Here is a 58,034-nt window from a genome sequence, read left to right on the forward strand (position 1 = left end):
GAACACCAGGTCTTCAGTTTACAAATTCCTTCAACTTTATCCACTCCCAGATTAAGTTCAACCACCTTCCATCCTTTCCCCTTGAACCCTCAGCTGCAGCAAAGTTCTAGCCCTCATGGAACAAGTTTCCAGTACACCTGTGAAACCCTACACAGTGCATTCACCCAAACTTAGGGATGCTCTCGCAAGCCAAGAATCAGCTGCCAATTCCAAGCTGCTTAAGGGCAGATGGATGTGCCCCCCCACTCCCCCCCATTAACCCAGGCAGACCATTGAGTTGAAATGCAATTAAGTGTTTATTTAAGGCACAGAAGTATAGTGAGTAATAATGCAGTGAGTAGTCATTCTTAACATCTATTAATAAAGAATCAATGAATTGTTTATGACATTGCTTCTTTACAGAACAAGTTCCATTGAAGCATTTAAGTTTTAATTATCTAACCTCTATCTTAAAGACAATTTATTCAGCAAGTCAAGAGCTTTCTCCCCCCCTTAAAGAAATACAAAGTCTTCCTTTTAACTTGGAAATGCTTGAAGAAAAGAAAACAAGTGATTCTAGGAGAGGCACATGAGACATCACACTACTACAAAGAAATTTCATCTGAATTTTTTTGTGCCTAGGAAATCTAAGTTATTTTGCAAAAGGCTTGAGCAATTAAAGAACAAGCCTGTTCTTGAAATAGTATTCTGAGAGCAAAGAAGCCCTTCTCTCAAACTATTCTACTCAATTTCAATGACCTCATCGTCATTTCTGCCAGGGATAAATGGCCCCACGATCCAAGAGAGTGGGGTGTTGTGGATGAGGTGATCCACCAGCTCCTCCACCATCTCGTGAGTTTTGCTGGCCTGCGCCTTGCCTTCGGTCAAGAGGGAACTTGGCAAATCCTGGAAGGACTCAGCAGAGGCAAAGGAAACCTGAAGTTTCTCGATGTTCTCCCGGATGAGCTGAACTTTCTCCTGGAGGTCTTCAGGAAGACCTTGAAGGTTGGCCACCAAAGCAGCGGTGACTGATTGCAGCTGCTGGGCAAGAGTGTGGGACACCTCCAGAGCTTGGGTCTCGAGTTCCTGTAAAGAAATCAGAGTTTGTATTAGGCGGGCAGGGCACTAGGGGAAGGGGTAGCGCCGAACTAGGAGGCTCACAGGCAGCACTGGAAAGCTGGTATGGTGCCACAGCAAGGACTGCTGCAGTATCCTTCTGCCCTCTGAAGCACCTAAGACTGCCGGTCTGGGTTGCCTTCATGTTCTGCACTGGCCCCCGAGTGAAGGAAGCAGAGGGCTGCTCTGCTTGTCAGAACATTTAGGCATTTGGCTTGTGTCTAGGAACTGCAGGACTGCACTGAAATAAACCTAACATGGAATAGTCTCGAAGAGCAAGTGGTTTGTGTTTAGAGAAGGTACTTACATCTTGATCAGTTAATTCCTTTGCACTTGCTGCCTGGGCTTCTTTGGATTCCCACTCAAGCCATGAATCTTGGGGCTGCTGTTGGCCACTGCTTGCAAGCTTCTGGTCCAGCTCTTCCTTGACTTGTTCAATCTGGAAGCACAAAAGAAACAGAACTGTCAGCAAACCCTTTTCCAGGCCAAGTGCTATGAAACACTGACCCCTATGCCTGCTCTAGGGAAAGGCCCATGTTTCTTACCAGCACAATGGTTTCATGAAGCTGAGAAAGGACATCCTGGGTGTTCTCCTTGGCATGCTTCAGCTTGGTCAGGGAGTGCTGGAAGGCACATTGACGGACCTTGCTGGTGAGTGATCCCAAGAGCACGAAGTAGCTCTGCTCCTGCTTCTGCTGCTCCATCTCAAAGCCCTCAACCGAGGTGGCCAGTCCAGCTAGAAAGAGAGAGAGAGAGATGGTTAAGTGTGTTGCAAGGGCAGGATGTGTTTTCTCCCTCGTTGTGGCCCACCTCCCCCCAGAAGCTCGGCTGGGTGCAAGAAAAGCAGCTACAAGCAGGACGAAAAGTCCTCAAGTCAACATTTTGCGAGGGTGAGGAGGGGATGAGAAATCAGAATGTTAAACTTTATTTGTAACAGTCTGAGAAAGGCAAGGGTCACAGGACAGGAAGAATTCTTCAGCCATCACTATCCAGAGACAGCAAATGAAGCTAGAAGGCCACGGTTAAGTCTCGAAGCAGACTGATGGCCTTACCAAGCTCCTCATCTGTCAATGGAAGGTAATAGCGAGACACTTTTGCAGGCTTCCCAAAAACTCCACCCATGCTGCTGGCCACAATTTCTTCCAGGGAAGACACATTGCTGATACCACTGGACACTGCTGCCAGCGCTATCTCCAGTCCCTCCTGGATCTCATCCTTGGTAGTATCATCCATCTCAGTCACGGTGCTGTCGATGTCCTCCTCCACCGAGCCGAGTTCGCTGATGTTGTCGCTAGCTTCAGTCACCATATCTTTGGCATCTGAGGCGGTCTGGAATGATATTTGGTACAATGGTTACGAAGAACAGGACAACCACCTTCCACGTGAATACAAGTGCCAACAACTATAGCAAATTGTTTCCCATGTCTGCAATGCAGTTTTGGTGCTGCTGTGGTGCCAGGCTCACCAACAAATACCATCTGCCACCTCCTTTGAACTTACCTGTTCCCTCTCAGCTGAGCTCCCTTCTAAATTATCTACCTGCCTCATGGAACTGAAGAAATGGGAAATGGCAGCCAGAAGACTGATATTAAGGACAAACATGTTTTGCATGTAGATCAGACTGACTCATGTGTTCCTTAAAAAAATTAATACCCATGAAACACTACTTACTTCAAGGTCTTCCTTGTCTCCTGGAGTGGATTCTGGATCAGAAGCCACTTCCTGCTCTTCCATGTCTCCTTGAGTGGATTCTGGCTCATCAGAAGCCACTTCCTGCTCTTCCATGTCTCCTTGAGTGGATTCTGGCTCATCAGAAGCCACTTTCTGCTCTTCCATGTCTCCTTGAGTGGATTCTGGCTCGTCAGAAGCCACTTTCTGCTCTTCCATTTCTCCTTGAGTGGATTCTGGCTTGTCAGAACCCACCTCTTGGATATCCATCAATGTTGCAAGTGATTCTGGCTCGTCAGAACCCACATCTTGGATAGCCAGTAAAGCTGGAAGTAATTCTGGCACATCAGAACTCACATCAGGGATATCCAGTAGAGATGGAATTGAGCCTGGATCATCAGAACCCAACTCCTGGATATCCACTAATGCTGGAAGAGATTCTGACTCATCAAAACCCACCTCCTGGATATCTACTAATTCTGGAGGGATTTCAGAATCATCAACATCATTTACTCCCTGGATATCCACTAATGTTGGAGGTGGTTCTGGCACATCAAGAGCCTGGGTTGGATCTTCCATGGCAGCTGGTGTATATTCCAGCCCATCAGAATTCACCTTCAGCTCTTCCATTTCTACTTGAGTTGAGTCGGGTACAGCCCTGATTGGAGAAGCCATCGAGGAGAGATGCTGCTGAGGAAGAGAAAAAAAAAGAGAGAAATTAAGTGGTATCTTCAGCACCAGTGCTTGGAGTAAATTCCAGGGTTGTTGAGAGGTCAAGAGTCTGCAGATGCAATGGCTTTGTCCTTGCCTGCAGACTGCTTTTCAGAAGAGAGGAGGAGGAGCAAGGCACATCCCCGCCCCCTTTAGATGGCCCACCCTCCCCAGCTGCTGCCTGGCTATTGGTTGTTGGCCCAGACTTACCTGATCCAACTGGGCCTGCGTCCAAGCTGCCCCCCACCCCAAGGTCCCCCCAAGGACGGACGGACAGCCCCATGCAAGCTTTCTGAACAGAGTGGTCACCCCAAGTGGCTTGAGATAAGGTGTGCAAACTGGCAGTGCCCAAAAGGTGTGGATCAGGCAGGCTGAAGCAGGAGCTCAGCCACATGGAGACAGAGGACTCCAGTTCCCTTTGCCCAGGGAGTTACACTGTTTAACCCACCTGATCCTTGCCACCCTCCTGAGGGCAGATAGAGTCCAAAGTCCCCCGAGCCGCATCCAGAATGGCCTGACCACCTCACCAATGAATCCCCCCCAGTTCACAAAATCTGATTCACCCCTAGCATTAAACAGACAATGCAAGGAAAGCAGTCAGCCTGTGCTAAGCTGCCTCAGTAACATTTAAAGATGTTATTAAGGCTGCAGGACACAGTCAGAAAAGCTCTGCCTTTAACTAGGTCCAAACAACACAATAGCCTCCACTCAAGCACTGAGGTTGGATGAACTGTGGGATATCGTGCTACCAGAACCCAGAAAAATTTGGTGAGAATCCAGTCAACCCGTTCCCTTCATCACTCAAAACTCAATGCAGCCTTGTCATTCCCATGCCAGAATGTACAACTCATTACAGAAAGAAAACTCATTATGGCTATTTAAAGAAGCCACACATATCCAACTAACATTAGATAACTGGAGGCATTCTAATGCAGCTGTAAGATTTGCTACAGGTGAAGACAAAAAATCTTTCCCAACACAGTAAACTCCAAATGTTTTTGTATTCTCAGCCATTAGCCACCTGTGGAAGGCAGCACAGCAGTGAAACATGGAATACTTAATTGTAACATAATAAAAACTAGAAGTTTGGAGAACGTATGCTTTTTCTGCCATTGCTGACACAAGGAAACCAACCCACACAGCAACTAACCAGGCAATCCCCTCCCCCCAGTGAGAACACAGAATATTAAACTTTTACACATGTTCTCACAATTTTCAGAATTATCAGGAGGAAGAGCCACATTGAAGCAATAGATAAAAACTTTGTTTTTGTGTTATATTTTACAATTAAAATGAAAGTTTAGTCTAGAAAAGCACATTATTCATGCAGGTGAGAAAAACAGCTGTTTGACTAGGGAAAAGACCAGGTTTTTTGGAGTGGCAAACCCCTGGCCCTCTTGGGGACCATAACTGGGGTTCCCAGACAGTCCTACCTGTATTCCCCCAATCACCTTTGGGGTGGTTCTGCAGTTCCTGGAGAGATTTTCTCCATGCTAAGGAAGGAACTCCTCTTTGAAGGCTTAATTGCTTTAACTTACAATCCTTTTTGTTTTCAGCTCTACCCCACCCCACCGTCGCTTTGGTTAGTTACAATTACAGTTCAGTTACAAAATGCACACAGAAATTTAGCACCACTTAAAAGCCGTTTTTACTAGGCAAACACTGAGATTTCTGGGTCACTCCGGTCTCCCCCCTCACATACACACTTAAAATATCGCCCTTGGCATCCAACCATCTCCAGGACCTGTAAAGGAAGCAGGCAGCCCTCCCAAACATAAGCAAATAAAACCACTCAGCAATTGTAACAGTGCAGGAAGATGGGTAGTGTAGTTCAGCATGATCTCCAACTCTGTTTGAGAAAAGCACAAAGTAATAAACTATTTGAACCCTGGCCCTTTTCAAGTGAATGTGAGGCTGGTGTTCAAGGTGGAGACAGCTACTATTCAAGTATCTGCTTTATTAAACCCCCATAAAAGCATTGAGTTACACAAACTCCTCTAACCCAAACCCTTCCAGGTGTTTTGGAACCCCACCCCATCCCCCAGCCATGCTGCTGGATCTGTAGTCCCAGCACACCCAGTAAGGTAGGAAAAGAACCCATGACCAAAATACAGCTTGCAGTCATCGAAATACTCTAAGACTGTAATGTCTAAGAGGCAAGCTACAAATGCCCTAAATTAGAGGTTTGCAACCACCTGTCCATGGGACATTTCCCACCGCTGCATCCTGCTCTCCGTCGGGGTGGCTATGCTCCACAACTTCATTTGACATTGCATGTGGGGGGGGGGGGGGTGCCGCCCGGGAGGTGAGGCACACTTTCAGCATTTTATTCTTGTGCGCATTTGTCGCATTTACATTTTTTAATAACAAGTTCAGAAAATAATACACAGAATACAAATACAGCATTGTGTGTGTGTGTGGTGCGTTTCATTTCTGCCTCAGCAGTCTCCAAGGCGGTTTTCCTCTTTTTACCAGTCCCCAGTTGTGCAAAGGTTAAAAACTGCTTGAAAAGCAACCAAACCTATCCCCCAAGCCACCCCCCGGCAGAAACCCCCCCTAAAGTTAACAGTGTACCCACCAGCAAAACGCTGTCCAACTCGATGCCCAGGTTATCCAGAAAGCCAGCCACAGGGTAGTGCGTGCGCGCGCGCATATAAAGGGAGGGCGACTGTCGGAGCCTTCCCCGCAGCTTTCGTAAAAAGGCACCAACAGTAGTAAAATCCCCGCGTATTAAAGACACACACACCCATTCTGGTAGCTATCACAGCTATACGTTTTCACATTTTAAAGAGCAGCTTTAGTTTAAACTCTTGACTCTTTCAGTACAGTCCAAACGTTCCGTTTCACGCAGTGGCTGAAAACGGAATTCACCCGGTTCTCTTTTGGCATGGCTTTAAACATAACCTTTATTTAGGGTGCAATTCAAGGCATGTTGAGACAGGAAAAGTTCTAAAACTCCTGGAGTTGCAGGAAAACCGTTTTCCCCCCCGGAAGGGTGCACTACAAATTTTAAGGGTGAGCGTGCTGCAAATTTTAAAGAATTTGCCCGTTCTCTAAACGCACAAAAGGGCACAGTTCTGGTATAGTTAGGAAAGTAAGAAACCAAGCTTAAGTACTTGCAAGAGGATACTGCGGTACAGAACTTCAAAAGAATTTGACTTTGCCGGTAGTGACTCATGTTAGCCAATCGGTTTTGTATCCGCACCCCCATCTCGCTCTAGCGGCTGAACACTGTTTCCCAGCAAGTTTTATTATACGCAAGCACCCCAGCTTCAGAAAACCCCTCCAGATACCCTTCAGGAAGACCCTTAGAGAAGAAGCGTTCTGCCGTTAACCCGGAGAGCGGGTAGACGGTCCCCGCTCAAGCCTTAAGTCCGCTGGTGCGATTCGTTTTAGCCTAGCTTAGCGCAAGCCAGCGCGCAGAAGCCCCCTTCGGCAAACACTTCTGGAGTTGAGGGGAGCTTACCTGGCCCATCCGGACGCCTTCTGGCTGTGCTGCAGTGCGAGTCACACCGCTCTCGGCCAGCAACACGCTGGGCTACAAACCGCTCGGCACGGAGCTTGCAGTCCAGTCGGAGCGCACCGTTGCACGAGCCGCCGCAGCAAAAGACGCGCGGCAAGCGAGAAGCGGAGCGAGTGCAGCTCAGCCCGAAGGCGCCCGGCGATTCCCCGCCTGCCAGGAGGGCTCCACGTCCACAGGGCGGCTCCAAACTTACCAGCGTTGCGAGTATTTGCAAGGCTACCGTGTGAATGATCCTAGCCCTCGTGCGTACCTCAATTTATGCGCCTGAGTGACTCGCCTCTCACGCGGTGTGATCAGGCGCAAACGCGCGCCAGGTGGGCTCCGACACCTGGAACGGAGCCCGGAGGTTGCGCAGAAAACCCGGAGACGAGGTCAGCGCGGTCCTGAAGCGCGCACAGGTGGCCCGGAGCGGCTTTTCGCTACTCGCCGAATCGCCCCCGCCCCCCCACCCCCGCTGGAGCCGAAAGTGGAAGCGGACGATGCGTGGCGCGCGCGGAGCGGGGCGCAGGGCGAGATCGGGAACGGGACGTGCTGCCCGGCTTGCAGTCAGCTCCCATCATGCGTACCCCGGTTGTGGGTGCTGGGGGCAGGGGTGCCACAACGTCTGAGGGTCATCCAAAGAGCATTGACTCCAACCCCGGACCCCCGCTCCTCGTGTCCTTTCTAGCTGGAGTTGATGGGGGTTGTTATGTCACAGCATGTGGTGGGTTCAACTCCCTTTGCTCGCCCCTGGATCGGGGAACCCGGGGTCCTTCAGATACCAGAAATACCGGTCTCCATCATCCCCAATGCGGTTCCCTTTGGCTGGGGATGATAGGGCTTGGTATGCTGCAGCATCTGGTAGAACCCTTTCCCCAGGTTGCCTTCTGGCTTGAGGAATTGGAGACCCTTTAGATTACAACTCCCATCATCCGTTGGGGTTGGTGTTCCCAACTATGCTGTCAGTTCTTTCACCATCAGCATCAAGGGATGTTTTTACCCACTTTTCAGCCAAAAGTGCTCCCAAGTGTTATTGGTAATAATGTAGTAATAATAATAGGCACTCCCTGTCCTCAGGATTATAATCAGAAAGATATGGTATTAAAAGAAACATGACTGGGAGGGAAAAGGAAAAAAAGCACAATTCAAGCACCAGTTTCAAAGTTCTTAAAATTCATATCATTCAGTTGGCTTATGGGAATCCAACGTTACAAAACTGAGTTCATCTCAGTATATGTTTGCATCAAGTTCACATAAAGCCAATAATATTGAATAAACCTCAAATGTTGGTTCTCCAGCTTAAACAAATCACTGGTAAACGGAAAAAATTCTTGAAACATACAAAATTTTTGCAACGTGCAAAAGCTGAGTGGGAGAGCCCCCTCCTCTTACTGAAAGAGCCCAAATACGAAATGTTTGTGCTCAAATAATATTTTCTTGGCACACCTTGTTTCAAAAGTTGGTATGGGTTTTGTTTTGTTTCATTTTGCTTTTACTAATACTGTCAATGTTCTAACAGGTCCTAAAGTTACATATAGTTTATTTGCAAAAATGCTTATCTGAAACAATTGCAACCTATTACTTTTATTTGAATAGTCTTTTCTTCTAATTGCCTTATTGAAATTGGTTTCCCATGTACAAATAAGATTATTAGAAAATGATTGTATAGGAGTCACTAATAAAAAAAAGCTTTAATCTCAATTTTGTATAAAATATTGCAAGATGAGTACACCAGTTATATGGGAACAAAAACAGTATGGGAAACAAATTTAAATATTAAAATACCAGAAAAAGCATGGACAAGAATATGAAACACTCAGTTACACGAATCAGTATTGGCAAAATCTATGGTAGTGAAGACAATTCATAGATGGCATTTAGTCCCCACAAAACTTCATAAAATAAATAAGAAAGTATCAGATATGTGTTGGTGAAATTGTGGGGTAAAAGGGTCACTTGAACATATGTGGATATTTTGTCCAAATGGGATTATTCTAGAAAGAGGTAATTAACTGGTTAGAAAAGTTAACACATTTTTTTAAAAACCCTTGTAATAAAACTCTATTCTCCCTCTTTAAGGGTGGGAACAAGAATTTAAATAATAAAGAGCTGGTAGAGATCCTCACAGGAGCCAGGAATTAGAAATTGCATGTAATTGGAAATATGTTAGGAGGCTCACCTTTTACAGGCATTTAGGAAGGGAAATTGCTCTAATGGAGAAATTGATTACACAGGCTAGAATCCTGAGAGGTAAAATAAAAATATATAATTTCATTAAAATTGGGCACCCCTTACTAACGTCAAATATGGGATCAAATTTTGAAATAAATAAGCTGGGGAACCCACCAGTATATTGGTGTGCTGTTTATTAAGTCTATAACATTTTTTGTATTTGTGACTATTGATTTGTGGAGTAGATTTGGTATAGAGATGTAAATAGAATTATTGTAATACAGAAGATGTACATGCTGCAAGAAGAGTATATGCTTTTGTTATTGTTAAGGATTGTCAAATGATTTAAAAAGGAACAAAAACTGGCGTAGGCTGCTATACTCCGCTGCTAGCTCCTGTGTCTTTAATGCTGCTTGGCGTTTAACAGGCTAATGGAGGGAAGTAGAAGGCAGAACAAGCTATACCTGGTCAGCTTCTGCTTAGGACCTGCAGCTGCAGAAGGAGAAACTGTAATCTTTCTTCCCAACTCAGTGCCCTCCACGTGTGTGGGACTACAGCACCCATTGCCCCCAGCTTTTTTTGATTTTGCTACTCCTTTGTGGTACAAACTGAAAACATGTGACAAGGGAAGTGTTTGCCAAGCTTAGAGCTTCGCCCAAAAATGCATTAGTGTTAGTGGTGTTTTAAGTCTTGCTTCTCATCAAAAGGTGACATAAATTCAGTGCAAAACTAGATTATTTTTTAATTAGGAATGTGCTTATTAGCTGTCTTGATCTCTGTTTTGGGGTAGCCAAGGCAAGTTGTGCAAATTTGTTTTTAGGATGAAATGGAGAACATGAGTTTGAGTTCTGGCCGAATGCTTCTTCAACCAGAGAAAAAGCATTCAGCCAGACCCAAGAGGGTCTTGCTATTTTGTGACATTTTAGTTGGCTGTGATATAAGGAATATTACACTATTTTTGAGAAGCTTCAGGGATGGGTGCAGCCAAGGCCAAATGACAGTTTTGCTTTTTCTGCTGATAAGAGCGTCTCAGGAGAGAGATAGGAAGGGACAGAAGTGGCAAAAAACAAAACCAGGAACGCTCCATATCCTTCTGGAGATTTCTCTCCCCGTTGGCTGTCTGTAATTATAATTTTATGCTCTATGTTGAAGGATCATGATGACCTGGATGATGGAGGCTGTGCCTGATTGTCTGTCTCTGGTGTGTGTGCAGGAGCAACACTGCAATCTTGGCCAGTTTCAGTCATGTGGATCTGATGACCATCGAGGGATCTGCGCAATCTCTGAGCAATTCCACCTTCACACAAAACCCTGGTCCACAGCTAGCTGACAGAGCACTGAGGCAGGCAACTGCCCCCTTTCCTTTAAGTTCTGGGCGCAGAGATGGGCAAAAGATGGCAGGATCTTTGTCACACCTCTGGGAGATGGGGTGGAGGTCAGAGCAGGGTTTTACAGGGAGTGCCAAGGGACCATGACCAGCTGGGTTCCAGGTTCAACATTCGCCTGGATCTACTCCTCCACTTCCCCACTGCAGCCCACTCGTTCACCCCCACTTCCGCTGGCTCAAAGGAGGAGCAGAGATGCCTCGGCCTCTGAGCTCCTGGGCTCTTCCCCTGTTGTGCCAGAAAGAGCGAGCCAGGCTGGAGAAGAGGAGGAAGATTCTCTGGTGTGCAGGGCGGCAAGCGGGGGACTCATGAAGAATGGGGCATGGAGGACCCACAAGACACAGATCTGGCACTGGGGTTAGGACTTCCAATGGGCTGATGCAGCTAGACACCTGCCAGCCTCAATAAATCCAGCGTTTGTGCACCACCAATTCTGGCATAGGATCTGGGGCAGCCAGGGGTGAAGCTTGGTGTCTGCCCGCTTCAACACATCGCTAGTCTTGGAAGGTGCTCTGACTAACCCTGTGTTTTCAGGCATTCAGGGTGTGTCTTTGGGCAGATTGTGGGTGCCATGAAAAAGGAAACACACCAAGGAGACCTGACCAAAAGTACCCTTTGGAGCATGGTAGAGCTACTGCAGGTCCACTCAGCTGTGGGAGTTGATGCCCCACACATCTGGAAGACAGAGGTTTTGGGGGGAGTGGGAAATGCATTTGTGATGGTCCAGGTAAGGTACTTCACCTATTGGTGTCTTCCGGGTGTCAGGAGAGAATGCCAGGTGGGGAAAGCAGATCAAAGGTTTCATAATATCCTAAAATCCCTTCTCAAATTATCTTTTCTTCACACTGTTTTCACCCAATCCAGGACGTTCCATTCCCTGCATAATTCATCTACTTTTCTACCCCAGTGCATGAAGTGTGCCAAAGACCAATTCATTTTCTTCGTAAGGACTGAAGGGACATAATCCTAACAACTTTGAAATTATGGTACAGAGTAGTTTGCAGAGTAGTTTCTGATTTTTAAATGACCTTTTTAAATTCAAAGAATAAAGCAAAAGAAGATATACATGAAAATAAAACAGGAACACGATTATTTGAGACCTGGGATTTCTTATTGTTGATTGTTAAAATAATTTTGTGTGTGCATTGTCTGTTTATATGTAAATAGGTTTTATATTATGTACAATATTGCTTTTTAAAGGCTTTTACCCTTCGTAAACTGCCCATGGAGTGTCGCCTACTGGGTGATAGAGAAATGCAAAATGAAATGAAATGTAGGAGGTGCTAGATTTAACCTTGCAGGAGAGAATCATATTCAACATAGAATAGCAGAGTTGGATGGGGCCATGAGGGCCATCGAGTCCAACCCCCTGATGTTGCAGGACACCAAGTCACACCATCCCGCTCAGGTGGCATTTTGAATGTCTCTAGTGGACAAACGCTGGCTCCCTCGGCCAGGAAACGGAGAAGAGCACCACTCCTGAGAGTCAGGCATGACTGGACTTTAATGTCATGGGGAAACCTTCACCTTTTAGTATGTAGAGCTCTCTGCCTCTCCAGGCAGCTGGTTCCACTGTTGGATTGGTCTACATACATTTACTCAGTAGTAGGACCTATTGAGTTCTGCAAGGGTTATGCTTAGGTAAGTGGGAATAATTCATTGTATCAAGACACAATGCAATGATTAGATTGAAGAAAGGAAAAGACTTCCAACTTCTGTGTAGAGGATGGTCAATCCTTTTTCTGTCTCAACTGCCACAAATTGCAGTGCAAACCCACTTACTTGGGACTAAGTCCCTTTGAATGCAAAAGGGCTTACTTCTGACTACACATGTACTGATTGCTCTGTAAATCCATTAGGCAAAAAGACCCAGAATTAACAGTAATGTGATATAGCTATTAGATATTTAATTGGGTCCTGCTTAAAAAGACTCATAGAAGTAAGTTTTCCATGAGTCCCAAGAATATGCTTTTGAATATAATGCCAGAGATCTTTTCAGAGAACATGTCAGAGTTATTTAAATACACGACAATTGCAGCAAGAATTACAATTGCTTCTAAAGGGAAATCAGCAGAGCCCCCAACAATTGAAGAGTGGAAAAATAGATTAGCGGAATATGTGGTGATGACAAAGCTAACTGATCATGTAAATAGAAAACCACTAGAAGAATTTAATGATAAATAGAAATTTTTACTATGCTCTGAATGAGTGAGTGGATTTGAGGGGAATTTGAAAGGGAGGAAGAGAGGGAAAGAAACAATAGAGGATGTGAAGTAATAACAGATGTATAAACAAATTATTTTTTTTTCTTAAACTCCCATAGACTGCTGAAAGATAGATAAAAGTGGGGTGGGGTGGGGGTCAAAAGTTATGAACCTATTGGTTGTATTTGTTTAAAATTCCCGTGATGACTTTGATTGTTATAACTTGTCTTTTTTAGTATGCTTTGTTTTATATATGTCTTTCTCAGTCTTAGTTTATGCTAAGAAAAAAAGTAGTGAGCTTAAGTTTTAATATCTCTAGATCCTCAGGCAGAATTTAACATGCTGCAAAAAAAGAACTTTCTCATTCATTTCATGTGTTTTCATGGTTCTAATCACCATTTTCTCACTGTTACTGGTGAGAATTTTAAAATTTATAAATTGATAAACCAACACAATGGATCCGGTGGTAGGGAGGTAACTGCGGATGGAAAAAGCCAAGCTCAGCAGATAAAACATGGTCATGCTTACATAGTTCTTATCATTCCAAGGAACCTAGACCAAAGCAGTATCTTTTCCTTAAATGGGCTGCTCAGATAGGATGCCCATGAAAAGGACAGGAGGATAATGAATTCCCTTGGAGAGTGAATTTGTCTAAGGTAGTATTTAACCATTAGTAGGAAATATGAAATCTGACTAAGGCCAGAATTGTATGCCTGTGTAGACAGAAAACAAAACAAAAACCTCCCAGCATTCCACAGTGAAATGCTTGTTTCTAGTCCTGTTGAAGGAAGGAGGAACAAGTCTGCTCCCTGTTCTGTATGGCGGCCCTTCAGATATTTGAATGCCACAATCACATCTCTTCTTGAGTCTCTTTTAATCCTGGTTGACCCTACATGGTTGATTCAACCCTTTGCTTGTACATTGCAGGGGATGCCGTATGAGGCGAGACTGAGGGAGCTGGGTCTCTTCAGCCTGGAGAAGAGGAGACTCAGAGGGGATCTGTTGGCGACATACAGGTGTGTGAGGGGGTGTCACACGGAGGTGGGGAGAGACCTGTTCTCCCCTGCAGAGGAAGGCAGGATGCGCTCCAACGGAGCCAAGCTCAGGGAACCAGGTCCCATTTCGATGCCAGGAAGCACTTCCTGACAGTCAGAACCCCGAGGGCGTGGAATGGGCTTCCCCGGGAGGTGGTTGAGGCCCCATCGGTGCAGGTGCTCAAGGATAGGCTGGACGTGCACATGGTGGGCATGTCGTGAGTGGAGCCGGCTGGTGCCGGAGGTCAGACTAGATGGCCCAGGAGGCCCCCTTCTGGCTCACTCTGTTTCATTGTTCCTATCTTCATTTCTCGAGCTCTCCTCTGCATGGCTGCCTTTCTTGCTCAACACCCAGTGTTGTCTCATTGCTGTTCCTATCAAGAGATGTCTGAACTGGACGCTGTGTGCTGAATATGGGCAGGCTGAGGCAGAACCACATGGATCAATGATGTACTCCAAGCTGGGCATTACACTTCCGTTCATGCAGCCCAATACTGTATTAGCTATCATTGCTGCTGTGTCACGCTGCCAGCCCCTGGTGGTTTGCTGATCCTGGGCCTCTTTAGACAGGGAAAAAAGCCCTAGAACTCCCAGCATCCCCCAGCCAGCTATTTGCCTCAACAGAGAGAGCATAGCATTGCTGTGCTGCATGGGGAATGCTGGGGATTTTTTCTGCCTCCCCTGGCATTGCATTGCAACCTAAGCTGTAACACGGGCTGTAACACAGAGTTCCAGAGTTTTTCCTATGTCCTGCCTGGGGCAAATTCCTCCTTCCAATGACCCACCATGCTTCATTACCCATAATCCGCCTTCCCTAGCATGCCATGGGCACTGCTGATATGCCAGCACCTGGGCAGAGAGAGCGGTGCCCATCCACCCTAATCTGACTGTAGCATCATATTGGCCTCATATCCATCCCCTATATGAGGGATATGGGGCACATTTATCCCCTATATGAGGACAAACTGCTCACAATGCAGGCTGCGCGCTCTCTCTCTCTCTTAGCTTCTTCCCATCCCTCTTCTCAGCAGCAGGCTGGATTTCTCACACAAGGCTTATGAAAGGCAGCATGGAAGGTATTGAATTAATACACAGGCAGATGGCTCCTTAGAAGGGCTGAAGGGCTGGGCATTATTTATTTATTTAAAGTTTTTATATGCTGTCCCCATTGCTACACAGCCTTGGGACGGCTCACAACAAGGGAAGGGAGAAATGTTTGGGATCCTAAGGGGGGGAACCTTCCTTGCAGAAGGTGTTCTTTTCTTCATTTGCCAGCAGAGGGAACAATGCTCACATCACAGACGCGATGCGGTGGCACCTCGGCTTACAAACTCATTGGTTCACAACCAAATCGGGTCGCAAACAAAAATTTCATGAACATTTTGGCGTGGGTCGCGAACTCCGGATTGGGTGGTGACCGCGATCGCGGCCGTATCCCCCCATCACCCCCAAGTGGAGAGATGGCCACGACCACAGCTGCTTTTGTGCAGGGAAGACGTGTGCGATCACGGGCACGCTCCTGCAGGAAAGACGGGCGTGATCTCGGCCATCTCCCCTCCCCCCAACCAGCACAATCACGGCCATCTCCCCACCCCCCCAAGTGGGGAGATGGCCACGTTCGTGCTGGGGCAGGGGGGAGATGGCCGAAATCGCGCCCATCTCTCCCACCCCTGAGCTCCTGCGATTGCGCCCATCTCCCTCCCCAGTGTGTCCCGTTCGCACCTGTCTTTCCCTCCCCCATTGCACCCGTCTCCCCCCCCCCACATGCTGGGATCATGCTGGGGGGGCGTGGAGATTATCTTTGTTTCTCTTTGTCACTTCGCTTCAATTTTTTGCTTCAATTTTGATTAAAAAAAATAGTTACAGAATGGATTAACCCTATTTACATTGAACCTTATGGGGAAATTTAGCTTGGCTCACGACCAATTTGGGTCACAACCAGAGTCCCAGAACAGATTAAGTCCGTGGGCTGAGGTACCACTGTACTGGCCTTTTTGGGGTGTTGCAGGTTGGAGCTCCAGTTCTGTTCAACATTTGGGTTGGCAGACCAAATTCTACAGCAGTTACAGAGCAATCGTACGTGGGATGCTTGAAATGTGTTCCCTTTGGTTCAGAAACGCTAATACAGGAATGTTTTCGGCTACAACTCTCAGACTCTGACCATTGATCCTGCTGGTTGGGCTGATGGGGATAATGCTTGTTGCAACAATTGACTAAGTCGACCTGATTGTTTGCATGTATGCAGGGGAGCCATTGTCCTTTGCTTTTCATACTGCAGCTCCCTAGAGGGCAGAGACCTGCCTGTTTAGTCTCATTTTTGTTCTGCCATAAAAACCGCAGAACATGGCAAGTTTGCAAGCTCTGAGGGGCAGAGACCTGTCCATTAAGCCAGTTGCTCACCATGAGAGTGAACCAAGGATCTGCACTCTCTCTTCTTGATTAGGGTACCCATCTCTGGATCAGTATGAAAAACTGTAGTGGGGGAAGCTCTGGGACAGGGATCAGAAAAACTGACGTCCATGAGTGAATAGGGAAGGTACCCCTTGTCTCAGGTATTAGAATGATGGATGAACTGATCCCTATTCATAATGGATGGACTGATCAATGCTTAATCCCCGCCCACATCCCAGATTCTCTATTTTTCTGGACTCTCTTCTCTTTTCCAGAATAGGAGGAATGCTGGGACCTCACCCTCTGTTGCCATAGCAACTGCCTCCAGTCTGGTCCAGGACCTGTTTCCGTTCTCCCCTCTTCCTTTTATTTCAGTGCTTTGTCATATTTTATTTTTAAATAGTTCTTAGGTTATTTAGCATCACCATTATTAACAGCACATATCCTGCTCTCCAGACCCCCCCCCCCACAAATCATTCACATTATTTTCTTCTATTCAGTCACAATGCAGAAGAAGGAGGTGATAATCTTTGTAAACCTCCTGGAGAGCCCTGGCTATTTGGGCAATACAGAAATGTAATGAAGGAAATCAGGTGAAGTTGGTTCAAAGAGCAGGATGGTGGACATTTGATAATTTAAATAAATTAAAAACCAGAGGTTGTTTTTAGGATTATGTACAGAATTTATTTTCCTGGGCTCCAAGATCACCACAGATGGGGACTGCAGCCAAGAAATTAAAAGAGGCTTGCTCCTGGGCAGGAGAGCTATGGCAAATCTAGACAGCATACTAAAAAGCAGAGACATCACCCTGCCCACAAAAGTGTGTATAGTCAAGGCTATGGGTTTCCCAGTGGCAATGTATGGCTGTGAAAGCTGGACCATAAGGAAGGCTGAGCGCCGAAGGATTGAGGCCTTTGAATTGTGGTGCTGGAGGAGACGCCTGCGAGTCCCTTGGACCGCAAGGCGATCAAACCTGTCAGTCCTAGAGGAGATCAACCCTGACTGCTCTTGAGAAGGCCAGATCCTGAAGATGAAGTTCAAATACTTTGGCCACCTAATGAGAAGGAAGGACTCCCTGGAGAAGAGCCTAATGCTGGGAACAATTGACGGCAAGAGAAGAAGGGGACAGGAGAGGATGAGGTGGCTGGATGGAGTCACTGAAGCAGTCAGCATGAGCTTAAGTGGACTCCGGGGGATGGTGGAGGACAGGAAGGCCTGGAGGAATTTTGTCCGTGGGGTCGCAATGGGTCGGACACAACTTCGCGACTAACAACAACTGCTAACTACTAATTTAGCCCTCCCCAGCATGCATATAGTACAGATTTTAAACACATGCATTAGGATATAGTTTAGAAGACTTTTTATTTTGGAAAAATGAAATAATTAAAAACACTGGCCATTCTACAGTGGTACAACATGTTGCTGGCACTTTGCGGGACTGGCTGGAATGGCCCTTTTTGGATCAATATTCATTTACAAGAACAATCCACCCTTTTGAGCCCATGCTAGAAGTATTCCAGACCAAAACAGACTGAATGCATCTTTTTGAGAGCATGTGAAGAGAGGGGAAATGGGAAATGATGCCACACCAATTGCAGCTTTTCTCCAAAGGCAGTTGGGAGTGTTGAAAGTTGAACATTTTGTTGGAGGGGAAAGGTAGTGGGAAAACCTGAAAGCCATGCCAGGCAGAGGCATACAACAAGGCATTCCATGACTCTAGTGGCAGGCAAGAGGTTTCTGCCTACAACCCCCAGAATCCTTTGCCACTGCATTTGCTGCAAGGGCTGAATTGTTTAAAGAGAGTACTGATGCTGTTAAATCCTCTCTCTTTTTAATGGATTGTCAAGTCCCTTTTGTTCCAATCATCTGCTCACTTGATTAGCTTTTCTTCCATTTCTTTAATTTGTATTTGCATGCACTTGCACAATCTTGCATGTCTGAAAACGACAATTTCCCTCTACCATGTGTATTTTACATTGTAGCTTTGGGGGGAAATGTGCATTTTGGGCTGGCTTTTTAAATGAATATTTTTCCACCAGTGCAAGTTAATTAACATTCTGGGAAACTAGTATGCAAGTTCATACATAGCTGTAGAGGGTATGTATTCATTTTTTTGTATTTGAAAATTTGCAGTCATACAAATCCAAACTCATTTGCATCCATGGCAGATTTCACTGTCATTCCTAGCTTCCTGAAAATGTGTTGGCCTACAACTCCCATCAATCCCAGGCAACATGGGTATTGTACTTAAACACATCATGTAGGCACTAAAGCTTGCTTAGGACAATCACATGACCTGGTTCTCCTTTCGGTGCACTAGAAAATGGAAAGGTTGCATTGCATATGAAGCCACATAGCTCTCCCTCCTCCCAACCAAATTTAAACCACTTATCTTCGTTCCCCGATCCCTTCTCTCCACAAAGAATATACCCAGAAATTCTAGCAACCTGATTTTCACGTGTTTGATTAGCACATCAACTTACCCTACTTCTCTCCATCTAAAAAATGTCAGGCTGCCTTCTCATTGCAGGTTGTGTGAAAGGACCATTGGCTGAGCAATGACAGACGTGACGCTGGATAGCTCTTCCCTTTCTTAATTTACTGGGGCACTTTGCAACAGAGTGCAACTTTTGGGAAAGTGTGCACAAGAGCCAGGGACACCCCCGGCTGATGCGAACAAGGCAGCGGGTCATTTTGGAAAGGGCAGAATGGTTGGCAACAAAGACCCTGCCTCCACCATCCTTGGGGGTCCAGAAACATGGTTACTTTATATTCACAGCTATTTTAATCCTACAGACATAAAATGCCCACCTCCAATTTGTGGGGCTCAAGGCTCACAGCAAGGCAAAAGATTCTAAAAAGGCACGTTTGAAATGAGACAGATGCCGCTGAACCTGGGCTCACTCAGAAACTACTAGGAAGTATCGTACTGCAAGAGTGCCAAAGGCTCTCTTCCAGGTAATTCCTAGAGTTCTTAGGAGCCACTGCTCATGTCTGAAACCTGGAGGCATCCTTATGGGCCCTTCTGTGGCTCGGCGCATTCCTCCTGCAGGCTCCCAGGCTCCTTGTGGTCTTTTCCCAGGGCTTGGAGGCCATCGCTGTCTTTCCCGTAGTCATCCATCGGCACATCGGGGCGTTCCACCAAACTGGGGGCAAAGGGGCCCACCACCCAGGGGAGGGGCACATTCTGCACGACGTAGTCCACCATCTCATCAACGGACCCGCGTGCCTTGGAGATCCGTTCGCAGCTCTGCAGCAAGACGGCCGTGGGCACCTCTTGGAAGGAACTGGCAGATGAGTAGGAAGCGCAAAAGTCTTCCACAACGTGTCGGACCAGCTGGACTTTGTCCTGGATACTGGCAGGCAGCCCTTGGACGTTGGACATGAGCGTTAGGCAGGAGAGCTGCAGCTGCTGTGTGAGCCCCCGGAACAAGGCGAGGGCCTGGGACTCCACCTAGAAGATACAAAAGCAAGGACCTTCGTGTGCCGTCCGCACGGCCACATGCAGCTCCCACCATGCTGTCCTCTTTTTGGGAAACTGGACAGTGGCTGCACCAAGTACACAGCACTAATTAGGCTTCTTGCAAGCTAAATTAACCAGGTTTAGCACCAAGTTGTTGCTGTGAAGCAACAAGATGGACTAATGTACCATGAAAGCAAGCTAAATATCATTTTTTTTTCATGCTAGGCAGTAATCTGAGGAAGCAAACAGTAGATTTCAGGTTCCCACAAACAGGAAGGAATCCTTCTGCCACGCCGCACGTGAAAAATGGGAATCTGGTTGCACTGCCTTCGTTCATGGATTCCCCCTCAGGTTGGCTTGCTTCCCAAGACTGGCCTGAGCCCAGAAAGACATCTGCAGATGCTTCATCCCAGCCATGAAGGCGGCACAAGCCACACCAGGAAACAAACGCAGGGCGTGGTAAGGTGGACTGCATTTCTGTTTAAATGAGGATTTGCATTCTAAATTAGCATCGATAAATGCTCATTAGCATATGCACACGTTATGGATGTCCCTGTCCTCTCTTTTTGGCAATGGTCACCCTACCCCTCCCCTGGGTCACTGTGACAGTGCAGCGGTCCTTTGTCTTGAAAAGGTGTGTCTGGTGCCACCTTGGCATCTATTCGGCACTAGGAGAAAACCTTTTTATTTTCTAAATATCTTAATAACTAAGCCCATGTCTCTTATTGATGAACCAGTTTAAAAACTATTTATAAATTGCTGCTGTGCTTGGTTATTTGTCCTTGATTGTTCTATTGTTTTACAGTTCTTAAGGTGTTTACTAAATACTATAATACTATGCTATAATATAAATTATAAATACTATAATAGTACTTTTAGGTGTTTGTATTGCTTTATGAGTATTTTAAGGATTGTTTTTATGATTTTAATATTTGAAAACCACCCAGAGAGCCTTGTGGGCTATGGGACAGTATATAAATATAATAAAACATACTAAATAAAATAACAAAAATGGCCTCTCTCCAGAGCAGAGAGGCAACTGGGACAAGCTACCTCTGGGTGAGCAGATGGGTCCAAGGGTTTATCACTCCCAGTTTGCTTCTGACTCCAGTCCAACCACATCTGGTGCAGCTTTTCCTGAGCACCATGCCATTTCTGGTCCACACCCTGTTTGACATGGTCGATCTGACAAAATGGGACAAAAAGGGTGGGGAGAGGAGGTGGGGGGAACCCATCAGACTTGTTACGTACTGGAGCAAGGTCTCCACAATCCACTCACGCGCCACCTTCCAGTTCGCGGGGGCACAGACAGCGGGGGGAGCCGAGTGATGGACTCGTATGCCTCCCTGCTTTCCCTTTTCTCCCCAGGCTGTGACCTTCAGTGCCTGCCCACGTGCGTCCCACATCGCTGGGTGAAAAGGCATCTCCCCATCGGCACACCCAATTCAAGCAGGTCCTTTGCTTTCATTGCTGCTGCCCTGAAGTTGGAATGTTTGTGATGCATTCCGTGACTGCACAGCAACGTGGCCGGGGATGATGTCTGGGTGGTCCAGTTGAGGAATGCGACTGAGGAAGAAGATGGCCGCACTCTTACCAGCACGATGGTTTGGTGAAGCTGAGAGAGGATGTCTTGGGTGCTCTGCTTCGCCTCCTTCAGCTTGGCCAGGGAGTGCTGGAAGGCACGGTGGCGGAGCTTGGTCGACAGCGACCCCAAGCGCACGAAGTAGCTCCGCTCCTGCCTCTGCTGCTCCACGGTGGCCATCTCAAAACCCTCCACGGAGGTGGCCAGCATGGCTGAGAGGAGGAGGGGAAACAGCTTAGATGTTTGCAGCAAGAGCAGGGGAGAAACTCTCGGGGTTTACATGCCAGGGGGCTGGAGGGACAGGAGCTGGGGCAAGGACACAGTGGAGGCCTCAGGCAGGTTCCCTAGATGGCCACACCCCTTGCACTAGCTCCACCCCTTCCTCTTGCCCCCCACCCCCCAGCTGCTTGGTGGTTTCCCAGCTTTTGTGCAAGCCCCCCTATTCCAAAAGAAAAATGCCTTTCTGAAAGAGAGCTTTAGGCTCCAATGGGGTGTTTTTTAAAGGGTTGGCCCCTCCTCTTTTGCCTTAGGCCCGCCCACCACTGGGAGGCAGCCCCCCAGGACTTCTCCAGCATGGGGTGTGGCCCATGGGCTGAAAAACCGGCTCAAGCTTCGCTGTACCCCAATCCGCCTCTCCCCAAATGGGCTGGGCTGCTGTTCCCAGCCCACTTGGGGAGCTGGGGAGAGGGCAGCTGAAGGACGGGCTGGGGCGTATGGGAGCTGGGGCGTATGGGAGCTGGGAGACAATGGGGATGAAGGCCTTAACCCACCCAGCTCTTGATCTGTCATGGGGAGGTACTGGTCCACCAGCTTCTCTGAGGTGACCAGCACGGCATCCATGCCGGTCGCCATCATCTGCCCCACTCTGGAGCCCATGACGGTGTTCACGCCGCCGGCCACCACCGACCGGGTCATCTCCACACTGCCCTGCACGGCCCCCTTGGCCATGTCCATCACCCCGCTGACGCCGCTGCTCACGGCACTCTTGGCCCCGTTCACGGTGCTGGAGACGGCGTCCCGGGCGCCAACCACTTTGGTGGAGACCAGCTCCTTCGTGTCTGCTACCACCTGGGAAGTGAAGGCAGAGGAAGGAAGCAAACGTATCATTTTATTAGATCCATGCCCACCTTTTTCTTTTCTGGAGAATTCAAAGCAGCTGGCATCATTCTCTTCCTCCTGTGCTTAACCTTATTCCCACAGCAAGAACCCTGTGAGGTAGGCTGGGCCGAGAATCTGTGCCTGCATCACCCTATTGGCTCCATGGCTGAGCAGGGACTAGAGCCCAGACCGCCTGCCTCCCATGCCAGCCTTGTTAAGCACCACCCCACAAATGGCTGGGAGGAGATCTTGGCATGGAAGTGGCCCAACTTCAGCGAAAGGGGGAACTCTGCCACACCGGCCAAAAGCAGCTGAGGTGTTTTATTTCCACAGAGTAAACAACTGGAATGCATCTTGCACAACATACAGGCCCTCCTTCAGGGAAATTGCGTGGAACTGCACTCAGTGGAGTCCACTGTTCCAGTGCCAGCATCCTGCACTTGTATGACCAGCACTGAATTTCTCCAGGTGTGTCCAGAAAGTCATGAGAATGAGGTCCCTATGCTCGAGAAGGGCTCTGTGAAGGGAGAGGCTGGCCAAGGTCACTTGGGGTGGGCTGCCAGGTGTAGGTACTTGAGAACACCGATCAGTTGCATTCCAGCCCTGCCAGAGTCGAGACATTCTCTTTTGTGACTCCCTGTTCAGGTGTCTCGTATTAAGAATGATGTAAGCGAGTTTGGAACAACAGTACGCGATAAATTGTGCGAAATTGGGAGAAAGTGCATCAGAAGCTTTGGAAATGGTGAGGAAAGCTGATGGGGAAGCTGCGCTATCGCTTGCACAAGATGGTCCAAGTTGAAACCGGCTCAGCTTGGAGCCTTCATCACAGCAACGCAGAGTCACAATGCTTTGGCTGTCAGAGAGTTTTTGGCAGAGAAACACCTCACGGGGCTTCCCCGTCCATCCTACAGCCCCAGCTTGGCTCCTTGCAACTTTTTCATATTCCCAAAGATGAAGAATGGTTTGAAAGGACACCATTTTGATAGTGTGGATAATGGATGTCCAGAGAGCCCCTATGCAGCCTCTGAATGCCATTGCACTTGAAGTCTTTCAGGGATGCTATGCTATGAAGAATGGACAAATCTTGGCAGTGTTGTGTACACTCACAAGGTGCATACTTTGAAGGAGACAATGTTTGATTTTAAAATTTTTCAATAAAAGAATTTTAAAAATATCATTCCTTTAACATTTAAAAGATATTTAAATACCATTTAAAAATATCATTCAAAAAAGCTCATTACTTTCTGGACATACCTTGAATATGTGCTTTGAAATGCATTGGGATAGGTATTATTTGGAAATAAAGCTCCTCTTTGGATTACCTCACTGTTTTTGGGGAGATTTAGGGGAAAAGAACCCATACAACCTATGTTTCCTCAAGCTCTTTTATGGCCAATAACAGCTCAATCCTATGAAAAAAGCCCACAACCCTCAGCAAGGCAACTTTATGGCTTGCGACCTTTCATAGACCTTTCATAGAACAGAACCAAGCTTGGGATACTGCACCCAGCTAAAATGCAGGATGAAAAGTGACATTTGGACTGTGCATGTACACGAAGGCATGGAGAGATGTGTGTCAGGACGCCCTGAGAGAAATGTAGAATTTTATGGCTTTGGGGACAGCTGGACCCCACTTTATTCTGTGGAGTAATTTAGGGGCTTGGTGTTTTAATGATGCTTTGGTTATTCTTATATTACATTTATACCACTCCTTTCTTCTTCTTGTAAGGAACTCAGAGTTGCTTACAAACCATTCCTCTGTTTCTTCCTCACAACAACAACCCTGTGAGGGCAGTCAGGCTGAGAGCAAGTGACTGGCTGAGTGGGAATGAAAACCTGGATGTCCTGGGCACGCAGCCCTGCACTCTAACCACTTTATCACACTGCCGCCACTGTGGCTCTTGTTTTACTATTGCTCAGTTACTCTAATGCTTCAAGAGCTTGTGGCTTTGTTTGGCCGGGGCCTGACCAACAGCAGAGAGGGAACATCTAGAAAAGCAGAATGATAGATATTGTGTCAGCGAGTTCGGTTCTGCTGGCGGGGTACTGACCATCTCGGAGGGCCGTTGCAAGATGGGCAGCTTTTCCTCCAGCTTCTCCAGTCCTTTGCATGCATATTCATTAGCTGTTGCAACTGCAGGTGGAAAAAGGGGGGGGGGGGGGGGAGGCTAATAGCAGAATGTTTTGCCATTTAAACCTGAGTTGAGACCAGTCAATTTGGTCTGAGGGCTCCCAGGAAACACAATCTGGTTGACATCAGCGGGGGTTAACGTCTTTCTTTTTTCCAAAAATGCCCAGCTGATGTGGCTGCATGGATACACACCCCTGCCCAGGTTCTAGTCCTCATGACGGCCAGGAGTGAGCCATGGAATCAAAGGACAGCTGAGAAGCCAGTGAGATGGCTGGGAAATGGGCTGCCACTGGGGACAGGAAGAGCCTGGCCTGAGACAGCCTGTCCGGGCACCCCCCACCCCGAGCGGGCATCCCTTCCTACTGCCACCACCCCCTTCCTCACTGGGGCTCGCTTGCCAAGAAAGCGTGGTAGCCAGAAGCACCGCCTGTGCTCTCTCTCCGCACCCCACTTGCCTGGCCGGGTCAAAAGCCCAGCTGCAGTGGTGCAGAGGAGGAGAAAGCTGGGGGGCTGTGGTCAGCAAACCCCCTGCCAGGGTGTGGGTCCACGCAGCTAAGCTGACCCTTGACGCCAGTCCAGCTTTCGGGCACGGCGGCCAAGTGCCCCTGCACAGCCTGTAGATGCAAAAGCAACCACACAAAAGCTTGTGGCCTGCAGAATTTTAGGTGCACTGTTTGAGGCACCTGCTGCTCACAAAGGGAAGCAGGAATTGCCCCAAAAGGAGGTAGCCCGAGGACGTGAGGAAGTGCCATGCAAGATGAAGGAGGACGCCATGTTCACCCACTTTGTGGCTCCAGTTTGGTGAGGAGGGGCTGGGCGCCGCTAACGGCCGCAGCCGTGATGGTCTTCACCCCCTTCTCGGCCACATCGCAGACGGACTTGAGGTAAGGGTGAGTCTCTTTCGTGGAGGTATAGGCTGTGGAGACCATGTTGTAGGTCGAGCTCACCAGCGGCAGGTTGGCCATACGGACCACCGCGTTCTGCCAAGCGAGGAGGGGGAAAAGGAAAAGAGAAATTGGGCGTTGCATGTAGGAGCAGAGCAGAGCACAGTCACGGGAGGTACTGCGAGTTCAGGGAAATGAGATGGTTTGCAAAGAGAAACACAAACAGCTATTCGAAACGGGAGCAGCCCTCCACGCCAAGGCGCATCACAGAATGTCAGCAGAGGGGAAAACAAAACAGAACAAAACAGAAAATGAAAGACAATGGAGATTGCAACATCTTACTGCTTACAGCCTGATGCCCCCAGCCCGGTGGCTTCCAGAGCCTTTGGACTACAAGCCCCATCATCCATAGCCAGCACGTCAATACCGCATTCTACTAGCAATCTCCATTTTTCTTATATTAATCCGGAGTTATCATGAATAATTAATAAAAAGCTATTAAGATTAATAACAATCATTGTGAATACTTAATGACAATGATTGCCGATGATGCATTATTGTTAATGATTGTTTTGATCATATTGCATTATGTTTATATCCCACCCATCTCTCTCTTGCAGGGAACGTGAGGCACCAATACAAGGTTTTCCTGCGGTCTGTTATGCTCACAACAACCCTGTGAGGTAGGTTAGGTTAGGTTGAAAGCTCAGGATCACTCAGTGAGTTTCATGGCTGAGAAGGACTAAAAACCAGACCTCCTGAGCCCTGTGCTAACACTCTTGCTGCTATGCTATGCTGGCAGTAACAATAATAAAAATAACAGCCACTGTTAAATCACTCTGAAATTAAATCCTGGTTTAGTCCCAAGGTTATCACTGTGGAACTGATTGGGGCTTTAGAAAGAAAAGAAATGGGAATTGTTTCTAAGTGTTGAGAATCACAATTTTCCAGCAGCAGTTTCTGAGAAGCGCATCCTGTTAGGGAAAAACAGGAGTCTAATAACAGATTTTGACCAGAAAAATCCCGCTTGGAAGGTCCAGCAGCAGAGAGAATTGAAGGATTTCTTGGATCTGTGAGACAGTGAAGTTGGTTTTCCATTAAGATTCCGGAACTGAAAAATAGGCTGGGGTACCATGCAAGTTTGTGATACTGAGACTGGAAAATGCCACCCCATTAATGTTTCTCAAACATCGCATTTGCCCAATCCAATTGAAAACTCTCCAGAGGGAACATTTTCAGGTCACTTGCTGCGATTCAAACCTGCAAGCAGAGGTGCTGCAAAGTGCTTTCCATCCTGTTGGGTCAAGCCCTTTGCTAGGAAATGTTTAACCCCTAGAAGTGCAAAGGAACCTCCCACGAGCAAGCAAGCTGCATCGCTCCGATCTGCAGGAAATGGCACTTCCAGGACCAACTTGCCTGCCAAACCAAACAGCTGGGCTTCCTGTTCCCCATCCCTTTTCCTTTGTGCATCTTAGGCAGTGACCCAATTGATGTTTTGACAGAAAAACATCCCATGGATCCCAGGTGGCAAGGGAAATGCTGCGGGTTGTAGGATGCCATTGGCTAAACACACAGAGCTTTTCCGTGCCCTCCGATGCTTCCTGCTGACCTTCCCAGCGTTCAGGAGAGATGGAAGGGGATTGCGTCTCCCACTGTCCCTGCCTGGCTGGCGCTGTAATTCACACCCCGGGTTCCCAGCCTGCTTCCAAGGCCGCCCAGCAACCGCTCGGGGCCCCGCTCCAAGGCCAGGAATTAGCTCCCGGCTGTGCTGCTGGAGCAAGAGAACCACGCGGCTCCTTCCCAAAGAGGCAAGAACACCCAACTCCATCAATCCGTCTAATCTGCCATCCAGTCAACCAACATGCTGGTTTCTTTGCCTGTTCACGCATTAGATTTCCACCCACTTCTTTCTTACAAGAAACTCAAAGCAGCCCCCCCATTTCCCCCCCCATTGCTCACCCTCTTGCCCCTGTGAGGCAGGCTGGGCCGAGCCAGTGGCTGCCCCAAAGACCCCAGCGGGCCCCATGGCTGAGTGGGGACTGGCAGCCCCACGCCCTGAACCTCGGCCCCACACGGGCGCTGCTCTCACAGGGGCCACCAGCTTCGCGGAAACGCCTCCCAAGGAGGACACGAGCGCGCCGGCACCCTCCTGCCCACGTTCCCCAGCACGGGGGCACAGTGGCGCAGGCCTCTGAGCCCGGAGGTGGCTTGAAGTCATTGGGACCAGCAGCTAGTGGCAGCCGGGTTCCTCCAGTGCCCCTCCGAAGATGTCCGGACGGGCGCCTCGCTGTTTTGTAGGGGAGGAGTTCACGGGCAGCCCCCCAGCTCTGCAGGGCACCCCCAAGGACGGCAGCCGGGTGACTGGCAAGGTCGGCTGTGCATTCCTTGAAAAGCAGCGCTTTCACGGGGCCGGAGGACCTGGCGGGGGACTCATTCGGGGTCATCACTCCTGGTGCGTCTGGCTCACTTCCCCGCGGCAAGGCAGCCTTCCTGCAGCGCCTCCTCGCGGTTTGGCCCAAGCAACCCTGGTGAATGTTCAGCTCCGTCAGGCAGTGCAAGACATTCCCAAAAGGGCGGGTGTGTTCAGAAAACCGACGTTGTTTTACCCCACGAGGGGGGAGCGTGCTTTGTAAACACCGCATGCTACAAACGATGCCCAGGCCCAAAGCATGCGCGCAAGAACACCGATTCCACACGCTAGCGAAAAACAGTGTGCAAACCGATGTGGAAGCAGGTGAGGTGAGGTGCCGAAACCCAACCAAGAGACTGAGCTGCGGGCCTTGCGCATCCACCTGGCCTCCACCTGCTCCAGCTCGGCGCCGCCACTCACCTGGGGCTCGGCCTCTTTGCCAGCGGGAACGGCTTGCTGCTGCACATCGCTTCCTTCGGACGACATGGTAGCCCTACAAGGAAGGAGGAGCGTCTGTTAGGAGTTCCTACATCTTCTGGCAACGCCCAGTGAAACTTAGGGAACTCCCTGATGCGTGATATGGCAAGGATGCTGGGTAAAAAGCCTTCGGTAAGCGCCTTCTGTTGTCTGCTACTTTACCCAAGTGCGACTGGTTTATTTCTTCAGGTTTACTCATAAGGTGAGTATAGCACATGGCAATTGCTGGGGGGATGGCAGCGTCCAAGTGTGTTTGCCTGCACACCTGTGCAACTTGGTGGTGTGTACTCTGCAAGGTTGTGGACCCGGAGAAGCATCCAGCCATGATAAGGGCCTGCACAAATGTGGACAGGAGCACCCCATTCCATCAACAGTGTGTCCCTCTCCAACCTTTGGGAAAAAATCTCCCCCCTCCCCCTCCACAGTTTGCAGGCTTCCCATCTGTCCCAAATCTGAGCAATCCTGAAACACACCCAATTCAGCCCCCCTCTTCCCAGGAACACTAATTACAGGGAATAGCAGCTCTGTGGACAATTCTGGGGGACATCCAGTATAGCCTGTAAAGAATTCTGAGAAGACAGTCTAATGACCATCTTGGAAGTTCCATTGTAGAGTTTGAAGAGGTTTCAGGAAATGAGATACTTGGTGTAGAAAATGTGATTCTTCTTGAGGTTAAAGAAACCTTGGCTGGCTTTGCAACTGAGGGAAAACATCCCTTACTCCAAAATTGGAGCACTGCCCCCACCCTCTCCCAAGACAAGCCTTCCCCGAAAGCACTTTCCACGTATTTTGAGCCATGACTCGGCAGAGGCAGTCTGGGCGAAACTTAGGGGTTTTGATAGGAAAAGGGACCTGACAGTGGGGGCAAGTTATCGCCCTCCAGGTCAACTTGAGACCCTGGATGATGTCCTGACAGGCCAGATTCGAAGGATATCTCGGGGGAGAGAGACAGTAATTATGGGAGATTTCAATATTACTTGGGATATTACTTGGGAGACTCACTCAGCAGTGATAGCCAGGTCACATTGCTTCCTGGAAGCTATAGAGGGAGGGTTTTTCACACAGAGTGTCCAAGAGGTGACAAGGGGGGGGAAACATCCTTGACTTGGTCTTGACCAATAGGGAGGAGCTGATAGATGAAGTACAGATTAGGGGAGCTCTGGATGCGAGTGATCCCTCCATCCTCTGCTTTGAGATCAGGGGACTGGGGACGTGCAGCAGGTCGAGCACTAGACGCTGGGACTTCCAGAGGGCCAACTCTGGCCATTGAAGGCCAGACTGGGCAAAGCCTCCTGGGACAGGTTACTGGGAGGCAAGGGAGTTGAGGCGGGGTGGGTGGCACTCAAAATGGAGGTTTTGGAGGCGCAAGCCTTGACGATACCTCTAGTCAGTAAGGTGGGGAGGCAGAGGAGAGTGCCACCATGGATCCAAAGGAGGTGGTTAGAGGGATTAGACACAAGAGGAACCTCAGTAGGAAATGGGTACTGGGGGAAATAGACAAAAGGGTATACCGGGAGGAGGAGGCCCATTGCAGGGGGATTCTTTGCAAGGCTAAGGCCAATTATGAGCTGAGACTTGCCAAGAATATCAAGAGCAACAAAAGGGCTTCTTTCAGCATATAAATAGGAAGAGGAAGGGAAGACAAGTAGTGGGACTGCTAAACAAGGAGGAAGGGGATCCAGTGACTGATGCGAGGGAACAGGCACAGATGCTAAATGATTATTTCGCATGGGAGATTAGATGAGGCCTAAGATTAGAGGGATTTAGGGGCACAGATTAGAGTCACCCCCCTTGAAGTTGAGGGGCTCCTCAGGGCATTGGACGTTACAAAGGCGCCAGGCCCTGACGGGTTACACCCGAGAGTACTTAGAGAGTTGGCAGGGGTTCTCTCACGCCCGCTGGCCTCCATTTTTGAGGGCTTGTGGAGAACGGGTGAAGTTCCAGAGGAATGGGGGGGGGGGGTCAGTGGGCCCAATTTTCAAAAAGTGTAGAAGAAGAGACATGGGGAATTACAGACCTGCTAGCCTTAAGTCCATTGTAGGAAAAACAATGGAAAGGCTCCTAATAGAGAAAGATCTAGTGATGCTAGATAAGGAAGGGAGGCTGGCAGCCACACAACACGGCTTCCGCAGAAACAGGTCCTGCCAGACAAACCTTGTGGAATTCTGTGACAAGGTTTTGCGATGGCTAGACAGAGGGATGTGGTTTACCTGGATGTGGTTTACCTGAATTTCAGCAAGGCCTTTGACAAAGTGCTCCATGGTATACTGTTGAGAAACTGAGGAGTTTTGGGATACACCAAAGCACTGTCCGGTGGATTAGGGCATGGCTGGCTGACTGAAAGCAGCGGGTAACCATTAGTGAGGAATCATTGGGATGGTGGCCAGTAACAAGCGGGGTCCCCCAGGGCTCTGTCCTGGGGCCGATCCTGATCCAAGGTTCAGTTTGGATGCCAGGAAGCCCTTCCTGACAGTCAGGACCCCGAGGGTGTGGAATGGGCCTCCATGGGAGGTGGCTGAGGCCCCATCGGGGAGGGTGTTCAAGGATAGGCTGGACATGCACATGGTGGGCATGTCGTGAGCGAAGCTGGCTGGAGCCGGGGGTCAGACTAGATGGCCCGAGAACCCCTTGGAACTCACTCTGTTTCTATGTTTCTAAGTATTTTGGACCATGACTCCCATTGCCCTCAGTGTGATCAGGCAGATGGGAGTTGTAGTCCAACATATCTGGAGGCACCAGATCTGCAGAGGACTGTAGGGTTGTCTTTCATCCTGAAGGCCACATTTTTGAGATGTTCCGGGGGGTCGGGGGAGCCTGCCAGGGCAGGCAGGTCTGAAGGCAAAAGGGGAAGGGCCAAACGCAGAAGGGGGCAGGGCCTAAATCTAAAAAATGCCAGCCTGTATTTACTCTTGCTGCCTACAGTGTAAGCTTCAGGAACAATTTTAGAATTGTGGTGGGGGGGGGGCACATGGGAATATTTGGGAAGCTCCCAAACAGTTGGCACTTGGAGACAAGTGTGTGAGCCTGGGGAATGGGGTGGGTCCCTCTTGGGAACTCTGGAGGACCGGATGGGGACCCCCAAAATCTGGATCTGGTCCCTGGCCCTGGGATTACCCAGCCATCACTAGATGTTTTGTTGGGCAGCTCCTTGTTTTGGTCTCTTTCTCGAGGGTGTTTTTTGGGGGGGTGCCATTGTGTTCTGTGCTGTAAGTAGAAGTCTGCTCAGTCGTTTCACACCCCAGTAACAGGTGGCAAACAACTGCACCCCATATTACAATTACATATTACAATGCAACCCTCTCACAGAATGCACAAAACTGTTGCGCTGAAACGCCACAAAGACAAAGCCATTCCCTAAGCCGAGCAAACGCTCCAAAAAATCCATGCCATCTCATCAGACTCCCAATTCCAGTTTCTTTGGTTATGGGGCTTAAGGAGGGAAGGCCAGTTCCACATTCCGCAGAGCAGGATCTGGAAAGAAGCTCTTGAAGGCTGGTTAGAGATTTTAATCCGAGATAAAGAGAAGCCCAAGGGGAGGGGGAATAAACCTCTTGCCATGAGCTAGCCCAGGATGTTCTACAGCGAAGGTGAAGAGCGGCAACCCCTGAAACCAACCCATCCTGGGGGGTCCCCAGTAGGCTGCGCTTTCTTCCCCTGCCTGCTTTCTCTCCAGCTAAACTTCATTAAACTTCATTTTGTACATTTTCTCCCCATGGGTCCCTTGCTCAATCCGTCAACACTTTCACTGCCACTGACTGCGTTCAGTTGTTGTATGTGCTGTTGTTGCAACATGGGATATTGCACTGTTGGAACCCAGCCATGCTAGCAAACCACAATTTGTTAATAACCCACAGTTCACAGCCCAACAACAAGCCGTATAGAGACTCTGGCTTGTTAGGACTGCACAAGGACTCATGATGCAATGACAACCCAAACTTAATCGCTGATTGCAAGTTATTGTTTCTATTTAAAACAGCCCTGAATTCAGAACCCTGAGGACTAGCAGCTTAGTTTGTTTTTAAGGAGCTTGACAGCAGTGCATTTTATCCAAGCCCACCTAGAAACCCTGGAAAGCTATCACCAGGCAGCATAAACACTACAGGGCTAGGCAGACCCCTGAGTTCTCTAAGGCGCAGATTCTGCTTTTCTTGATCTGGAAAAAGGAGCACCCAAACAAACTGAAAAGTGCTGTTGAGGGCTGGGGAGTCAAAAGAAGCATAGGAGAAATGGCCAGAGCAACATGGCATCCAGGAGACAGAGCAGATGGGAGCTGGAGTCCAACACAAGGAAGAATATGTGAAAAGCGGCTGAGGTCATGCCAGGAATGACCACAAAGAAGTTCATAAAACACAGCAATTACAGTGAAGGGTGCAAGTACAGCCTTCTGTGGTTCTTGTTTGGTCCTCTGCAGTTCCTGAAATGTTTCTCCCCCAAAGCACCAACTGTTTGCCCATTTCTGGCTTTTGTGCAGCCTCCACCTCCAATTCTAAAAGTTTGAAACCCCTCTCCGGGAGGGGTCTGGGAGCGGTCTGGGAGGCCAGAGGCCAGAATTTCACCACAGGTGTTCTTCCTTTGCCCTGCCCAGGACTGGCATGCAGCCCCCCCTCCACACCCCCACTCAGGGGTCCTCTGATACAGGATTTGCCCCTTGGACTGGAAGGGGCTCTGCAGCAGCGATGGAAAGGCAGCCAAGGCAGGAGAGCTGCTCCAGGTCTCACCAGGTAAGCTGAAGCAGGAGGGGGAAAGGACCCAGCCAGGACACCTTAGCCAAACATGCTCAGGTTTGTCCTAGCTGTAAACTTTCCCCTACTGGGCTACTTGCCACTGGCATGGAAAGGGCTTACTCATTTTAAGAGAACACTGCGCCAGAAAGGTCAGCCTTAGAGGACAGGCGCATGGCGATGCGAGCATGGGTCCTAGTTGCGCAATTTGTGGCATGCCTTACCTTTGCCAGAGAGGGGTGGGGAATGCAAAACAGGTGGATTAGGGCATAAGAGGATGTACTGTTCCCTGAACATTATTTCCTGCCCCACACCCCCAAAATAAACCCCTGGCTTTGGGAAGAGGCAGTGAAGAATGTGCTCAGAAATCATCCCTAACTCCAACAAGGCTCAGTTCAGAAAAGCACAAGACCTTTGCGCACTTCCTGGTCAGTAAGAACTGAAGGCTGCATGACCAGTGTGTTGTGTTTCTAGCCCTCATGGAATAATGACGTAACTGTAGTGCGTAATGCTATGAAGTGTCATGCAAGGTTGTTTGCTGTGCAAAGAGCCAATATTAGTTTTAATTTACTGTAGGAAAAACTGGGCGCAGGGAGAAAACTTTGTGGCCTCTGCATTGTGGTCTCAACAATGCAGCAGCTCAGGTTTTTTTTTTTTTTTTTGCCAGTTTTGTTGTTCTGAACCTTTGATCCCTGTTGCTCCACCTGGGAGCATAAAGCAATCCCTTTATCTTCAGAGCAGCCCTGCAAGGTAGATTAGACTGCATGCCTGAAGTTTGATTCCAGGAGTCTCCTCATAACCTCAGGCAGCCGCTCCCCACAGTCTAACCATATGCTTCAAGTGTCAAAGCTTGTTAAACAGTCAAATCAGACCTCTTCCTCTGCAAGGAGGTCTCTGATAAGGGATCCCATCCTCAGCTAAAAGCCGTTGGGCCCATGTACCTGGCTGTGTCTTTTTCCCTTCTGCTCCAGCTTACCTGGTGAAACATGGAAGAAGGCACAGCCAAGAACGGTGATTCAGGCTGGGAAGCAATGGGCATCCTCCTCCCAAAGGAATGTATTTTGCACATTCATCTGACCAATTTATTTATTTATTTATTTATTTATTTTATTTTTCTGATTTATATCCTGCCTTTTTCCAACAAAGGGCTCAAGGCAGCTTACATCATTCTCCTCCTCCATCTTAGCCCCACAACAGCAACCCTGTGAGGTAGGTTGGGCTGAGAGTCTGTGACTGGCCCAAAGTCACCCAGTGGGCTCCATGGCTGAGCGGGGACTAGAACCCTGGTCGTCTGAGTCCCAGTCTCATGCTCTTAACCACTACACCACACTGGCTCTCATTCTGCTATTCCTGATGCAAACAGGTTGATTGAATCAGGATCATATCCTCCCATAGCTCTTGCAACTTGAAGAGGCAGTGTGGTACACTGGTTAGCATGCTGAGGGGGATGCTAGTCTCCATTTGACCCTGAAGCTCACTGACTCTCGGCCTCACCCACCTCACAGGGTTGTTGTGAGGATTCTGTAGGCCACCTTGGGTGCCTTGCAGAAAAACAGTCTGCATGTACATGAAAGGAAATCTGTCAAAGAGACACTGACTCCAGTACTGGAAATAACACACAGTTATCACAATTATTTATTATTACCCCATTCCATAGCCCAAAAAAGGTCTCACAGAGTGGTTTAGAGTCTGACAGTGAAAGAGGCAGCTCCCACTTACAATCTGGAAAAGACACGGCACACAAGGAAAGTGGAATGGGGAGGGAAGAGGAAAAAGCACTAAGAAGACTTTGAGCATTCTTCAAATCTCCCTTCAGCATCATCCAATCTGCTGCATCTTGCAGAGTGCCACTTCCACACAGTTTACTTCTGCACAGTATGCACAGAAATCCTTCCCTTGATCTGCCCCAAATCTCCCTTCACTCCCTTCATGCATGAGATGACTTTGAGTTCTAGGATTCTGAGCATGCTAGAGGAAGGAGGCACCGTCGGAAGAACTGATCACAGAGAGCCAACCTCCTTGACAGGGGAATATTCTGGGACCTGTGCTTATTTTTCATAGCATTCCTTTTTTATTTAATGCATTCATTTTTATTTTATTTATCATATTTACATCTCCACACTTTCCTGCAAGGAACTCAAGGCAACTTGTACAACCCTCCTTTCCATTCTTCCCACAACAACAGTTTTACCTAGTGGTTAGAGAGTCAGACTGGGACTTGGGTTCAAGATCCACTCAGTCATGAGCAATTACAGGCCGGTTCCTGATTCTCAGCCTAAACTACCTTGCTGGGTTGTTATGATAGCAAGAAAAGAACATACTGAAGCAACTCGTTTAAAAATGTACTCTTTGGATATCCCAGTGGTTTCAACAGAAAGGCATTAAAACATCCTTCCAATTTATCAAGCAAACTGTGGCTTTAAAAACACTCTGTGGTGCCTGATCTTATCATTTGGTCAAATTAATGGATTATCCATTAATTTGCCACAGGGTTGGATTCTTTAATCTTTGGCACTAAGTACCAGCAATTTATGAGTTTTGTTTCAAATAATCATACTCATAACCAAAGAGACTTGAGTGCATAACCTTGGACTGCAGAGGAGGAACGGCCAAAAGGACCTGCTTTTAGTAAGTTCTCACATATGAGTGCTCCAAACGCGTGCTTAAAAGTTTGCAAAAGCTGAGAGTATGGAAGCAAAAGCTAGAAATACCACATGTGGGAAGAACAGGAAGAAGAGTCCTTCCTTCCCTTTTAAGGTAGAAAGAATCTGCAAGCATTTACAGGCCGTGACTAGATGCACGAGCTGGCAGATCCGTCCCAATGAACTCAATGGGGGTCATTTCTGAGCAGGCCTGTACAGAAATCCAGGGCAAGAAGGCATTTGTATCTTGCCACCGCAAGAGACGTGCAGAGAACAGCACAACGTGTATTCATCCAGTTGGTTATTTTCTCTGTTATTTCTGAGTTTGGAAACAATGAGAAAACTTCTATACATTCCAGGACACATTGTCAACTTCGAGGAGGTTATTGTTTTTGATTCCCCCCTCCCCCCCAAACTATTGTGTTAGACTGTTGCATCAGAAAGAAGAGACCAGGGCCACCTTAAACGAAGGGGTTGTAACTCGCTGAAGATTTTGCCACCAGAAATGCCGCTCTTTTAAAGATGCAATTCGACCTGCCATTTCCCGGAAGAAGACTCAATGGACTCAGGGGGCCTTGCTCAGAGGAGACCCGTTAAAGTGTCACGGCCTTTGTCAGGAGCACCCTTCGGCCCGGGCGGGGCGGGGAGAGGGGCCGGCACTTAGAGGGGTTTGCATGTGTTTCAAAACACAACAATATTTTCCGTGACATTTCTCGAGGAGGAGCGAGACAAAGACCATTTGAGGGCAACCTACGCGAGGGTTTTGCGATCTGGTGCTGCAGGAATGCGGGCCGGGGGCTTGGGCGCCCCCGAATGTTCATCGAGTCTGCAGGCCTTTGAAAGACAACATGGTAAACTTTTTCTCTAAAATTGCTTGCAAAAGTATTTTTTGCCAAGAAAAAATAAGGGGGGGGGTAGCCTCCACCCTTTAATACAGGCCCAGTACTGAGCCATAAATCTCCTTCCGTTAACTGAAGCCAAGCACCCCACTTTTCAAATGGCTCGAGCCCCCCCCCCCCCCCGGGAGGACTACTGTGGTCATCCGCTGTAACTCTGCCCCCACCCCAACTGGGAAAAATGACATTCCAGCATCCGCCTTCTAACCCCCCACGAATGATCACTCCCTGGAAACCCTTGGAGAAAAGCCCCACGGACCCCCGATCTGGTATCCACTTACCCCTGGGTAAGCAACCGACCCGATCCCCTCAAAGCCCAGCCTGGCGACTGATCCGCTCCCAGTGGTGGGCGTGGCCACAACTTCTGGGGCAAGAGCAGGGGCTACATTGCGGCGCGTCGCAGCCAATCAGCTGAGGGGAGGGCTGGGCCGTAGCCAATGGAGAGCGGGAGCGAGGGCTGCCTGGAGAACTTGTTACAAAGAGTGAAGACCAAAATAAAGACTGACAAGGGTCAGTCGGCTAGGACACGGGCGTGGGAGGTGGTCGTGTGAATGTGACCATCCGAAGAGTAGAGCACCCCTGTTCTTTGATCATTATTCGTTTTATGTTGACTCCACACCTCTTCCTCAGTGAGCTCAGGGTGGTGTGGATCTCTTTCGGATATTACACCTTCACTTGTTGGGTAGGTTCGGTTGAGAGAGAGACGCAGAGAAGGGGGCTGAAGCAAGGTCACCCACTGATAAGAAGAGCAGAAAGTTTGGGCTGGATCCGACCAGCCCATTTAATTGAGCACTCGCAATACGAGTTGCCCCAAAGGGAAATCCATAGGGAGGCCAGGTTCAACAGCACCTTCCCACCCATGTTCCCCAGCATCTGGTGCACTCTGGCACACTGCCTCTGTTCTTGGGCCAGCCAATGGTCATGAGGACTAGCAGCAGTGTGAAGGAGGGCTTTGGCTTGTCTGTCTTGAGACCACCTCATAGGTACTAGGACTGGGCAGTACATAATTGTGCAACATACAGAATTTTGTGTGCTCCTGTCCTGTCTGCCAAGTTTTGCATTTTTTCTAAGCTGAGCAATCCAGATATTGCAACCTGGTAAGAGCAGGGGGTTAAAATTATTTTCTATTGCTGGAAAGGAAAGAAAAAAAAAAACAATTTGCAGGAAACAAAGTTGTGCCCTATTTGCAAAGTTGTGTCCCATCTGCCCACACCGGGAAAGGTTGCCAAACCGCACTAGCATCTGGCCCAGGGACTGGCAGCAGTTTTCCAAGACCTTGGGCAGTGGAAAGGCCTTTCATAGCCCTGGATCACTTTTGACGGGAGGCGCCAAACATGCTCAGGTTGCGTGCCATTTGCTCAGTGGCTAAAATTCCGGGAGAATCCTTGTTTGCTGTGCATGGAATTTCCAGCAGAGGAATGGTGGGGGCGAGGCAGACAAGGGATAGGGGTCAAGGTGGGGGCCCCAGGGAGGTTGCCCAAGCATCTGACCGCTGCGTCAGAGCATTGGCTGGCCAGCTCTGACCGGAGTGCCGGCACTTCTGCGTCCGTGCGGCAGCCTGGTTCAAGCTCCCCCACTTGAGGGCTGACTGCGCTTCTTGGCTGTGGAATGCTGTTGGTGGGGAAAGTGGCAGGACGGGAAAACGGAATGGCACATGCCGGGGCAGAGTGTGGCTGGCTCAGACTGCAGCCGGGGGTGGTCCACCCTGCAGTGATTCCATGCATACACAAGCAGGGCCTATATCAGAAGGTGGCAATTGGTCCATAGGCAGTGGCCATGGTAACGGCAGTAGGCTTGCTTGGAACCATGGCTGCTGTTAGCCGGGAGGGCTGAAGTTACCATAGCAACCACTGGGATATGTTCAGTAGGTGCGCTTCCAGTGTGTTGTGGGTGTGTGGGTCCATTCTGCCAAGTGCTGAGCCCTGCTTTTGGGGGGGGGGGGGCAGGTGCTGGCCACACCCATCTGAAGTGTTGCATGCAGATCAAGGTTTTGCTGAGAATGGAGTTTGGACAAGGGAGCGATTAGCAAGCCTTGCTTTTAAATTGAATGTTTTGTGTGAATGTCTAAAGGGACATAGTTCTATCCCTTTCAATTAATACTTCTTCAAACCGTCTGCATTTGTTTGTTTGTTTGTTTGTTTGAACATTTATAACCTGTTCCTTGCATAGCCTCAGGACAACATACAACAATAAATAATCATAAAATACAATTAAAATATTCAACATTAAAATATTTCAACTCTAACAATTAATCCGGATAAAAAGAAAAACGAAAAGAAGAAGAAAGAAAATGCAAATGTAAAATGTTGTTAACTTATTAAAATTACTAATATTATTATTAAAATGATGGCTACATAGAAACATAGAAACAGAGCAAGTCAGAAGGGGTCTCCCGGGCCATCTAGTCTGATCTCCAGCACCAGCCGGCTCCACTCACGACATGCCCACCATGTGGACGTCCAGCCTATCCTTGAACACCCGCACCGATGGGGCCTCAACCACCTCCCGCGGAAGCCCATTCCACGCCCTCGAGGTCCTGACTGTCAGGAAGCGCTTCCTGGCATCCAAATGGAACCTTGGTTCCCGGAGCTTGGCTCTGTTGGAGCGTGTTCTGCCTTCCTCTGCAGGGGAGAACAGGTCTCTGCCCACCTCCATGTGACACCCCCTCAAATATCTGTATGTCACCAACAGGTCCCCTCCAAGTCTCCTCCAGGCTGAAGAGACCCAGTTCCCTCAGTCTCGCCTCATACCCCACCCCCTGCAAACCGGCCACCAACCTTGTGGCCCTGCGCTGCACTGACTCCAACCTGGCTATATCCTTCCTGTAATGAGGGGCCCAAAACTGAGCACAATACTCCAGTTGTGGGCGCACCAGAGTCATATAGAGTGGTAGTAACACCTCTCTCGATCAAGAAGCCACACTTCTGGCTGTGCAACCAAGGGTGGCGTTTGTCCTCTTGACCACCGCATCACACGGCTGGCTCATGGTCAGCCTGCAGTCAACCAGCACCCCGACGTCCCTTTCACAAGTGCTGCTCTCCAGCCACTTGTCCCCTGACCTGTACTTATGACACCTATTCCTATGCCCCAAGTGCAAGACCTTGCACTTATCCACACTGAACGCCATCCTGTTGTCTCCTGCCACTTCCATAGTCTGTCCAGATCCTTTTGGATCTGGAGTACCTGCTCCTCAGTTGTGGCTACTGCTCCAGTTTTAGTGTCGTCTGTGAATTTGATCAGCAGACTGTTCACCCCTTCTTTCATGTCATTCATGAAGATTAAACAGGATCGGCCCCAGGACAGAGCCCTGGGGGACCCCGCTTGTCTCTGGCCACCATCCCGATGATTCCCCACTAATGGTTACCCTCTGCTTTCGGTCAGTCAACCATGCCCTAATCCACTGCAGAGTGCTTTGGTGTATCCCAAAACTCCTCAGTTTCTCCACCAGGATATCATGGGGCACTTTGTCAAAGGCCTTGCTGAAATTCAGGTAAACCACATCCACTGCATCCCCTCCATCCAGCCATCTCAAAACCTTGTCACAGAATTCCACAAGGTTTGTCTGGCAGGACCTGTTTTTGCGGAAGCCGTGTTGTGTGGCCGCCAGCGTCCCTTCCCTATCTAACATCACTAGATCCCTCACTGTTACGAGCCTTTCCATTGTTTTTCCTACAATGGACATAAGGCTAACCGGTCTATAATTCCCCATGTCCCTTCTACTACCCTTTTTGAAGATTGGGACCACTGATGAAGACCACAAAAAGGTCTTTACCTCGCTCTGGAAAGAGTAGACAGGCGGACCTCTCTGGGGAGCATGTTCCATAGTCTGGGTGCCACCGCAGAGAAGGCCCTCCTCTGGGTAGACACCCTCTGTACCTCCTTCAAAGGGGGTTCCTGGTGCAAGGCATCCCCTGCCGATCTTAAGGGGCATGAGGGCATGTAGGGAAGGAGATGTTCCTTAAGGTATGCTGGTCCCAAGCCGTTTAGGGCTTTGTAGGTTAGTACTGGCACTTGCCTTGCGAGTCCCCTGGACCACAAGGCAATCAAACCGGTCAGTCCTAGAGGAGATCAACCCCGACTGCTCTTCAGAAGGCCAGATCCTGAAGCTGAAGCTCAAATACTTTGGCCACCTAATGAGAAGGAAGGACTCCCTGGAGAAGAGCCTAATGCTGGGAACAATAGATGGCAAGAGAAGAGGGGGACGGCAGAGGATGAGGGGGCTGGATGGAGTCACTGGGGCAGTGGGCATGAGCTTAGGTGGACTCTGGGGGATGGTGGAGGACAGGAAGGCCTGGAGGAGTGTTGTCCATGGGGTCGCGATGGGTCAGACACGACTTCACGACAACAACAACAAGAACTAGCACCTCGAATTGGGCTCGGACTTCAACTGCGAGCCAGTGCAGCTGATAGAGGACTGGCACCTGGCAGGTCTATGTTGTGCCAGCTGAAGCATCTGGACCGTTTTCAGGGCCAGCCCCACACAGAGCGCGCTATAGTAATCCAGCCGGGAGGCAACCGGACCATGTGTCACTGTTGCCAGGCGGTGCTCGTCCAGGGAAGGACGCAGCTGATGGATGCGCTGGACTGAAGGAAGGCACAAGTGAGCTGTTGTAATAAAAAGAAAGAGCCACCCGTTGGAGGGGCTTCTGATGCAACGAGCCCTGCAGGGCCTGTGCCATTTTCCCATGGCCTGGAGGGGCAAAAAGCCTCGGGGAATGGCCATTTGGAGAGGAAGCCATCTGCTTTAGGCCACTTTGGACCATTGCTCCATCTGGCTGAGGATTAATTGATTGTACTTATTTAGTATGTCTGCATCCCAATTCCCACCCCATGCAACTCTTACTCCTCTCCATTTATCCACACAACAACCCTGGAGAGTAGGCCAGGCTGAGTCTCAGGCCACCCAAACTCATTTAGAAACATAGAAACATAGAAAGAGCAAGTCAGAAGGGGTCTCTCGGACCATCTAGTCTGACCCCCAGCTCCAGCTGGCTCCACTCACAAAATGCCCACCATGTGCATGTCCAGCCTATCTTTGAACACCCTCACCAATGGGGCCTCAACCAACTCCCCTGGAAGCCCGTTCCACACCCTCGGGGTCCTAACTGTCAGGAAGGACATACTGGCATTCAAGTTGAACCTTGGGTCCCTGAGCTTTGCTCCGTTGGGGTGTGTCCTGCTCTCCTCTGCAGGGGAGAACAGGTCTCTGCCCACCTCCATGTGACACCCCCTCACATACCTGTATGTCGCCAACAGATCCCCTCTGAGTCTCCCCTTCTCCAGGCTGAAGAGACCCAGTTCCCTCAGTCCCGCCTCATATGGCATCCCCTGCAAACCAGCCACCGACCTTGTGGCCCTTCGCTGCACTGACTCCAACCTGGCTATATCCTTTCTGTAATGAGGGGCCCAAAACTGAGCACAATACTCCAGTTGCGGGCACACCAGAGTCATATAGAGTGGTAGTAACACCTCTCTCGATCAAGAAGCCACACTTCTGGCTGTGCAACCAAGGGTGGCGTTCGCCCTCTTGACCACCGCATCACACGGCTGGCTCATGTTCAGCCTGCAGTCAACCAGCACCCCGAGGTCCCTTTCACAAGTGCTGCTCTCCAGCCACTTGTCCCCTAACCTGTACTTATGACACCTATTCCTATGCCCCAAGTGCAAGACCTTGCACTTATCCACATTGAATGCCATCCTGTTGTCTCCTGCCCACTTCCATAGTCTGTCCAGATCCTTCTGGATCTGGAGTACCTGCTCCTCAGTTGTGGCCACTGCTCTAGTTTTAGTATCATCTGCGAATTTGATCAGCAGACTGTTCACCCCTTCTTCCATTTCATTGGTAAAAAGATTAAACAGGATCGGCCCCAGGACAGAGCCCTGGGGAACCCCGCTTGTCACTGGCCGCCATCCTGATGATTCCCCGCTAATGTTTATCCTCTGCTTTCGGTCAGTCAGACATGCCCTAATCCACTGAACAGTGCTTTGATCTATCCCAGAACGCCTCCGTTTCTCAACAGGATATCATGGGGCACTTTGTCAAAGGCTTTGCTGAAATCCAGGTATACCACATCCACTGCATCCCCTCCATCCAGCCATCTCGAAACCTTGTCATAGAATTCCACAAGGTTTGTCTGGCAGGACCTGTTTCTGCGGAAGCCGTGTTGTGTGGCCGCCAGCCTCCCTTCCCTATCTAGCATCACTAGATCTCTCTCTATCATGAGCCTTTCCATTGTTTTTCCTACAATGGACATAAGGCTAACTGGTCTGTAATTCCCCATGTCCCTTCTACTACCCTTTTTGAAAATGGGGACCACTGACCCCCCCCCATTCCTCTGGAACTTCACCCGTTCTCCACGAGGCCTCAAAAATGGAGGCCAGCGGGCGTGAGAGAACCCCTGCCAACTCTCTAAGTACCCTTGTGTGTAACCCGTCAGGGCCTGACGCCTTTGCAATGTCCAATGCCCTGAGGAGCCCCTCGACTTCAAGGGGGGTGACTCTATTCTGTGCCCCTAACTCCCCAGCCTCATCTAATCTCCTATGCAGATATCCCCCGTCCTGCTTTGGGGAGAACACAGAGGCAAAATAGTCATTTAGCATCTGTGCCTGTTTCCTCATATCAGTCACTGGATCTCCTTCCTCCTTATTTAGTGGTCCCACCACTTGTCTCCCCTTCCTCTTCCTATTTACATGCTGAAAGAAGCCCTTTCTGTTGCTCTTGATATTCTTGGCAAGTCTCAGCTCGTAATCAACCTTAGCCTTGAGAAGAATCCTTCTGCAATCGGCCTCCTCCCGGTATACCCTTTTGTCTGTTTTCCCCAGTACCCATTTCCTACGGAGGTTCCTCTTTCGTCTAATCCTTCTAACCACCTCCTTTCGCATCCATGGCGGCGCTCTCCTCCGCCTCCCCACCTTACTGACTAGAGGTAACGTCAAGGCTTGTGCCTCCAAAACCTCCCTTTTGAGTGCCATCCACCCCTCCTCAACTCGCTTACCTTCCAGTAACCCCTCCCAGGAGACTTTCCCCATCTGGCCTTCAATGGCCAGAGTTGGCCCTCTGGAAGTCCCAGCGTCTAGTGCTGGGACTTGAGTGAACATTATGCCCAGGATCCTTCAGTCCACAGCCAGTGGGGTGTCCTGGTCAAGAGGCGAGGCTGGGACCCAGGAGATCCAGGTTCTGGTCCCCACTCAGTCATCCCTGATGTGGCGCCCTTGAGATGTGCTGTCTGCCACTCCCATCTGCCTTACCAAGCTGGGGCCAGTGGTATTCATGGTCCAAAACACTGGGAAATACCGTATTAAGGAAGGGTTGTCTTGCTGGATGCCACATTAAGTATAGGCTGGCATTTTTTAGATTTGGGCCTTGCCCCCTTCTGCCTTTGGCCCTTCCCCTTTTGCCTTCAGACCTAACCCCACTCCCAAAACTTCTCCAAAATTTGGCCTTCAGGCCGAAGACAACCCTACAGTCCTCCGCGGATCTGGTGCCTCCAGATATGTTGGACTACAATTCCCATCTGCCTGACCACACTGAGGGCAATGGAGTCATGGTCCAAAATACTTAGAAACATAGAAACAGAGTGAGTTCCAAGGAGTCCTCGGGCCATCTAGTCTGACCCCCGGCTCCAGCTGGCTTCGCTCACGACATGCCCACCACGTGTATGTCCAGCCTATCCTTGAACACCCGCACCGATGGGGCCTCAACCACCTCCCGGGGAAGCCCATTCCACACCTTAGGGGTCCTCACTGTCAGGAAGTGCTACGGTCCTCCCCGATCTGGTGCTCTTCAGATGTGCTGGACTACAACTCCCATCTGCATGACCATGCTGGGGCCAGTGGGAGTCATGGCTCAGAATACTTGGAAAGCACTGCATCGGGGGAGGCTGGTCTTGCGGGATGGTAGGGGCCATGCCCCAATTTTGGAGTATAGGATGTTTTCACAGATGCAAAGCTAGCCGGGGTTCCTTTAACTTTGGGAAAGGCTTTTTACCCAGCATCCTTGCCATATCACACATCAGGAAGTTCCCTAAGTTTCACTGGGTGTTGCCAGAAGATGTAGGAACTGCTAACAGACGCTCCTCCTTCCTTGTAGGGCCACCATGTCGTCCGAAGGAAGCGATGTGCAGCAGCAAGCCGTTCCCGCCGGCAAAGAGGCCGAGCCCCAGGTGAGTGGCGGCGCCGAGCTGGAGCAGGTGGAGGCCAGGTGGATGCGCAAGGCCCGCAGCTCAGTCTCTTGGTTGGGTTTCGGCACCTCACCATCAGTCGGTCCTGCTTCCACATCGGTTTGCACACTGTTTTTCGCTAGCGTGTGGAATCGGTGTTCTTGCGCGCATGCTTTGGGTCTGGGCATCGTTTGTAGCATGCGGTGTTTACAAAGCACGCTCCCCCCTCGTGGGGTAAAACAACGTCGGTTTTCTGAACACACCCGCCCTTTTGGGAATGTCTTGCACTGCCTGACGGAGCTGAACATTCACCAGGGTTGCTTGGGCCAAACCGCGAGGAGGCGCTGCAGGAAGGCTGCCTTGCCGCGGGGAAGTGAGCCAGACGCACCAGGAGTGATGACCCCGAATGAGTCCCCCGCCAGGTCCTCCGGCCCCGTGAAAGCGCTGCTTTTCAAGGAATGCACAGCCGACCTTGCCAGTCACCCGGCTGCCGTCCTTGGGGGTGCCCTGCAGAGCTGGGGGGCTGCCCGTGAACTCCTCCCCTACAAAACAGCGAGGCGCCCGTCCGGACATCTTCGGAGGGGCACTGGAGGAACCCGGCTGCCACTAGCTGCTGGTCCCAATGACTTCAAGCCACCTCCGGGCTCAGAGGCCTGCGCCACTGTGCCCCCGTGCTGGGGAACGTGGGCAGGAGGGTGCCGGCGCGCTCGTGTCCTCCTTGGGAGGCGTTTCCGCGAAGCTGGTGGCCCCTGTGAGAGCAGCGCCCGTGTGGGGCCGAGGTTCAGGGCGTGGGGCTGCCAGTCCCCACTCAGCCATGGGGCCCGCTGGGGTCTTTGGGGCAGCCACTGGCTCGGCCCAGCCTGCCTCACAGGGGCAAGAGGGTGAGCAATGGGGGGGGAAATGGGGGGGCTGCTTTGAGTTTCTTGTAAGAAAGAAGTGGGTGGAAATCTAATGCGTGAACAGGCAAAGAAACCAGCATGTTGGTTGACTGGATGGCAGATTAGACGGATTGATGGAGTTGGGTGTTCTTGCCTCTTTGGGAAGGAGCCGCGTGGTTCTCTTGCTCCAGCAGCACAGCCGGGAGCTAATTCCTGGCCTTGGAGCGGGGCCCCGAGCGGTTGCTGGGCGGCCTTGGAAGCAGGCTGGGAACCCGGGGTGTGAATTACAGCGCCAGCCAGGCAGGGACAGTGGGAGACGCAATCCCCTTCCATCTCTCCTGAACGCCGGGAAGGTCAGCAGGAAGTATCGGAGGGCATGGAAAAGCTCTGCGTGTTTAGCCAAAAAATTCAGCAGAAGCCCATCCAAGTACTTGGGGAAACAAAACTTTGGTGAAACAAAACACAGGCAATATGGGTGTGGGAGCTTAAAAAGGGCACACAGTTATGAATGCAGATAGACACACACATGGAAGAAGGGAAAAGGAAGTGAGGAATTCAATATCAGCAAAAAGTACAGAAAAGAGTTTAAACACCAAGCCCAAGCCTTTTGACCATCTCAGACCTAAAGTAACACACCTAGCTAGCCTACTGTGAATAACAGGGTGGATATTTAATAGGGCCTTCTTGCGAGTAGTGTATCAGAGCACAGACAAAATGACCCTTTGGCAGTACTGGTCTCTCTTCAAGGAGGGAGCAACCATCAACATAGACACCTGTCTCCCCCTTGCGAGCAACCAGAATGGTAAGTTCCATGGGGTGACATCTCCTGATCATCCTTGAGGGGAACCATCACCTGGGAAGTCCTGCCTTTCCCAGGCCTTATCCTGAGGGAGTGAGCCTGGCTTTGTCTTCAGAAGATATGTGATCTACTTGTTTTCCTCCTCCTCCCTTTGCCCAATCTCCATGTCGAAATGGCCTTGAAGCCGGCACCTGGGCTCTGTAGACCAAATTTTCAGTTTAATTCTTTCTCTAAACTCTGCACCTTATCCATTACTGTTTGTAACCATTAAAAATACAGGGAATACCTCAGAGATATTACTGGTTCAGTTTCAGACCATCACAATAAAGTGAATTTTTCAATAAAGTGAGTCACACAAATTTTTGTTTTCCCAGTGCATATAAAGGCTCTGTTTACACGATAGTGTAGTCTATTCAGTATGTAATAGCATTATGTCTGAAAGAACATGAATACTTTAATTAAAATACTTTATTGCTAAAAAATGCTAACCATCCTTTAAGCTTTTGCAAGTCATAATCTTTTTGCTTGCCTTAATGTTGTCAGCTGCTGACTGATTGATGAATTGGCTGACTAGCAGTTTTTTAAAATAAGACAACAGTAAGTTTGCTGCATCAATTGATTCCAGCTTTCAGGAAAGATTTCTCTGTAGCATGTGATGCTGTTTGATAGTGTTTTAGCCACAGGAGCACTTCTTTCAAAACTGGAGTCTGTCCTCTCAAGCTGCTGCTCGCTTTATATGAAGTACGTTTATGCCATATTATAAATCCTTTGTTGTCATTCCAACTACGTTCACTGCATCTTCAACAGGAGGAGATGCCATCTCAAGAAACCATAGCAAATATTATATTGATGAAAAAGTTTGAAATATTGTGAGAATGACCAAAATTTGTCACACAAAGTGAGCAAATGCTTTTGGCAGAATGGAGCTGATAGGCTCAAAAACACAGGGTTGCCACAAACCTTCTGTGTGTAAAAATGCAGTATTTGTGAAGCGCAGTAAATGGAATCGTGATAAAACAAACTATGCCTGTATGATAATATGTAATCCCACTTTTTTTCCTTTTTACAAGGAACCAACAGCGGTTTGCATTTCCTTCTCCTTCTCTCCGTGCTGAAGTTTTGATAGATTTATTGCTGAATTGTCTACCATTTTGCCTTTTCTTGCTGGAGCTGAAAGACAACCTTCTTAGTCCCATGCAAAAAAAAAAAAAAAAAAAAAGGAATTTGGTCAAATTACTCCAGATCTGCAAAGGTTGGGGATCACCCTTCTATCAGAGATGCTCCCCCCACAGCTTTTCTTTTTAGTTTCAGAAGAGCCACTCACAGTGCTGACCTCTACCCCCAAAATAGACTTCCCACCATGGAGAATCATGGAAAGCTCTTCTAAAACTAAAAAGAAAAGCTGCAGTGCTAAAGGGAATCCCACTGACATAGGGACAACTAACTCGTGTGATAGTGGATCACCAGTTTTTATGTTTCTGCCATTAACAATGATGTCCTGTTCTTGTTTTTCTGAAATATTTCTGCTGGCACTCATGACGCTTCAGGGGCCACTGGCAAATGCTCAGCTCTGCTACATGCTGGTGCTGGGGAACTCCATAATGGTGTTAAATGAATTTGGATTTCCATGAATCTGACCTGTGAATTGTGCAGTGAGGCGTCTCCTTTGGCATATTTGCAGGCTGTTTGTGCATTAGCAAATCTGTGTTTGCAAACAGGAATGAAATTCTTGACAGTATTATGGAAGGAGAGTATTATGGCATGAAGGATGTATACAAGGCAAGGATGTATCAAACCAGTCCTTCCCTGGGAGCAGATGGCTGGCACAGTAGAGCCTGCACACTCTGTTTCCTCGCATGGGCCAGATCCAGGATTTGCAATGGCTAAGAGTGGCCACCTAGCACCTCTTTTCCTACTGGAATCCCCATTTCCTCCTCCTGCCTCCCCAGTGCTTACATCTTAAGGGTTTTCTTTTCTGCTAACTGGAACAGTTTCCTTTATTACTTAAAAGAGACGAAAACAAGCAAACAGACACCAGAACAAAAAGCAGTCAGCTGCTTTGGGCCGGCAAATACAATGTCGCATTTGGATTTTATCGCTCAGCTAAATCACAGTAAATTGCCCACTATCTTTAAGCGATTGGGTTTAATTTAAAGTTTCCGTGGGAGCACAGCTTCTCCATAAATATCTGGGAGAGAGCATTGTGCATTTTGTCCCCTATTAAAAATGGGGGTGGGGGTGAAGAGAAAGTGGGCTGCGAAGGATGAAAACAAAAAGGGAAATTCCCAAGAAGTCACATTGACTCTGAAAGCCATTCATCTATTGTTAATATCATGGCACTTCTGGAAGGTGCTGGGCAAGGGAAGAGTGGTTTTCCCACTTGCCTGTGACTTAACACCCCATGTAAATTTGCTTCTCAGATGAAACTCAAGAGCGTTGAGAGGAGATATGGTGGGTGTGGTGGGGTGACCCCCTTTTGCGGCATAAGTTACAACAGGGTCCCCAATTATATGGTCTTCTTGTGGCTGTGTTGTGGGTGATCACACAAGATGGCTGCCATGGTTGGTTTGGCTGGTCACAGAACATCTGTTTCCTAGATGGCCAACGGGTGAGGCCAAATTAAAACTGATTTGCCCAAGAAGCCAAGTTACAAGCCAGAGGTGGACTGGGACTGAGACCCCTGAAGCAAGCCATTTCTTTGAGCTGCCTGTTCTTTGCTCCAGTGCCCATTTCACAGAATGCAATACTGAGGGGGCTAAGAGCCAGGCCAAGAGCTCAGTGCAAAGCAGAGGTGAGATTTGGAGCTGGAAGCGAGCTGCTCTGGGTCTCCATTTGGTAGCCACAAACACCTCAGTATTTGCAGGGTTGGCCCCAGGGCCTGCCTGGCTGCCTCACCTCAGCAGTGCAGGTTTACCCGCTTGCTGTGGGTCAGTCCCTGCCTTGTCTCGCCACGTCTCGCCTTGCTGTCTCGTGGCTGCAACGCAGGGCTTCCTGCCCTTGCCTGATCCTCGATGCAGCCGGTGCCTGCGGCCCTTGCCCCTCGCCTCACCCTCCTTGCTGCCTTGCTACCCAGTGCGGCCCCTGAACCCTGCCTGGTCATCCTGCCCGCTGCTCTGCCTGTCCTCCTGGTTCTTGACCCTTGGCTTGGGCATGACGCCACCCTTGCCTTGTCCTGATATTCCTGATTCCTGGCCTTGGCTGTTCCTTGCTCCTGCGTTCGCTGTTAGACTTTGCCCTGCCTTGCGTTCTGTTGTCCTGGGCCTGTTGTCTTGATCTTGTCTCCAGCCTCCCACATCCCAGACCCTAAAACACCAATGCGTCCATTTTACAGGAGAAATAAAGGCTGATGCCCAAATAAACACACTCAGACAAGCTGCATACCCCCTCCCCAAATCCCCCATGGAAAACATCCCTTCTCTCTCGTAGCATGCTGGTCACCTACTTAAGAACTCCCATTTCATTTCATTTCATTTCATTTCATTTCATTTATTTTTAAAATCAGGAGGGAGGAGGCCCCGGTGGCTCCTTGGGATTTGGAAGCTTTGCACATTTCATTCCATCATCCTCCAAAAGTGTGAGATCAGGGATCCGGCAGAACTGAGCTGTGTCTGCAGAATTCAGCAGGACCCAAACATGGCATTGCTGAGAGACGTCATGACTTGGCCCTGAAGGTGCTTAGGGGAGGCACACTTCATATCCTTCTGGGAATATAGGGTGACAGAGTTGTTCCTTGCCCAGTCCAGGAGGACGCATGAGCGACAGTCGCATGCCCAAGGGTTTTCTGAGAGATCGAGGCTCAGCTTAGTGGCCTGTCTGGAGAACAGAGGATTCAGCGAGGTGAGCTGATTGCCGGAGAGATCCAGCAATTCCAGACGGTCCAGTGGGAAGAAGGTGTTATCAGAGAGGTGGTCCAAGCTATTATTCTTCAAGAAGAGGAATTGCAGGGCTTGGACAACATAGAACGTTTTGTCCTTAATTGTTTGGATTTGGTTGCCTTCTAGGTCCAACTTCTCCAGATTGATCAAACCCTTTAGAATCTCTGGGGAGAGGACCTGGAGGAAGTTGTAGGACAGGTCCAGACTGGTCAAATGCTCCAGCTTGCTGAAGCAATATGGAGGCACGTCCTTCAGCTGGTTGTGGGAGAGGTCCAAGAAGATGAGGCTCTGTAGGTTTTGGAACCAGGATGGACGCAGAGTAGCTAGCTGGTTTCCCTGAAGGGCCAGATGCTTCAAGGCAATGGTGTTCTGGAATATTCCTGGAGAAAGGTCTTCAAGGAGATTGCCAGTGAGATCCAAGGCTTGCAGTCTTGAGAGGTTATGGAAGAGGCTGCTGGGAAGAGCCTTCAGTCTGTTGCTGGACAGGTGAAGCTCCTGGAGCTCACAGAGGCCCTGGAGGGCCTCCGTGCTGATGTCAGACAGGTTGGTGTTCTCCACAGAGATGATCTTGGTGCCTTCAGGGAAGCCAGATGGGAACTTGTTCAGAGTGGGGTCAGAACAGGAGAACTCGGTGAGGTTGGCTGGAGCGGCGAAGGGAAGGCAAGTGTGGGCGGAGAAATGCTGTCCGTGAAGAGACCACAGGATGGAAGTGATGAAGACTGTAGAGATGCCATGATCCATGGTGGGACGTCTCTGAGGAGGCAGAGGGTGGGAGAGGCATAGAGATGGTCTGCAGAGTATTGTGAAGCATTGCAGGTGGAACTCAACTCCCATCCTACCTGGCCTGGGGCTGATGGGAGTTCTTGTCTGAATGTCTGTAGGCTCCACCTGCAGGACCCTCACTGTGGACTGGAGCAAGGGAACGGGACAGCCGTCCTGCCTGCGTTCTCAGAACACAAGAAGGGTCATGTGCAAGCAGACCAGAGGCCCAACAGAACAAAAGTGGCCGCCCAGCTGCCCATGGGAAACCCACAGGTAGGCTGTGAATGCCACGGCACCCATGTTCCCCAGCAGCTGTGCACCTAGGCAGCCTGCTCGTTGAAGCCAGCACCGTGCATAAAAACGGCTGCGCAGATAGCCTTTCCCTCCCTCAATCTGCCCTGGCCTGTTCGGAGGGCCACGTGCCACTTCTGTGACTGCGACTTGGGACTTGCTGCTGGGCTGATGAACAGACCGTCTTTATGCCCTGCCCTGCCCGGCCCTGCTTTCCATTGTCCTGGTACCGGTGGCCCACCCTCAAGTCCTGCCACTCAAATCCCAGGCCCTGATCGGCAGATCTGGCCAGATCACATTCTTGGCATAATTACTGCCAAGGTGTGTCCCAGGTGGGGACAGTCAGGGACCATTTCCTGGGACGGGTGCTGCTTTTTGGGCTGGGACTACATGAGGAAATTCACTGGGCCAAGCCTGGCTATCGTGACTCGCCCCCACATTCTCTTTCTGTGATTCCTGTGCCAGTGGGGCCCCGATCCCTGGCAGCTTTTACCCTGGGCTGCTTTGGAACGGTTCGTGGTGCCCAGCTGTACCCCCAAAATATGTCCACCCCCTTGCAGCACCCTGGATGGCTCAAAATACTATTTATTAAAGCTTTTCTATCCTGTCCTCTATAGAACATCTTGGGAAGGCTTACAATAAATAAATAGAACAGCCCCACAGCATCCGACCATGATATACTAAAACCCCAATTAAAATCAATTAAACATTAAAAGAACAGGAAAATAAAAAGGGTTTTGCCTGACACCGAAAATAATATAATGTCAGTGCCAGGAATATAATGCCACCTCTCTGGGGAGCACATGGCCTCCGTCTCAGATCGCAAGTGGGAAGGGAAGAAGGCGCCCCTTCAGGTATCCCAGACCCAAGCTGTTCAGGGCTTTATAGGGTCATCACTAGCACCTTAAATTGGGCTCTGACCTCAATTGGTAGTCAGTGTAACTGTAGAGGACTGGTGTTATATATGAAAACCAGCTGGTCCCCGTTAATATCCTGGCAGCTCTACTCTGGACCTATTGAAGTATCCGGACCGTCTTCAAGGGCAGCCCCATGTGGGCACTTTACAGTAATCCCACCAGAAAGTTACCAGAGTGTGGGTCACCATTGCAAGGCACACTCATCCAGGTAAGGGCGCAGCAGGTGGATCAGCCGAAGCTGGAGGAAAGCGCTTCTTGCCTGGGCCTCCAGGGACAGCTCTGGGTCGAGGAGCGCTCCTAGGCTGTGGACCCTGTCCTTTAGAGGGAGTGCTACCCCGTCCAGGACAGGGCCAAATTCACTCACCTGAAAGGTTGAACCACCTACCAACAGGCCCCCCATCTTAAAGTAAAAGCTGCCAATGCTGAAAGAGCCCTTGAAGGGTCGTGTAGCTCAGTCTTTCTCCATTCTGCTCAGTCATGAGCTCAGATCCCCTCAGCCCATGCTGGGTTGGGATTGCTCTCGCTCCTTATTTACAGCTGTGCTTACACGGAATGGCATCTGCCATTTTGATGCCCTTCTCCCAGTTTGGAGAGGTCCTCACAAGCCCTCCTGGATTTAACCGCCTAAATAATTTGGCTTTGAAAGATTTTGGCTCAGCCATCTATTCCAAGGGAAACTGCAGCTAGGAAATTTGAAGAAGGAAGGGAGGAAGGGCAGCAACAAAGAAACCAGAAGAGATCGACAAGTATCAGAACATTCCACTGGAGAGCAAGACCACCCACACAATTGTATCCCCTGTGGATGGGTGTGAAAGCTGGACAGGGAAAAAAATGATTTTTTTGAAACAAGGTGCTAAAGGAGAGCTTTGGGAATACTCTAGTCTGACTGAAAGATGAACAAGGGGGTGCGAGAGCTGCACTCAGGAACAAATTGAAAAGCGGCAGTCCCTGTACAGACCCCTGTGGGACCCGAGTGCGTACCTCTCTCTGTAGCATTTATTTCTACCCCCTGTCCTTGGGCAAGTTATGAATCCAGAAGATTCATCTCCTGTCCCATGACTTCTAAATAAACCAGCCAGCAATCATGGCAACTGAATGAAGGTGAGGAAACTGCAGTGGCGTCAGCCCTTACCTGCAGCTCTGTCAGTCCAAACCTTGATCTGCTAATTCCTTCTGGATCGTGTCTCTCCTTGCAGTGCTTTTATCCTTTTCTTTCACTGGTGAGGTCAAGTCAAGGGGAGGGTTTTGGCCCAGAATAAAACCCGTTCTTGGAAACGCTGCCCAAACATTGTACGTTTTGTGGTTGCGACACCTTGTTGTGAAACAGTCTCTGTTCAAAATTCAGAGGGGTCGAGAGAGAGAGAGAGAACAAATCTAGGTCTAAAGGGCACACAGATAAATTTATCTGTCTGAGAGATCTGGCCCAAACTGGCAACGCTTCCCCAACACTGTCCTGGAGAACAACTCAAAGCACAGGCTAGGCTTGTTCAGGTTGGGAAGAGGCTTCCAAGAACGGGATGATCCACTGGCTTCCCACATGGAAGTTTCCATCGATAAACTGCTCTGACGCTCAAGATATTTCCTTCTAACGATCACCTGAAATTTATCTTCTGAAAATGCAGATGTAATCCTGCCTGCCAAGGCAGCAGTGGAGAACTCTCTGGCCCATGAACAGTGCTAGTTTCAAAAGATCCATGGAACCAACATTTGTGCAAATGTGCAGATGCTGATTTGACATGCTCTAAAGTATCTTTCTGTGGATATCTTTAGAGGATCCTGTCTCACCTGCATTTGTTAAAAGGGATGCGTGGACAGGGGAAAGGAGAGCCTATGATTTTGGGGGGGGACACCCTTCAGGCAAAAGATTGGGGGGCAGCAGGAGTCCAGGGGGTCAGATGGAAGAAAGATCCGCAGAGCCCTTGGGCCTTTGTTTCAGAAAGTGCTCAAAGAGAGCAGAGGTTTCCCAAGATTTGGGGGCTCCAAATGAAAGTTGGGGCACTCCAGTCCTCTTGGCCCGTGCCCTAAAACTACCTCTGCCCTGAGCAACTGCCCCCGAGGGGCATGAAGAGGGCTAACACAGTTTCCCTCTTCTTCTTCAGGTGAATCATATAGGGCTCCTGTGACCCTTCCTCATAGGACCTCATTTCCATACTCATGGCCGTCTTCCATGCCCTTCTCAGAGCGTATGAGCCAGTAGCGTGATGCTACTGCAAACGAGGCGAATGTGATTTCAGGCCCCCAAGTCCTAGAACCATCTTTTCCAAGAAGGAAGGAGCACTTCTCCCATCCTGAATTTCCTGGACTCTATGATCCCAATCTGAGGCTTTCCTCAGAATGTCACCTCTGGGCAGGGCTTGCAGGGTGGCAGCACAAGGGTTTTCTCAGGGTGGCCCCAGCGATGGAATCAGCTCCCTGCTGAAGCCTGCCTGGCGCCAACTCTGCCTTCATTTTGGCACCAGGCTCAGGCTGCCCTCTTCTCCCAGGCATTCAAGAGCATTGAATGCCAGGCAGGAACACTTATGTCTTCCACAGATCTAAGTGTTTACTAAAATGGTTTTAGTCGTTAAATGTTGATTATTGGGAGGAAAAAATGTATTCTATAGTACTTTGGATTTATGTGTGCATGTGTACGCATCAGGTGTGGTTGAGAGAAACCCATTCCACAGAGATTGAGGGATGGATGTACACAGTAAACTGTGGAAAAGTATGTGAATTAACACCATGGAAAGATTTGTGGACATTTTATTATTTATTTATTTAGAAAATTTCTATGCCGCCCCATTCGCCGAAGCCTCGGGGCAGCTCACAACCATAAATAAACTTTGATTAAAATAATATAAATTAACAGTATAAATTATGGACGTCCTGCCTGCAGGGTAGACCTGGGATAGCCCATTCATACATCCAGGTTGTCTCCTGCGGATTGTGCTCTTAGCATTCCTGAATTGTTCATGGCTGCATTTCAGCCTGCTTATAAGGAGAGCTGGTTTGGCATACTAGCGGGTTGGGCTGGGACTCAGGGGATCCGGGTTCTAGTCCCCCATCCCCCTGGCTGTGAAGCTGTCTGCTGGACCTTGGTACAGACCCAGATCCTATGCAACCCCGCAGGGCTGTTGTGCAGATAAAAGGGAGAAGAAGGAGGTTGAAGAAGCCACCTTGGTCTCCATACAAGAAGAAAAAAGTGGGATATAAATGTCACTCGTTAACAAAGTAAAATACAACAGTCAGCTGGTGGCTGCTTCTTCCTTCCCTCCCTCCCTCCCCCATGTGTGTCCTGGCTGAAATGTGATCGTGCTTGCCTTGGAGCAAGCAATTTCTGGACGAACGTGGGCAGCTGTGTGCGGCGAATCAATGGGCTCTTTGTGCTCCGTCTCTGCATAGTCAGTAACCAGCTCGGCTCCTGCTGCATGTGAATCTATGAGTGTCTGTCCCAGATGGAGAGCTATTTGGGGGTGCCATCCATGCCACACAGCTGCCCCTCCCCCGGGCGTGCAGGAGTTATAGAGGGGAGCCCCAAACCTGCTTCCTGCCCCCAAGAAGTGGGGCTCCCTCTACCAGCAAGGAGAAGCCACACTGGGAGAAAAGTGTCCAGGATTTAACAAAATGGTTTTCCTGGTTAGGATTCTGTATTGGTTTGGGCCCCAGCATTCTCTGCTTTTGAAACGAAAAGCTCTGATTCCGTGCAGCTTTCAGGAAGGGGTTGTAGTTCAGAGGCAGGGCATATGGCTTGCATGCAGAAGGTACTGGTTTCAAATCTCAGTATGTTCAGGTAATTCAGAAAAGACCCCTGGTTTGAAACCCTGGGGAGCTGTTACCAATCCATGTATAGATAATATTGATTTGATGGTCTGACCTGTTAAACATCAGTTTCCTTTGTTCATATTTAAACCAGCCCTGGATTCAGAACATGGAGGACTAGATTCTCCATTTAAGGACCTCAACTGTACAATCCTAGGTGAGCATGTGGAGAATCCTAGGTAGAATCCCGAAAAACACTCCTAATCAGTGTACGCAGGATTGTGTTACAACAGTGCAGTGTTTGGCTTAGTAGCAGGCAGCTTCATGTTGAAAGCAGCCCTCGGCTTAGAACCATGAGGACAGGAATCTTCGTTATAGTTTGAATGAAATGAAAGTTATAGTTTGCAGTGGAGGATCATCTGCTGTGGATGGAAAAGGCCCCACGTTCCAGGTTGAGTTTTTTTCCACAACAGCAAAGCTAGTTAGGGTGAGACTGGCCACCCAGTTGGGCCGAAAGGAGAAGCATTTGAATTCGATGGCCCTTTCCTTCTACTCCTGGCCTCATGTCTTGACCCGAAACATGGTTAGCCTCTGGACTGTGTGCCACTCCCAATTTTGCAATGTATTTCCTGGCTCAAAACACGTGTCCCCAGAATTAAAGTCCTGGAAATACTTGTATAGAAATATGCATCCACAAGGGGAAGTCTTGTCAAAATATGTATATCTCAGCAATGTTGCACATAAAATGTGCACATCAGAGAAAACTGCATATAAAAAGAAATGCACGTTTTAAAGATGTTTTGCTTTGTTATTTTAAACCTCAGGCTGAGGAGGAAATAGGACAGAAAAGACTTAGGAGGAAAGGCATGTGAGACTGACAGGCCCTGGATACCAGCCCCTATGCTGTCCTTTAGCTGAACTTCCCTGAACCAGGAGAATGCTAGGAAAGGGGAGGATCAGGGGCTCAGAGAAAATACATGCACAGATTTCCACATGCTAATTTCTATGTGTTCTAAAATCTCTGCCTGGCCCACGGAGGACTTTGTATGCAAGAACAAGGGAGGGAAGAGAAGTTGATTCAGGGGAATTTTATTCAATCTTTCTTCAAGTAGAAAGATTCACGGAATGGGTGAGCAGGAGGGGAACAACATGTGCCCAAAAGGCCAGCTAACCCTTTCTGGTCAGAGGCCAGAAAGATCCTCAAGTCTTTCCAGCAGGACAGCAGAGTGGTGGGGAAGATGGTTCCCCAAATACCTGAGAATGGGTTTTGGCAGCCCCCTTAGACCAGCTCTGTCTCGAGCCCTTATTCTAGAAGCAACGAGGGAGCAAGCTTGCAGGAGTAAGAGTGGCCTCATGTGACAGGGTTGGATCTAAGACCTGCCTTCCTTGAGAGGAAGAGGGGCCCTGCAAAATGTCTGCCTGATGGACTTTCAGGAGAGATCAGGCAGGAAAGCGCTCTTCTGCCAGCACTGTCCCTCCAGTGTGAGTCTGGCAATTGCAATTCCCCAAATATCATTCGGAAGGGCACTTTTGCACATGGTGGGCATGTCATGAGCGGAGCCGGGGGTCAGACTAGATGGCCCAGTAGCCCCTTCTGACTCGCTCTGTTTCTATGTAACTCTGACCTGTGTTTGTGCATGGCCATCAGGTGGCGCTCTTGCTGCAACCTTGAAAAAGGGTTCTAACACCTTTCGGTTCAGATTTTTGGGCTTGCCTTTCACCCCCTCCCCCACAGTGCACTTTTTTTTCAGAAATAAGCATTGAACTGACACCGTTTGTTGGCTGAGATGCAGTGATCTTTTCAGATGGGATGCCTGTGGCGTTGATTGTTCAGTAGTCATGTGCTTTTGCATAAGAATGCAAATTTTGCCTCCTTTGGGAACCATGATACAGAAAATAAGAGTACAGGTTGAGTTTGGGTTGTTGTTCAGCCATAATTTGTTGTTGAAAAGTTGGTTATTGTGTGATCTGAGCCTAGCCAGGAGAAGAAAACATAGCACAATATGCACAGTTCAGAAGTTCCCTTCATGGGTTGTTCTTAGTTAACAACCATGGTTTCTTAGCTCAGGTTGTCTGGGTTGAGACAATGTGGGAACCTATATTTCAACAATAACCCATGATTGAATGACAACTCACATTTCTCTTTCTC

General features: G+C 49.2%; 3 protein-coding genes across 4 annotated transcripts; all 3 read right to left on the reverse strand.

The window, feature by feature from the left end:
* Positions 1–720: 720 nt before the first annotated feature.
* On the reverse strand, positions 721–6,949 carry LOC123016872 (perilipin-3-like). Its single transcript, XM_044417578.1, has 6 exons — positions 6,941–6,949; positions 2,767–3,453; positions 2,148–2,424; positions 1,641–1,831; positions 1,403–1,534; positions 721–1,065 (listed from the first exon to the last, which is right to left on the reverse strand). Exons 1-6 carry the CDS (start codon positions 6,947–6,949, stop codon positions 721–723), a joined length of 1,641 nt encoding a protein of 546 aa, XP_044273513.1.
* Positions 6,950–17,507: 10,558 nt separating this feature from the next.
* Positions 17,508–36,837, reverse strand: LOC123016876 (perilipin-3-like). Its single transcript, XM_044417586.1, has 8 exons — positions 36,748–36,837; positions 28,151–28,223; positions 25,221–25,416; positions 24,357–24,439; positions 21,978–22,275; positions 21,220–21,419; positions 20,679–20,810; positions 17,508–19,616 (listed from the first exon to the last, which is right to left on the reverse strand). The coding sequence occupies exons 2-8, from the start codon at positions 28,214–28,216 to the stop codon at positions 19,176–19,178; spliced, it is 1,416 nt and encodes a 471-aa protein (XP_044273521.1). The 5' UTR covers positions 28,217–28,223; positions 36,748–36,837; the 3' UTR covers positions 17,508–19,175.
* Positions 36,838–49,757: 12,920 nt separating this feature from the next.
* Positions 49,758–53,359, reverse strand: LRG1 (leucine rich alpha-2-glycoprotein 1). 2 transcript variants are annotated; one of them, XM_044417594.1, is made up of 2 exons: positions 53,280–53,359; positions 49,758–50,930 (listed from the first exon to the last, which is right to left on the reverse strand). In XM_044417594.1, the coding sequence occupies exon 2, from the start codon at positions 50,916–50,918 to the stop codon at positions 49,920–49,922; it is 999 nt and encodes a 332-aa protein (XP_044273529.1). In that variant the 5' UTR covers positions 50,919–50,930; positions 53,280–53,359; the 3' UTR covers positions 49,758–49,919. The 2 variants fall into 2 exon arrangements, with proteins under 2 accessions (XP_044273529.1, XP_044273528.1); XM_044417593.1 differs by lacking the exon at positions 53,280–53,359 and adding an exon at positions 52,512–52,562.
* Between the last annotated feature and the right edge of the window lie 4,675 nt (positions 53,360–58,034).

This window comes from Varanus komodoensis, unplaced genomic scaffold, assembly GCF_004798865.1.
Source record: "Varanus komodoensis strain SLA01 unplaced genomic scaffold, ASM479886v1 scaffold89, whole genome shotgun sequence".
NCBI classification, from domain to species: domain Eukaryota; kingdom Metazoa; phylum Chordata; class Lepidosauria; order Squamata; family Varanidae; genus Varanus; species Varanus komodoensis.

Bases quoted from the DNA above. Each gene is read 5' to 3' on its own strand.
- LRG1 (XM_044417593.1), bottom strand. From the start codon at position 52,547: ATGGGGGGCCTGTTGGTAGGTGGTTCAACCTTTCAG. The intron at 50,931-52,511 runs GTGAGTGAATTT...CTGCCTCCTCAG, and splicing joins TAGGTGGTTCAACCTTTCAG to AGACGTCCCACCATGGATCA.
- LOC123016872 (XM_044417578.1), bottom strand. The intron at 1,535-1,640 runs GTAAGAAACATG...TTGTGCTTCCAG, and splicing joins TTCATGAAACCATTGTGCTG to ATTGAACAAGTCAAGGAAGA. The intron at 1,066-1,402 runs GTAAGTACCTTC...ATTTCTTTACAG, and splicing joins AGGAATTAACTGATCAAGAT to GAACTCGAGACCCAAGCTCT.
- LOC123016876 (XM_044417586.1), bottom strand. From the start codon at position 28,216: ATGTCGTCCGAAGGAAGCGATGTGCAGCAGCAAGCCGTTCCCGCTGGC. The intron at 24,440-25,220 runs GTGGGTGAACAT...TTCCACCTGCAG, and splicing joins CACCAAACTGGAGCCACAAA to TTGCAACAGCTAATGAATAT. The intron at 21,420-21,977 runs GTGGGTTAAGGC...TCCTCCTCTCAG, and splicing joins CATGACAGATCAAGAGCTGG to CCATGCTGGCCACCTCCGTG.